This window comes from Salmo salar, unplaced genomic scaffold (assembly GCF_965601325.2).
Source record: "Salmo salar unplaced genomic scaffold, fSalSal1 ptg000587l, whole genome shotgun sequence".
Classification (NCBI taxonomy): Eukaryota; Metazoa; Chordata; class Actinopteri; order Salmoniformes; family Salmonidae; genus Salmo; species Salmo salar.
This window is the reverse complement of record NW_027675427.1, coordinates 393,445-465,533: the sequence shown is the minus strand read 5'-3', so window position 1 is coordinate 465,533 and position 72,089 is coordinate 393,445. Positions and strand designations below refer to the sequence as shown.

The 72,089-nt window shown below is 42.1% G+C and overlaps 1 protein-coding gene across 1 annotated transcript; it reads left to right on the top strand.

The window, feature by feature from the left end:
- Positions 1–29,327: 29,327 nt before the first annotated feature.
- On the top strand, positions 29,328–58,498 carry LOC123732129 (NLR family CARD domain-containing protein 3-like). The gene is made up of 6 exons (XM_082972167.1): positions 29,328–29,555; positions 29,940–31,707; positions 31,990–32,163; positions 54,463–54,636; positions 54,960–55,006; positions 55,406–58,498. The coding sequence occupies exons 1-6, from the start codon at positions 29,342–29,344 to the stop codon at positions 55,960–55,962; spliced, it is 2,934 nt and encodes a 977-aa protein (XP_082828293.1). The 5' UTR covers positions 29,328–29,341; the 3' UTR covers positions 55,963–58,498.
- Positions 58,499–72,089: the final 13,591 nt, after the last annotated feature.

The window sequence follows — 72,089 nt, the reverse complement described above, 5'->3', positions numbered from 1 at the left end:
GTTACTCTGCAGTCTGTGGAGTGCAGTCTGGAAGAGACTGCTGGTGGGGGACCATCAATCTGTTCCTCTTCAGTCTGTGGAGTGCAGTCTGGAAGTGACTGCTGGTGGGGGACCATCAATCTGTTCCTCTGCAGTCTGTGGAGTGCAGTCTGGAAGAGACTGCTGGTGGGGGACCATCAATCTGTTACTCTGCAGTCTGTGGAGTGCAGTCTGGAAGTGACTGCTGGTGGGGGACCATCAATCTGTTCCTCTGCAGTCTGTGGAGTGCAGTCTGGAAGAGACTGCTGGTGGGGGACCATCAATCTGTTCCTCTGCAGTCTGTGGAGTGCAGTCTGGAAGAGACTGCTGGTGGGGGACCATCAATCTGTTACTCTGCAGTCTGTGGAGTGCAGTCTGGAAGAGACTGCTGGTGGGGGACCATCAATCTGTTACTCTGCAGTCTGTGGAGTGCAGTCTGGAAGAGACTGCTGGTGGGGGACCATCAATCTGTTACTCTGCAGTCTGTGGAGTGCAGTCTGGAAGAGACTGCTGGTGGGGGACCATCGATGGAGGATGCTGTTCTTCCTCTCCATCGTCTTCAGTTTTCTGTCATCAGAAAGGTTCTAAATACTTTGACCAGGGAGATCAATTATATTCATTGATCTAACAATTACACTGTTAAAAACTGAGGAAGTACCTATCGAACTGCACAAGCTGAAAAACAGCTGTTCCATCTCCACTTTCCTGCTGTGCCCTGAAAATAAAACATGGATTACAGAGGGCATACAATAATGCATGTCGAAAAATAACAACTTTGTTTAGTCATTTGAAATTAATTGCATACATTGCAATTGTATGTTGCTGGAGCATTGCAACATATTGCTCCTCCCAGCACAGAACAGGTTTTTGCCTCTCAAGGGTGACACTGATATTCCTGCCCCAATCCCTAATGGTGTCCAGTGTTGTTCCTACAACATAACAACACTGACATTCCTGCCCCAATCCCTAATGGTGTCCAGTGTTGTTCCTAAAACATAACAACACTGACATTCCTGCCCCAATCCCTAATGGTGTCCAGTGTTGTTCCTACAACATAACAACACTGACATTCCTGCCCCAGTCCCTAATGGTGTCCAGTGTTGTTCCTACAACATAACAACACTGACATTGCTGCCCCAATCCCTAATGGTGTCCAGTGTTGTTCCTAAAACATAACAACACTGACATTCCTGCCCCAATCCCTAATGGTGTCCAGTGTTGTTCCTACAACATAACAACACTGACATTCCTGCCCCAATCCCTAATGGTGTCCAGTGTTGTTCCTACAACATAACAACACTGACAGATGTGACAACATTTCTAATCAATACTGAAATTCTATGCTTAGATTATTGATACAATGGTTTACCTGGAAGAGACTGTGCAATTTCTTCCATTTCCCTTTTTGCCTCTGTTGCAACTTCTGTTGCTGGGGAAACCCTCTATGGCAGAGAGTCCACTACATCAAAACAACAGGAAATGTTAGGAACATCACTAGAGTCAACCAGCATCAAGTAAATGAATAACAATTCCAAGTGTACTAACGTAGCCTCTGGCGTTTTCCCATGGTGGAGAAGTGCATCAGTCAGGAGGTCAATAAGATGGGACGGCCTCATTTCTTTGGTGACCTTCCCAAAGCGCCTCAGATACGACCACAGCCTCTCCATCTGCTCCCCATCTGCCAGTCCAGCACCTTCCACATATCGGGTGTTGAATTTCATCTAGAAATATAAAATCATGTCATACCATGGTAAAAGGGTTATTTGGTTAAACCTTATAAAATATGAATAAATACCTACTGATAATATTAATGATCCTGTTCAAGTACCTGACATGGCAAGTCATGTCCATCAGCATGGAAAACTGGAACAACCAATCTGGTCCCATGATTCAATTCAGGAAAGTTTCTCTAAAAAGTTATGGACAAAATGTTCATGTTAAAACTATTGTTGGAGAAACTGCTTTTCAAATGTTAAAGTCAATGAGATCTTGAATAAAAAAGATGAATTACTTGCACATGCAGCTGCATCTGACATCAATGTCCTCCATGAAGATGAGGTTGATGTTCTGGCCTCTCATCCTCTCCTTCATCTCTCAGCAGGTTCACTGCATCTGGCATCAATGTCCTCCATGAAGATGAGGTTGATGTTCTGGCCTCTCATCCCCTCCTTCATCTCTCAGCAGGTTCACTGCATTTGACAAACTACAGAAGAAGTACATCATTATCTGCACTAAACAACTAAATACAATTTACTAAATTAACTAAATGAATCAACACTGAAATAAAATACTGAAAAAGAAACTGAAAAAAACTCCTTATTACTGCATCCCACCTTTCACCCTTTTTCATGTTGTCGTGTCTTTGGGGTACCATTACACTGAAGATATGTTTATCAATTAGCTCCCTGTAATTATTATCACGCGATTAAACTGATTAATCGTTTAATTGTAATTAACTAGGAGATCGGGGCACCAAGGAGAATATTCAGATTACAAAGCTATAATTTTCCTAATATAACTTTCCATTACTATAATATTATATTCTATTATAGTATAGGCAGATTATCTTCTAGTTTAAATGGTGTATTTTACCTCTAGTCCAGTCTCATTCCAAACGTTGTAAATTGTTGTATCTGCACGAACCCAGTCTTTACTAAAATCATCCATACATCAATTGTCTTAAAATAATTTATTTACTACACTAAGTAATTAACAGAAAAACATACAAACAGTAATTATCGTCACAAAGGATTGGTAGAGGAATGTGCCCTTGTGGGCTAAACAGGCAGGTCGGCCTGTTGAACAATGGGTCATAAACGGTCAGCTGAGAAGTTGCACAGAGTTCATTAATATTAACAATTGACAATTGAAGGCTCACTCATTCGGGAACAATTGCAATCAATATATATTTACGCTCAGTGTGTCGTCGTGATCCTTGTTCGAGAGTTCTGTTCTGTTGGGGAGTTTTGTCCGCCTTCTCTCTCTCTCTCTCGGTTAGAATGGGTCTTTCAGAGCGACATCCATTAATGTCGTCATAGAATGGTTGTTTCGTTGGTCTTCGCGTTCGATGATATAATTTACTTAGCTGCAGACTAATAATTAATATCAAAGACTTGTTCTTATTCTGTTGGTATCAATAGTCTAAAAGTTAACCACGTGGTATGGTTCACTTTCAGTAGAGTACTTGGATGGTCAAACCTCTGGCCATAGAGTGTAGGCCTGGTCTGCAGAAATGTAAATCAGGGGGTGTTTTATAGTGCCCATAGAACAGGCTTGTCAAATGACGCCTGGTCCTGTATGTGTCCCTGGGGGCGTGCCTATGACTGAGTTAGATTTGGTTACAGAAATACAATTCTATCACATTACATCAGTACATAGCATCTCAATGTCTTACAAAAGCTTTATCCTTATTAATACATTCTATACAACCATTATGATGCTATTATATAAACAGTTTTATGGTAATATGGCTATATTGTCTCTTCTGAGTATCACAAAATTGTACCAAGCGGATCAGTTCGTAGCTGGATTCTTCACCAATCTTCCATACCTTCTCCAGAACACAAAATGTCGCTTGGCTCTCCAATTCTATGAGTTGGAAGAATTTCCTGTGTCTCTCTATGGGCCATGTGGCCAGAGACTCTCCTGGAATTTTTGAGTTTTTACGACCCTTTACACACAGGGTGGATTGGGGGGAAGGTAGGGGGTGGTTTTGCAAAAGAGAGGGGGTCAACTGTCCTCCCTGTACCAAAAGAGGCCAACGTCATGACAATGTTCAGGAAGTGAAGCGGGTGGTCATGCTGGCAGGAAACCCCAACACGCCTGTCTCCTACAATTTCCTTGTTTTGGGTTTGGACCTGATGGCATTGCCTGCTTGAAATCCATGGCAACCCTAAAATATCTATAATAGTATAAAGTACAATACAAGTATTATGTACTGAAATGCTTCCTTGCACGTTAACCTCTTGACAATGCAACAACAATAGAACAAGTCAGTAGCTAAGTTAATAAAAAGAGTACTACAATAGTAATAAACCCTTCATTCATCAGTACCCTGAACATAGCTGGATGTTTCTGGGGTAGAGGGTTGATATTAAAGTCTATATATTCAGCAATACAGTAAGATTCTGAGACACAATCACTTCCTATTGGTCAGCCGCAGGGAACTTCCCACGTCTCTGAGACACAATAATTTACTATTGGTCAGCTGCAGGGAACCACCCACGTCTCTGAGACACAATCACTTCCTATTGGTCAGCCGCAGGGAACCGCCCACGTCTCTGAGACACAATAACTTCCTATTGGTCAGCCGCAGGGAACTGCCCACGTCTCTGAGACACAATCATGTACTATTGGTCAGCTGCAGGGAACCACCCACGTCTCTGGAGATATGTATTTTAGGCAGTAAGTACAACTGCCTAGGCCTTGGAGAATCTGGCCCAAAAAGACAGACCATCTGTTTATCTGTAATGTACTTATCCTCATACAGTTTATCTCCTGGATTAATCTTTGTGTTTTATGGTTGTGTTGAGTGGGACAATGGAACATAGTGTTTAACATGATCCTATTGTCTATTGGCTTCAAGAAGATATTCACTTTATCCATTACAACAATCTGAGCCCCCTTATCTGCTGGTTTAATCACTGTATTTCTAGAGCTTGATTTTTAACCATTTGTAAGGTTAAGCTGATAAACAGGTCTGGTTCTGAATTGTGAAAAGGAAGTCACATCCCTACGTATCAGAGTCTGTATAGTTTCTGACTCCAACTGAGGTTCCCAATGTGAGGGGTTTGGAAATAGTATCTGAGGAAAATCTGTTTCATATTCACAATGATCTGATAACTTCAATCTTCTATGATAGACATGTAGATCCCCTCCGGAGCTCCTCCCAGTCCACCTGTTTAGGAGTTGGTATGAAAGTCAGTCCACCTGTTTAGGAGTTGGTATGAAAGTCAGTCCACCTGTTTAGGAGTTGGTATGAAAGTCAGTCCACCTGTTTAGGAGTTGGTATGAAAGTCAGTCCACCTGTTTAGGAGTTGGTATGAAAGTCAGTCCACCTGTTTAGGAGTTGGTATGAAAGTCAGTCCACCTGTTTAGGAGTCGGTATGAAAGTCAGTCCACCTGTTTAGGAGTTGGTATGAAAGTCAGTCCTCTTTCTAGAACCTCACTCTCGGCTTGGTTGAGCCCAATGGGACATTGCTGGTCAAGACCTCAAATGGCTTGTGAAGTAGTATGGACATATTGATGGAACAAGGTCACTAAACTGGTGGATAGACAGGGTAGATCCAAGAGCAGGCCTCTGCTCTCATCTAGAGGGCGTTTCTCTGTACTGCTTGACACATGGAGACTCAATGGAGGCCCAGTGAAAGTGTTCAAAGTAAGGCTGGGATCTATAAAGCAGTATGTTCTTCAATTAGATGCCAACTAATATTCATACAGGGACAATAGGTGGACAGGAGGAAGAATGGTGGTCCTGATTCATACAGGGACAATAGGTGGACAGGAGGAAGAATGGTGGTCCTGATTCATACAGGGACAATAGGTGGACAGGAGGAAGAATGGTGGTCCTGATTCATACAGGGACAATAGGTGGACAGGAGGAAGAATGGTGGTCCTGATTCATACAGGGACAATAGGTGGACAGGAGGAAGAATGGTGGTCCTGATTCATACAGGGACAATAGGTGGACAGGAGGAAGAATGGTGGTCCTGATTCATACAGGGACAATAGGTGGACAGGAGGAAGAATGGTGGTCCTGGTTCATACAGGGACAATAGGTGGACTGGAGGAAGAATGGTGGTCCTGATTCATACAGGGACAATAGTTGGACAGGAGGAAGAATGGTGTTCCTGATTCATACAGGGACAATAGGTGGACAGGAGGAAGAATGGTGGTCCTGATTCATACAGGGACAATAGGTGGGGCAGGAGGAAGAATGGTGGTCCTGATTCATACAGGGACAATAGGTGGACAGGAGGAATAATGGTGGTCCTGATTCATACAGGGACAATAGGTGGACAGGAGGAAGAATGGTGGTCCTGATTCATACAGGGACAATAGGTGGGCAGGAGGAAGAATGGTGGTCCTGATTCACACAGGGACAATAGGTGGGCAGGAGGAAGAATGGTGGTCCTGATTCATACAGGGACAATAGGTGGACAGGAGGAAGAATGGTGGTCCTGATTCATACAGGGACAATAGGTGGACAGGAGGAAGAATGGTGGTCCTGATTCATACAGGGACAATAGGTGGACAGGAGGAAGAATGGTGTTCCTGATTCATACAGGGACAATAGGTGGACAGGAGGAAGAATGGTGGTCCTGATTCATACAGGGACAATAGGTGGACAGGAGGAAGAATGGTGGTCCTGATTCATACAGGGACAATAGGTGGACAGGAGGAAGAATGGTGTTCCTGATTCATACAGGGACAATAGGTGGACAGGAGGAAGAATGGTGGTCCTGATTCATACAGGGACAATAGGTGGACAGGAGGAAGAATGGTGTTCCTGATTCATACAGGGACAATAGGTGGACAGGAGGAAGAATGGTGGTCCTGATTCATACAGGGACAATAGGTGGACAGGAGGAAGAATGGTGGTCCTGATTCATACAGGGACAATAGGTGGACAGGAGGAAGAATGGTGGTCCTGATTTTCACAATTCCTATTTTTTCTTTAGAGCTTCAGATTGAGATTGTTGTTATTCTCCAATATGTTTCTCTTCAGTGTTGCACTCTGGGTTCTCCAAGGGGAATACTCCCCCTGTTCTCCTCTTGACAGTTGTAGCCCCATGCTTTTGCTGGGAATTGTCCACTGTTGGTATCAATTTATCTGGTCCAAAAAATACACGTTTTAGCTGAATCCCCAGTTAGAATCCATGTGGTTCTTTTAAAAGTTTCTAAAACGATTAAAAGTACATTTTAAAAAATGTGTTCCTGACATTTCACCACAATAGGCGTCTTCAGACAATGGACAACAAGTAGCCAAACAAAGCATAATGTTGAATCATAATGAATCAGATTACATGGAGAGGGGGGACCTGATCCTATATCATAATGAATCAGATTACATGGAGAGGGGGGACCTGATCCTATATCATAATGAATCAGATTACATGGAGAGGGGGGACCTGATCCTAGATTATAATGAATCACATTACATGGAGAGGGGGGACCTGATCCTAGATCAAAATGAATCAGATTACATGGAGAGGGGGGACCTGATCCTAGATTATAATGAATCAGATTACATGGAGAGGGGGGACCTGATCCTATATCATAATGAATCAGATTACATGGAGAGGGGGGGACCTGATCCTAGATCATAATGAATCAGATTACATGGAGAGGAGGGACCTGATCCTACATCATAAATAATCAGATTACATGGAGAGGAGGGGACCTGATCCTATATCATAATGAATCAGATTACATGGAGAGGGGGGACCTGATCCTATATCATAATGAATCAGATTACATGGAGAGGGGGGACCTGATCCTAGATCATAATGAATCAGATTACATGGAGAGGGGGGGACCTGATCCTAGATCAGCAATCTAACTCTGGGACACTGCCTGTATGAAACCGAACACATAGTTGTAAAGTGTAGTTACAGCTGGTGTTTACTGCCATCTAGTGGAAGATACCAATAAAACACTTTATTTTCAGGGTGGGGAGACGGCTGATTGAAACAGAAAGTAAAGTTGTTCTTTTGTTCAGGATCCATTTTGAGACGACAGAGCAGAAAACACTACATGGAGATTATTGAAAAATAAAGTAAGTATTTCTGAACAATAATTTATTCTAATGGACAGAGTAAGAGAATGAATACTAGGAATGAGATATTACTAGTTAGTAGAACTGCTACTTGAGCTGAGTTGCTGACAGACAGCAGTTTTCAAAGTGGAAACTAATCAGTAGGTCTACATGTTATCAGTAAAACGTCTGGTAAAGATGGTGGAGGAGCTTTTACATTATATGGTTTTATGTTTATCTCAGGGTTTCTCATCCTTTTGTTCTTACCAGCACTTACACACCTGATTCAACTAATCATTAAATATTTTAAGACAGTTTAATATTTGAGGCATACAAATTAACATTCTCAAATTAAAACTTTTGGGTTTGGTAGATCTGTTAACAATTATTATAGTCCTACAGTAACTCATATTTTGGAGATAAAAAACCCCAACTAAACCTGGTTTCCAGTAAATTGTATGTAACTATTGTGACCTCAAAGAAATAGAGAATGAAACTAATTTGATCCTCTATTGCCCTTTCTACCACGATATACGCTTGCTCTTATTCCAGAAAGCACACCAGATATACCCTGGCAGTATGTGATGAGGAGAAATTAAATGTTTTTTTGTCCATTGTGTATTTCCATTTGCAGAATATTTAGATGTTACCTTTATTTAAACTAGGCAGGTCAGTTATGAACAAATTCTTATTTTCAATGACAGCTCAATGAAAATAAGAATTTGTTCATAACTGACTTGCCTAGTTTAAATAAAGGTAAAATCTAAATATTCTGCAAATGGAAATACACAATGGACAAAAAAACATTTAATTTCTCCTCATCACATACTAGGAACAGTGGGTTAACTGCCTTGTTCAGGGGCAGAACAACAGATATGTACCTAGACTGTCTCCCATATGAATCTTCTCTTTGTGCCAGACTGGGTTCAAATGCCTTCTGTTTATTTTTTTCTGTATATATTATGTATGTGTATATATACAGTGTGTATGTATGTATGTATGTGTATATATACAGTGTGTATGTATGTATGTGTATATATACAGTGTGTATGTATGTGTGTGTATATATACAGTGTGTATGTATGTATGTGTATATATACAGTGTGTATGTATGTATGTATGTGTATATATACAGTGTGTATGTATGTATGTGTATATATACAGTGTGTATGTATGTATGTGTATAAATACAGTGTGTATGTATGTATGTGTATATATACAGTGTGTATGTATGTATGTGTATGTATACAGTGTGTATGTATGTATGTGTATATATACAGTGTGTATGTATGTATGTGTATATATACAGTGTGTATGTATGTATGTGTATATATACAGTGTATATGTTATGTATGTGTATATATACAGTGTGTATGTATGTATGTGTATATATACAGTGTATATGTTATGTATGTGTATATATACAGTGTGTATGTATGTATGTGTATATATACAGTGTGTATGTATGTATGTATGTATGTATGTGTATATATACAGTGTGTGTGTATGTATGTGTATATATACAGTGTGTATGTATGTGATGTGTATATATACAGTGTGTGTATATATGTATATTATTGTTCTGCTCTAGGGATATAATTATTGTTTGCATCACCTTATTTACTATTATGTATTGATTTTTACCTTACGTTGTTTTCATTCTTCATGTGATGCTCAATGCAGAGAGCACTGAAGAGGAATTATCATTTAATTACCACAGTGAATTATTGTAATGTTTGTTTATGTGGCAATTAACCCCATAAGGGATGGGTTGCCAGTTGGCGATTTGACACGGAAATAAAATATCATTCATTCATTTGTTCATTCATTTGTTCATTCATATTATTTAATTTAAGTTTTTCTGTGTCCCCCTAATATCACTTTCCACCCTGTTAGTTTGCTGTAATTCCTAGAGCAACACATAGAACACCAGCTTGTTTGTACGAATCTCAGCTTTCAATAGAGGTATCATAATAGTTTGTTGGCCAAACCGTTCAGACTCCACACATGATTTTGTGAGAAGACAGATTAGTCTGACAAACACCACTCTAGCTCTGACAACTAGATCATAATGAATCAGATTACATGGAGAGAGGGACCTGATCCTAGATCATAATGAATCAGATTACATGGAGAGGAGGGGGGACCTGATCCTAGATCATAATGAATCAGATTACATGGAGAGGGGGGACCTGATCCTATATCATAATGAATCAGATTACATGGAGAGGAGGACCTGATCCTAGATCATAATGAATCGGATTACATGAAGAGGAGGACCTGATCCTAGATCAGCTCTGAGACACTTCCTTTATGAATTAGGCCCCAGGAGTCACCAGGACCAACTTTAAATTGCTCTGGATAAGAGCGTCTGCTCAATGACTAAAATGTAAAATGAGTCACCAGGACAGGCATTGACAGGACGGTCACAGCCACACGTTCACTGGTGAGGTAGGACACAAGATAACTGTTAGATAGGAACAACAGTAATGATACATGGTTAGGTAGGACACAAGATAACTGTTAGATAGGAACAACAGTAATGATACATGGTTAGGTAGGACACAATATAACTGTTAGATAGGAACAACAGTAATGATACATGGTTAGGTAGGACACAATATAACTGTTAGATAGGAACAACAGTAATGATACATGGTTAGGTAGGACACAAGATAACTGTTAGATAGGAACAACAGTAATGATACATGGTTAGGTAGGACACAAGATAACTGTTAGATAGGAACAACAGTAATGATACATGGTTAGGTAGGACACAATATAACTGTTAGATAGGAACAACAGTAATGATACATGGTGAGGTAGGACACAAGATAACTGTTAGATAGGAACAACAGTAATGATACATGGTTAGGTAGGACACAAGATAACTGTTAGATAGGAACAACAGTAATGATACATGGTTAGGTAGGACACAAGATAACTGCTAGATAGGAACAACAGTAATGATACATGGTTAGGTAGGACACAAGATAACTGTTAGATAGGAACAACAGTAATGATACATGGTTAGATAGGACACAAGATAACTGTTAGATAGGAACAACAGTAATGATACATGGTGAGGTAGGACACAAGATAACTGTTAGATAGGAACAACAGTAATGATACATGGTTAGGTAGGACACAAGATAACTGTTAGATAGGAACAACAGTAATGATACATGGTTAGGTAGGACACAAGATAACTGATAGATAGGAACAACAGTAATGATACATGGTTAGATAGGACACAAGATAACTGTTAGATAGGAACAACAGTAATGATACATGGTGAGGTAGGACACAAGATAACTGTTAGATAGGAACAACAGTAATGATACATGGTTAGGTAGGACACAAGATAACTGTTAGATAGGAACAACAGTAATGATACATGGTTAGGTAGGACACAAGATAACTGATAGATAGGAACAACAGTAATGATACATGGTTAGGTAGGACACAATATAACTGTTAGATAGGAACAACAGTAATGATACATGGTGAGGTAGGACACAAGATAACTGTTAGATAGGAACAACAGTAATGATACATGGTTAGGTAGGACACAAGATAACTGTTAGATAGGAACAACAGTAATGATACATGGTTAGGTAGGACACAATATAACTGTTAGATAGGAACAACAGTAATGATACATGGTTAGGTAGGACACAATATAACTGTTAGATAGGAACAACAGTAATGATACATGGTGAGGTAGGACACAAGATAACTGTTAGATAGGAACAACAGTAATGATACATGGTTAGGTAGGACACAAGATAACTGTTAGATAGGAACAACAGTAATGATACATGGTTAGGTAGGACACAAGATAACTGTTAGATAGGAACAACAGTAATGATACATGGTTAGGTAGGACACAATATAACTGTTAGATAGGAACAACAGTAATGATACATGGTGAGGTAGGACACAAGATAACTGTTAGATAGGAACAACAGTAATGATACATGGTTAGGTAGGACACAAGATAACTGTTAGATAGGAACAACAGTAATGATACATGGTTAGGTAGGACACAAGATAACTGCTAGATAGGAACAACAGTAATGATACATGGTTAGGTAGGACACAAGATAACTGTTAGATAGGAACAACAGTAATGATACATGGTTAGATAGGACACAAGATAACTGTTAGATAGGAACAACAGTAATGATACATGGTGAGGTAGGACACAAGATAACTGTTAGATAGGAACAACAGTAATGATACATGGTTAGGTAGGACACAAGATAACTGTTAGATAGGAACAACAGTAATGATACATGGTTAGGTAGGACACAAGATAACTGATAGATAGGAACAACAGTAATGATACATGGTTAGATAGGACACAAGATAACTGTTAGATAGGAACAACAGTAATGATACATGGTGAGGTAGGACACAAGATAACTGTTAGATAGGAACAACAGTAATGATACATGGTTAGGTAGGACACAAGATAACTGCTAGATAGGAACAACAGTAATGATACATGGTTAGGTAGGACACAAGATAACTGTTAGATAGGAACAACAGTAATGATACATGGTTAGATAGGACACAAGATAACTGTTAGATAGGAACAACAGTAATGATACATGGTGAGGTAGGACACAAGATAACTGTTAGATAGGAACAACAGTAATGATACATGGTTAGGTAGGACACAAGATAACTGTTAGATAGGAACAACAGTAATGATACATGGTTAGGTAGGACACAAGATAACTGTTAGATAGGAACAACAGTAATGATACATGGTTAGGTAGGACACAAGATAACTGTTAGATAGGAACAACAGTAATGATACATGGTTAGGTAGGACACAAGATAACTGTTAGATAGGAACAACAGTAATGATACATGGTTAGGTAGGACACAAGATAACTGTTAGATAGGAACAACAGTAATGATACATGGTTAGGTAGGACACAAGATAACTGTTAGATAGGAACAACAGTAATGATACATGGTGAGGTAGGACACAAGATAACTGTTAGATAGGAACAACAGTAATGTTACATGCCCTCAAAGTGAAGTGACATTAATCCATAAATACAGAGCACAAGTATAACCCTTTTTGTATAAACATTTTAAGGTAGTAAGAAAATAAACATTGACTTAATATTTCAATAAAGAAGTCTTGAATTACAAATAAATCACCTGCTAGCAACAACTAGCGTGACATTACAGTGCACTGATTGACGGTGCTGGTTAACTCGTCATTATCATGGCTAGCTAAGCTAGCAGACACCTGATAAACTTGCAGAAATATGCTTTAAATACAACATAAATATATACATAGTCACATTCGCTATTGACTTTGTGATATATGACCCAGTGTTCCAGATACACTATAGTGTTATACAGTTTTAAACAGTTTTTATGTCCAGCAGAAGGAGACGTCCTCTCAGAATATCTCTGACTGAACAGCAGGCAGACCAACTTTCCAAATAGGGGAGAAGCACTCAAAACCCTCTACTTGTTCTTTCAAGGAAAATAATACAGAAATGGTAAGTCTGAAGACCTCTCGTATTAACAACCTTACTACAATGGCAGCAAATATTTTTTTAGGAATTCGACAACACATAATGAAAGGAAACGTTATTCATATCACCCCTCTTTCTGAGGTGAATGGTTTCCCCCACTACTCTCCCGGAACTGCGGTGTTCTCTGATATCCCGTTCACGAGTATCCCTGTAGCCATAAATAAACAGAATATTCCTCATTTCAATTCAAATGGGTTAAATTAAATAGTAACGTTAACTGAAATCTGGACACTGACTGTAGGCCTATAATCTAATATAATATTAACTGAAATCTGGACACTGACTGTAGGCCTATAATCTAATATAATATTAACTGAAATCTGGACACTGACTGTAGGTCTATAATCTAATAAAATATGAACTGAAATCTGGACACTGACTGTAGACCTATAATCTAATATAATATGAACTGAAATCTGGACACTGACTGTAGTGACTGTAGGCCTATAATCTAATATAATATTAACTGAAATCTGGACACTGACTGTAGGTCTATAATCTAATAAAATATGAACTGAAATCTGGACACTGACTGTAGGTCTATAATCTAATATAATATTAACTGCAGAATTATGCATTTCTTGAATTTAAATGAAACAACAAATGATAATTTAGGGGTGGAGAAATATTATTTATTTCAGTATCTCTTGAGATAATGTGAATGAGAGTGTGAGGTGTTATCTTTTACAATATGATGCAAGCAGACAGTATTTTCAACCTTATCAGAAACGTGTTTCATCGTTTTCTCAGCTTTTCATTTCCTTAAAACCCTTCAGACTGATGAGATATGGACATTTTGCACAGGACCAGTCTTTCCACTGTTCTGGAGTTATTGCGTTTTCTCCCCGGTCCCTAAACTAAACGTCAATTTTACTAGTGTTAACTAGTAGATAACTAATGCATTCATTCTATCAATGTAAATTATTATTCTGGAGAGCACTACTTTATTTAGTCTATCAATGTAGAACATTATTCTGGAGAGAACTACTTTATTTAGTCTATCAATGTAAAACATCATTCTGGAGAGAACTACTTTATTTAGTCTATCAATGTAAAACATTATTCTGGAGAGAACTACTTTATTTAGTCTATCAATGTAAAACATTATTCTGGAGAGAACTACTTTATTTAGTCTATCAATGTAAAACATTATTCTGGAGAGAACTACTTTATTTAGTCTTCTGGGGCAACAATTTATGCCAGAAGAGAAGCTGCATGTATCCAACTATAATTGACAAACAAATGGCCTACGAAATGTTGAAAATGATAAGCAGAAATGTATCTAAATTGTAGTCAGCAGGCTATACAGTCCAGTACAGAGTATCAAACCACACAGGTAGCCTAGTTTTTGAATTAGATTTTTTTGACAATCAGATGAAAACTTAATATGTGAACAGCCTGAGCAGACAGCAGAAACAACAGTAAATGGGTAAGATGTGTACATGCATCAATTTAAAAACAGAATATTTGAGTACCCCGAATAAAAGCGGGATATTGGTGTGCATGTAAACGTGGTCACTGTTGTTGAAAAGTCTAGTTACAGCAGGTGTTTACTGCCATCTAGTGGAAGATACCAATAAAACACTATTGTCAGGGTGGAACAGATTGTCCATTTGTTATTTTGTAAAGGATCCATTTTGAGATGACAGAGCAGAAAACACTATATGGATATTACTGAAAAATAAAGTAAGTTTTCTGAACAATAATCTATTCTAAAGGACAGAGTATGTGAATGAATACCTGGAATGAGATATTACTAGTTAGTAGAACTGCTACTTGAGCTGAGTTGCTGATAGACAGCAGTGTTTCAGTATGATATGTTGGATAAATAATAAAGACAGACACAAATGTCAAGTTCAATATCCTTGTTCATGTCCCGACACACGGAGTCCGGGGAGTCGATTACCTATCAACTAGACTCCGTAACAAGCAGTTTTAAAAGTGGAAACTAATTAGTAGCCCTGCATGTTATAAGGTAGGCTATTTAAATTGTCATTATGGAGACACCTATTTTACAACCCTTTTTCCATAAAACATATTTACTCTCTAGAACTGAGTCGCATCAATAAATAAGGTGACAAAACACAGGAAAACTACTTTAGGGGCTCTAGAGATAAGGGGACAAAACACAGGAAAACTACTTTAGGTTCTCTAGAGATAAGGGGACAAAACACAGGAAAACTACTTTAGGTTCTCTAGAGATAAGGGGACAAAACACAGGAAAACTACTTTAGGTTCTCTAGAGATAAGGGGACAAAACACAGGAAAACTACTGTAGTGACTCTAGATATAAGGGGACAAAACACAGGAAAACTACTTTAGGTTCTCTAGAGATAAGTGGACAAAACACAGGAAAACTACTTTAGGTTCTCTAGAGATAAGGGGACAAAACACAGGAAAACTACTTTAGGTTCTCTAGAGATAAGGGGACAAAACACAGGAAAACTACTGTAGTGACTCTAGATATAAGGGGACAAAACACAGGAAAACTACTTTAGGTTCTCTAGAGATAAGGTGACAAAACACAGGAAAATTACTTTAGGTTCTCTAGATATAAGGGGACAAAACACAGGAAAACTACTGTAGTGACTCTAGATATAAGGGGACAAAACACAGGAAAACTACTTTAGGTTCTCTAGAGATAAGGGGACAAAACACAGGAAAACTACTTTAGGTTCTCTAGAGATAAGGGGACAAAACACAGGAAAACTACTTTAGGTTCTCTAGAGATAAGGGGACAAAACACAGGAAAACTACTGTAGTGACTCTAGATATAAGGGGACAAAACACAGGAAAACTACTTTAGGTTCTCTAGAGATAAGGGGACAAAACACAGGAAAACTACTTTAGGTTCTCTAGAGATAAGGGGACAAAACACAGGAAAACTACTTTAGGTTCTCTAGAGATAAGGGGACAAAACACAGGAAAACTACTGTAGTGACTCTAGATATAAGGGGACAAAACACAGGAAAACTACTTTAGGTTCTCTAGAGATAAGGTGACAAAACACAGGAAAACTACTTTAGGTTCTCTAGATATAAGGGGACAAAACACAGGAAAACTACTGTAGTGACTCTAGATATAAGGGGACAAAACACAGGAAAACTACTTTAGGTTCTCTAGAGATAAGGGGACAAAACACAGGAAAACTACTTTAGGTTCTCTAGAGATAAGGGGACAAAACACAGGAAAACTACTTTAGGTTCTCTAGAGATAAGGGGACAAAACACAGGAAAACTACTGTAGTGACTCTAGATATAAGGGGACAAAACACAGGAAAACTACTTTAGGTTCTCTAGAGATAAGGTGACAAAACACAGGAAAACTACTTTAGGTTCTCTAGAGATAAGGGGACAAAACACAGGAAAACTACTTTAGGTTCTCTAGAGATAAGGGGACAAAGCACAGGAAAACTACTTTAGGTTCTCTAGAGATAAGGGGACAAAACACAGGAAAACTACTTTAGGTTCTCTAGAGATAAGGGGACAAAACACAGGAAAACTACTTTAGGTTCTCTAGAGAGCGTTAGATAAATTCCCTTGCAGGTGGTTTAAACTGCGTTATAATGTGACTTTGCTGATGGAAAACCATATCATGAGGAGGTTTCTACTCATGCTCTGTTATTGGGTCTCTGGAGTGGAAATTAGAAATGAAAGTTCTGGAACTCCATCATGTGCTTCTGTTATGAGAAAAACTCCAAAATGAAACTGACATTAAATGTGGAGAATTAAACATCTGTTGAACATCAAGTAGCCTATTAATCTGTATGCCTATCTAGGCTAATGTAGCCTATTAATCTTTATGCCTATCTAGGCTACTGTAGCCTATTAATCGTTATGCCTATCTAGGCTACTGTAGCCTATTAATCTTTATGCCTATCTAGGCTAATGTAGCCTATTAATCTTTATGCCTATCTAGGCTACTGTAGCCTATTAATCGTTATGCCTATCTAGGCTACTGTAGCCTATTAATCTGTATGCCTACCTAGGCTATTGTAGCCTACCATTTAATACTATAAATATGTTGAAATGACAGGAGTCGTTGCAAATCATTTTGTGTCACTTGTGTAGCCTACCTGGAGCTGGTAAATGGATTTAATAAATAGCCTATAACTTCAGTTTATTGTTGTTGTAGCCTTGTGTTATTATGCAACTATTAATGTCCATGTTGAGTTAATTCAGTAGGAAGTTATTGTAACGCTTGGACGTTGTGGGTGTGGAGTCAGGCGCAGTAGGCAGAAAAATGTTTGGTACAATACTATTTAATAAGTACCACAAAAGAGAAAATGCCCAAAAACAACAGGGCGTAACAAAACCCAAAGTCCAAAACACGATCCACTACACAAACACAGTGAAACAAAACGTAACAAGCCCACACACAGAACAGGTGGGGAGGCGGCCTTAAATAACACCACTAATTACCTAAATGAACACAGGTGCAACTAATAAAGACATAACCAACAGAAAAACGAAAAGGGGATCGGTGGCAGCTAGTAGCCCGGGGACGACGAACACCGAGCGCCACCCGAACAGGGAGAGGGGCCACCCTCGGTAGGAGTCGTGACAGTTATCAAGTGTGACCATGGTAAGATGTTAGAATGCATTAGATTGAAGGTGACAGTTCTATCTCAATGGCTGATCAGATGTTAGAATGCATTAGATTGAAGGTAACAGTTCTATCTCAATGGCTGATCAGATGTTAGAATGTATTAGATTGAAGGTAACAGTTCTATCTCAATGGCTGATCAGATGTTAGAATGCATTAGATTGAAGGTACCAGTTCTGTCTCAATGGCTGATCAGATGTTACAATGCATTAGATTGAAGGTAACAGTTCTATCTCAATGGCTGATCAGATGTTAGAATGCATTAGATTGAAGGTAACAGTTCTATCTCAATGGCTGATCAATGTTAGAATGCATTAGATTGAAGGTAACAGTTCTATCTCAATGGCTGATCAGATGTTAGAATGCATTAGATTGAAGGTAACAGTTCTATCTCAATGGCTGATCAGATGTTAGAATGCATTAGATTGAAGGTAACAGTCAGATTAGGCTACAGGTAATAAAACACTGGCTGTTGTTGACAAGCATCGACCTGTTCAGTTCATTACCATAGTATTAATATTAGATTCATAGACCTGTTCAGTTCATTACCATAGTATTAATATTAGATTCATAGACCTGTTCAGTTCATTACCATAGTATTAATATTAGATTCATAGACCTGTTCAGTTCATTACCATAGTATTAATATTAGATTCATAGACCTGTTCAGTTCATTACCATAGTATTAATATTAGATAGACCTCTTCAGTTCATTACCATAGTATTATACTACAGCTACTGAAGGTTAACACATCATTTTTTTTAAACCTTTATTTAACTTGGCAAGTCAGTTAATAACAAATTCTTATTTACAATGATGGCCTACCGGGGAACACAGTGGGTTAACTGCCTTGTTCAGGGGCAGAACGACAGATCTTTACCTTGTCAGCTCTGGGATTCAATCCTGAAACCTTTCGGTTACTGCCCCAACGCTCTAACCACTAGGCTACCTGCCGCACCAACACTCTATCCACTAGGCTACCTGCCGCCCCAACGCTCTAACCACTAGGCTACCTGCCGCCCCAACGCTCTAACCACTAGGCTACCTGCCGCCCCAACGCTCTAACCACTAGGCTACCTGCCGCCCCAACGCTCTAACCACTAGGCTACCTGCCGCCCCAACGCTCTAACCACTAGGCTACCTGCCACCCCAATGCTCTAACCACTAGGCTACCTGCCGCCCCAACGCTCTAACCACTAGGCTACCTGCCGCCCCAATGCTCTAACCACTAGACTACCTGCCGCCACAACGTTCTAACCACTAGGCTACCTGCCACCCCAACGCTCTAACCACTAGACTACCTGCCACCCCAAAATAAGATGTAGGCCTATCAGGGGCTATTAGTTAGTTTTCAGGCATTGTGGGAGGGTTTTGAGTAGTCATTGGGCTAGAAAAAGTAATTGCATTAAATCACCTGACTGTTTGGATGTGTCTGTAAACGGTTTTATTTCTAAGAGATAATGAATAAAATAATTAGTTGTCACTGTGTTAACCACAACCAACATGCTGGATCTCTGTTTAGTTGTCACTGTGTTAACCACAACCAACATGTTGGATCTCTGTTTAGTTGTCACTGTGTTAGCCACAACCAACATGCTGGATCTCTGTTTAGGGGTCACTGTTGACCACAACCAACATGTTGGATCTCTGTTTCTCTGTTTAGGGCTCAGTGCTCTAAAATGAGTCTCTCTGGGGAGATAGAGGAGGTGGTCCCTGCCTCTAAAATGAGTCTCTCTGGGGAGAGAGAGGAGGGGGGGCCCGCCTCTAAAATGAGTGTCTCTGGGGGACATGACACCAAAACTAAGAGGTGAGCTGACAATATTGTTTAAGAATGTATGTTCTAAAATGCTTTTTATTCAGAAATGATTGCTAATGGGGACATTCTATATAACTGTTCTAGATTTTAGATCTGTATGAAAATATGTTTTTTTCTAAAACGCTATATATCCACCTAGATATCTATATATCCACCTAGATATCTGTATATCCACATAGACATCTATATATCCACCTAGACATCTATATATCCACCTAGATATCTATATATCCACCTAGATATCTATATATCCACCTAGATATCTATATATCCACCTAGACATCTATATATTCTATATATCCACCAAGACATCTTTATATCCACCTAGATATCTATATATCCACCTAGACATCTATATATCCACCTAGATATCTATATATCCACCTAGATATCTATATATCCACCTAGATATCTATTTATCCATTGTTTAGCAGGAATGGAATATTTGTATCTTGTATATCTGACTGTGATATGTGGTTGTCTCACCTAGATATCTAAAGATGAATTCACTTACAGATGCCATGTTAATTCGACCCAGTTTCTCACGTCGGGAAAATAACAGCAAATGTGCATTTTATGTGGAAATTACCCACTTTAAAAGTCTTTATAAAGCCTTGTAGTGGTTTAATCATTTCTTTAAACAATGAGATAATTTACCAACATTTCTGAAAAGTGATTTATAGCGTTTTGTAATGAAACTCTTATGTTTCCCCATCTGAGCTCAGAGTAGATGAGAGATGTAATGTTTGTCTCTGTTGTGTTGAAGCCCAATCAAGCAGGAGAGACCAGCCTCCACTGTCCCCAGCTGTGTGTCCATGAAGAGTGACCAGTCTATGGAACATCCTATATACTTTATAGAGGGAGACTTTTCTACTGAACAAAGGTAAGAAGAACTCATGGGTCATGGTCAGTGAGTTAAACAACACTGTCTCTAGTCATTTCTCCTCTCCCATTTTCACATTTCTTTTTGTTGTTTTCGTAATCCATAGGCTAATCCTTTTATCCATTTCTATAGTCCTAAAACAATATTAAACAAACACAACGTTCCCTCCCTGTGTGTGTGTGTGTGTGTATGTGTGTGTGTGTGTGTGGGATGTGTGTATGTGTGTGTTTGTGTGTGTGTGTACTCCCTGCACGAGGAGATGTAATCTCATGTGTTGTCCACAGAAACCTACAGAAGGACTATAGTATGTTATAGATACTTCAGTCCCCAGAGGTCTTAACCTATAGAAGGACTATAGTATGTTTAGTCCTAGAGGTCTGAACCTACAGAAGGACAATAGTATGTTTAGTCCCAGAGGTCTTAACCTATAGAAGGACTATAGTATGTTTAGTCCCAGAGGTCTTAACCTATAGAAGGACTATAGTATGTTGTAGATACTTCAGTCCCCAGAGGTCTTAAGCTACAGAAGGAATATAGTATGTTTAGTCCCAGAGGTCTTAACCTATAGAAGGACTATAGTATGTTTAGTCCCAGAGGTCTTAACCTATAGAAGGACTATAGTATGTTATGGATACTTCAGTCCCCAGAGGTCTTAACCTATAGAAGGACTATAGTATGTTTAGTCCCCAGAGGTCTTAACCTACAGAAGGACTATAGTATGTTTAGTCCCAGAGGTCTTAACCTATAGAATGACTATAGTATGTTATAGATACTTCAGTCCCCAGAGGTCTTAACCTATAGAAGGACTATAGTATGTTTAGTCCCCAGAGGTCTTAACCTACAGAAGGACTATAGTATGTTTAGTCCCAGAGGTCTTAACCTATAGAAGGACTATAGTATGTTATGGATACTTCAGTCCCCAGAGGTCTTAACCTATAGAAGGACTATATTATGTTATATATACTTCAGTCCACAGAGGTCTTAACCTATAGAAGGACTATAGTATGTTTAGTCCCAGAGGTCTTAACCTATAGAAGGACTATAGTATGTTTAGTCCCAGAGGTCTTAACCTATAGAAGGACTATAGTATGTTTAGTCCCAGAGGTCTTAACCTATAGAAGGACTATAGTATGTTTAGTCCCAGAGGTCTTAACCTAGAGGACTATAGTATGTTTAGTCCCAGAGGTCTTAACCTATAGAAGGACTATAGTATGTTTAGTCCCAGAGGTCTTGACTTATAGAAGGACTATAGTATGTTTAGTCCCAGAGGTCTTAACCTATAGAAGGACTATAGTATGTTTAGTCCCAGAGGTCTTAACCTATAGAAGGACTATAGTATGTTTAGTCCCAGAGGTCTTAACCTATAGAAGGACTATAGTATGTTTAGTCCCAGAGGTCTTGACTTATAGAAGGACTATAGTATGTTTAGTCCCAGAGGTCTTAACCTATAGAAGGACTATAGTATGTTTAGTCCCAGAGGTCTTAACCTATAGAAGGACTATAGTATGTTTAGTCCCAGAGGTCTTAACCTATAGAAGGACTATAGTATGTTTAGTCCCAGAGGTCTTGACTTATAGAAGGACTATAGTATGTTTAGTCCCAGAGGTCTTAACCTATAGAAGGACTATAGTATGTTTAGTCCCAGAGGTCTTAACCTATAGAAGGACTATAGTATGTTTAGTCCCAGAGGTCTTAACCTATAGAAGGACTATAGTATGTTTCGTCCCAGAGGTCTTAACCTACAGAAGGACTATAGTATGTTTAGTCCCAGAGGTCTTAACCTACAGAAGGACTATAGTATGTTTTTGTTAAAGGTCATACTTTGGCTTTTGGAGCCAAATGTACTTCTTGTTCGTTGACGGAAAAGGTTACTAGCTCACTATTGTCCAAACCAGTTGTGTTAGACCTGTTTATTATATAGTAATGGTTTTAAATCAGTTATATCTACGGCACTTGAAATATCCACCCCTCCGAACTTGTTTATTTTCCAATACCTAATATATTGGACATGTGTTACATGGCAATGTTTTACAATAATTATAGATACTGCAGTTGAGTTATGCTTGCCCTGTCTCCCAAATAGTTGTACAGGTTCCATTACTGTATTTGACCACTAGGAGGAGACATTGCCCACAGTAGCCCTCACCCTGAGGACCATTTACATTACATTTAAGTCATTTAGCAGAGGCTCTTATCCAGAGCGACTTACAAATTGGTGCATTCACCTTATGATATCCAGTGGAACAACCACTTTACAATAGTGCATCTAAATCTTTTAAGGGGGGTGGGGGGGGGGTGGGGTTAGGAGGATTACTTTATCCTATCCTAGGTATTCCTTAAAGAGGTGGGGTTTCAGGTGTCTCCGGAAGGTGGTGATTGACTCCGCTGTCCTGGCGTCGTGAGGGAGCTTGTTCCACCATTGGGGTGCCAGAGAAGCGAACAGTTTTGACTGGGCTGAGCCGGAACTGTGCTTCCTCAGAGGTAGGGAGGCGAGCAGGCCAGAGGTGTATAGTCTACCACACCCTCTCTCATTAGCGCCACCAGCTGAAGAGAGTTTCTCCCTAATTGTCTTCCCCATGCCCTACATGAACTTGTCCATTCCCTTTGTGTGATTATTCTGAGGAAGGCCATTGAAAGCTGAAACATTAAATATTTCTTAAACTTTTTCTTTTCAACAATTGAATGTTTTTGGTTGCACCTCTATTCACGTTGGTTGAGCCAAATTAGACGGTAGCCTACATGTAGCAAAACAGAACTCAACTGATTGAACATGAAATGTATGTCAATATGTTTGAAAGAGGCTTATAGCTGCTGTTTAATGCAGTCATCTCAGGTTTTCATTTTAAGCATCATTTTATATGTCGCTTGTTTGTATAAATTGCAAAGACATTGACAACTTTGTTGTGAATTTATCGGTGGTCAGAGAGACTGATAAACCATGTGATTCTATGTTTAGTTGAGATCTTCTGTGTATAAAGTCACGCGGGAGGGTAAAAAAGCATCTAACGACTCACTCAGCTGTTCTACGAGTGGTCTGAGGCAGGTGTTAGATTACGAGCATTTTCCAAGTGCAACGTTATTAATGGTTTTGGGAAACAGCTCTTTTACGAATTCCATACGGGTGACTGTTATCAGCACCTCACAACCCCAAGCTGAACATCCCCCACAACCAGAGCCTGATCGTCAAGGGGGAACCATAAACCTGCCTCTCCAACTCTCCCTGACCTGAGTGTTTTAACTCCTGAGTGTCTAGGGGGGAACCATAAACCTGCCTCTCCATCTCTCCCTGACCTGAATGTGTTAACTCCTGAGAGTCTAGGGGGGGGAACCATAAACCTGCCTCTCCAACTCTCCCTGACCTGAGTGTTTTAACTCCTGAGAGTCTAGGGGGGAACCATAAACCTGCCTCTCCATCTCTCCCTGACCTGAGTGTCTTAACTCCTGAGAGTCTAGGGGGGAACCATAAACCTGCCTCTCCAACTCTCCCTGACCTGAGTGTGTTAACTCCTGAGAGTCTAGAGGGAACCATAAACCTGCCTCTCCTACTCTCCCTGACTTGAGTGTGTTAACTCCTGAGAGTCTAGGGGGGAACCATAAACCTGCCTCTCCAACTCTCCCTGACCTGAGTGTGTTAACCTGTTAGGGCTAGGGGGCAGTATTGACACGGCTGGATAAAAAACGTACCCGATTTAATCTGGTTACTACTCCTGCCCAGTAACTAGAATATGCATATCATTATTGGTTTTGGATAGAAAACACCCTAAAGTTTCTAAAACTGTTTGAATGGTGTCTGTGAGTATAACAGAACTCAAATGGCAGGTCAAAACCTGAGAAGATTCTGTACAGGAAGTACCCTGTCTGACAATTTCTTGAACTTCTTTGCCATCTCTATCAATTACAAAGGATCTCTGCTATAACGTAACACTTCCTACGGCTCACATGGTCTCTCAGAAGGCGGCAAAAAGCTGAATCGTGGCTTTGCAGGCTCTGGCTGAAACAAAGTAGCGCGTTTGGGTAGTGGCTGGTTACAGTACTGTGAGACTCAGGCTCGTGCCCGCGTCGACCGAAAGCTTTCTTTTCCTTTGTCTGTTTACCTAAAAGGATATTCCCGGTCGGAATATTATCGCTTTTTTACGAGAAAAATTGCCTAAAAATGGATTTTAAACAGCGGTTGACATGCTTCGAAGTACGGTAATGGAATATTTAGATTTTTTTTGTCACGAATTGCGCCATGCTCGTAACCCTGATTTACCATTTCGGATAGTTTCTGGAACGCACGAACAAAACGCCACTATTCGGATATAACGATGGATTATTTGGGACCAAACCAACATTTGTTATTGAAGTAGCAGTCCTGGGAGTGCATTCTGACGAAGACAACAAAAGGTAATCAAACTTTTGTAATAGTAAATCTGATTTTGGTGAAGGCTAAACTTGGTGGGTGTCTAAATAGCTAGCCCGTGATGGCTGGGCTATGTACTTAGAATATTGCAAAATGTGCTTTCACCCAAAAGCTATTTTAAAATCGGACATATCGAGTGCATAGAGGAGTTCTGTATCTATAATTCTTAAAATAATTGTTATGCTTTTTGTGAACGTTTATCGTGAGTAATTTAGTAAATTGTTATTAATTCCCCGGAAGTTTGCGGGGGGTATGCTAGTTCTGAACGTCACATGCCAATGTAAAAAGCTGGTTTTTGATATAAATATGAACTTGATTGAACAAAACATGCATGTATTGTATAACATAATGTCCTAGGGTTGTCATCTGATGAAGATCATCAAAGGTTAGTGCTGCATTTAGCTGTGGTTTGGGTTTTTGTGACATTATATGCTAGCTTGAAAAATGGGTGTCTGATTATTTCTGGCTGGGTACTCTGCCAACATAATCTAATGTTTTGCTTTCGTTGTAAAGCCTTTTTGAAATCGGACAGTGTGGTTAGATTAACGAGAGTCTTGTCTTTAAATAGCTGTAAAATAGTCATATGTTTGAGAAATTGAAGTAATAGCATTTCTAAGGTATTTGAAAATCGCGCCACTGGATTAGACTGGCTGTTGCGTAGGTGGGACGAATTCGTCCCGCCTAGCCCAGAGAGGTTAACTCCTGAGAGTCTAGGGGGGAACCATAAACCTGCCTCTACAACTCTCCCTGACCTGAGTGTGTTAACTCCTGAGAGTCTAGGGGGGAACCATAAACCTGCCTCTCCAACTCTCCCTGACCTGAGTGTGTTAACTCCTGAGAGTCTAGGGGGGAACCATAAACCTGCCTCTCCAACTCTCCCTGACCTGAGTGTGTTAACTCCTGAGAGTCTAGGGGGGGAACCATAAACCTGCCTCTCCAACTCTCCCTGACCTGAGTGTGTTAACTCCTGAGAGTCTAGGGGGGAACCATAAACCTGCCTCTCCAACTCTCCCTGACCTGAGTGTGTTAACTCCTGAGAGTCTAGGGGGGAACCATAAACCTGCCTCTCCAACTCTCCCTGACCTGAGTGTGTTAACTCCCGAGTGTCACGGATTTCGTCGTGTTGAGGTCCTGACCAACCTACAATAACAATGAACCCTTCTACTGGCCAGGACGTGACAGTACCACCCCCTAAAGGTGCTAACCCCGGAAGCACCTCAAGAAGAACAAAAACCCAAACAACAACAAAAAAAATCCCCCTAAACTAAAGGGAGGGAAGGGAGGGTGGCTGCCGTCACCGACGGCACTGTGCTACACCCCCCCTCCCCAACCCACCTATATCCGGAGGTGGCTCCGGTTCTGGCCGTTCCAGGCAGTCGGGCCACTCGGGCTGGGCCGGAGGGCAGTCGGGCCACTCTGGCAGACCCGGAGGGCAGTCGGGCCACTCTGGCAGACCCGGAGGGCAGTCGGGCCACTCTGGCAGACCCGGAGGGCAGTCGGGGCACTCGGGCAGATCCGGGCAGTCTGGCCGCTCGGGCAGATCCGGGCAGTCTGGCCGCTCTGGCGACTCCGGACTGACGGGCAGCTCTGGCGACTCCGGACTGACGGACAGCTCTGGCGACTCCGGACTGACGGGCAGCTCTGGCGACTCCGGACTGACGGGCAGCTCTGGCGACTCTTGACTGACGGGCAGCTCTGGCGACTCCTGACTGACGGGCAGCTCTGGCAACTTTAGACTGGCGAGGCTGGGTTTACGCACTAGATGCCTTGTGCGTGGGGCTGGTACTGGACGTGCCAGCCTGGAGACACGCACCTCCATGTTAGTGCGGGGAGCTGGCCTGGGGCTCCATTCTTGCCCCGCAAAACTGCCCTTGTGACCCCCCCAAAAAATTATTGGGGCTGCCTCTCGAGTTTACTAAACTCTTCCATAGCCCTGGAAACGCTCCTCCTTATCTCTGCCCACGTCCATCCTTCCTCCTCGATCCTCTGCTGCTTGGTCCTGGTTTGGTGGGAGATTCTGTCACGGATTTCGTTGTGTTGAGGAAAGGAGGACCAACATGCAGCGGGTATGTGGATACTCATTCTTTTAATTGGAAAAAAACGAAAGGCATCCACAGGAAAAAACAAAAACAATAAACAATACTCACAACGGCAACAGTGTGGCAGGCTCAAACAAACGCAGTGCACACAAACAATCTCCCACAAAAGACACATACAAACACACCCTAAACCTGCCTCTAAAACTCTCCCTGACCTGAGTGTGTTAACTCCTGAGAGTCTAGGGGAACCATAAACCTGCCTCTCCAACTCTCCCTGACCTGAGTGTGTTAACTCCTGAGAGTCTAGGGGAACCATAAACCTGCCTCTCCAACTCTCCCTGACCTGAGTGTGTTAACTCCTGAGAGTCTAGGGGGAACCATAAACCTGCCTCTCCAACTCTCCCTGACCTGAGTGTGTTAACTCCTGAGAGTCTAGGGGGGAACCATAAACCTGCCTCTCCAACTCTCCCTGACCTGAGTGTGTTAACTCCTGAGAGTCTAGGGGGGAACCATAAACCTGCCTCTCCATCTCTCCCTGACCTGAGTGTTTTAACTCCTGAGAGTCTAGGGGGGAACCATAAACCTGCCTCTCCAACTCTCCCTGACCTGAGTGTTTTAACTCCTGAGAGTCTAGGGGGGGAACCATAAACCTGCCTCTCCAACTCTCCCTGACCTGAGTGTTTTAACTCCTGAGAGTCTAGGGGGGAACCATAAACCTGCCTCTCCAACTCTCCCTGACCTGAGTGTGTTAACTCCTGAGAGTCTAGGGGGGGAACCATAAACCTGCCTCTCCAACTCTCCCTGACCTGAGTGTGTTAACTCCTGAGAGTCTAGGGGGGGAACCATAAACCTGCCTCTCCAACTCTCCCTGACCTGAGTGTTTTAACTCCTGAGAGTCTAGGGGGGAACCATAAACCTGCCTCTCCAACTCTCCCTGACCTGAGTGTTTTAACTCCTGAGAGTCTAGGGGGGGAACCATAAACCTGCCAGAACATCTGCTAAATGACAAAAGTGTCAAATGTAAATGTTTTACAAACAGATCACATATACATTTCTTGAATATTTTTTTAAATATATATATATTGATGTCACAAATGTATCATTTGTACATATCTTTATTAAAAATGTAGTACTATGTTATATTTGACTGTGTATAATCTAGCAGTACTACTGATTTCACTGAGAGTGAGGCAGATATATACTATTACTGTGTTAAACCTAGCAGTACTACTGATTTCTCTGAGAGTGAGGCAGATATATATTATTACTGTGTTAAACCTAGCAGTACTACTGATTTCTCTGAGAGGCAGATATATATTATTACTGTATTAAACCCAGCAGTACTACTGATTTCTCTGAGAGTGAGGCAGATATATATTATTACTGTGTTAAACTTAGCAGTACTACTGATTTCTCTGAGAGGCAGATATATATTATTACTGTATTAAACCTAGCAGTACTACTGATTTCTCTGAGAGTGAGGCAGATATATAGCATTTAGCAAAAAACATTATTTGTCTCTCTGAAATGAAACCATCAAGTGATAGATTTTAAACAAATACATGTCTGTCATTGAACAACCCCATGCCATGATTAGATAGTGAAAAAACACAACAATCTCTTTCATAATTTCTTTAAACAATAAAGGCAAATTACAAACGTTTCTGTAAAGTGAAATGTAGCGTTTTGGAATAAAACTCTTCTTATGTTTCCCATCTGAGATCAGAGTAGATGAGAGATGTAATGTTTGTCTCTGTTGTGTTGAAGTCCAATCAAGCAGGAGAGACCAGCCTCCCGTGTCCCCAGCTGTGTGTCCATGAAGAGTGAGCAGTCTATGGCGCCTCCTATATCCTTTAGAGAGGGAGACTTTTCTACTGAACAAAGGTAAGAAGAACTCATGGGTCATGGTCAGTGTGTTAAACAACACTGTCTCTAGTCATTTCTCCTACTTTAGTCCATTTTCATAGTCCTAAAACAGTGTGTGTGTGTGTGTGTGTGTACTGTAATCTCATGTTTTGTCCACAGAAACCAACAGGAGAGATCAGAGTCAGAGATTCTCAGTGGTCAGTCTTCCCAGAGTCATCAAACAGACCTGGACTCTATATTCAGTGTATGTGATCCTGTTATGAACATTTGATTTTGTTTACCTCAAGTAAAGTTGATCTGTCAATTATTCATGAATGTGTTAATGAGAAAGCATTTCTTCTCTTGCTTAACTTATTTACATGATTTATTTCAGATGCTTGAAGAGAAAATGATGACATTTGTGAAGAACGAGCTGAAGATGTTCAAGAGGATTCTTAGTCCAGAACTCCCAGAAGGCTTTGAGAGTCAGAAGCAGGATAAGGAAGTGGTGGACGCTGAAGATGAGAAGCAGGAGAGCAGTGCCAGAGAGGGGGCTCTGAAGATCACACTGCACGTCCTGAGGAAAATGAACCAGAAGGAGCTTGCTGACACACTGGAGAAATGTAAGATCTGTCTGCCTCATGTTGAATGCTGTTTTATAACATGTAAAAGCTGTAGCTAAAGTACAGCTAAAGTAGCTGTGTAACTCAATGATATTGTAGCAGCCTTAACACAACACCTTGTGACCTCATCAAGTAGCAGAAGGGATGTGTTGTGTTGATTAATTTAGAGAGAGAGAGAGAGAGAGACAACATTAATAATACCATCAATAATACCAATAATAATGTAATCAGTCACACCAGTCTGGAATGCATTATGAAAACATTTACACATTTATACATTCAGTTAAGAGAATAAATGATTATAATTTAAAATGTTATAACAGTCCTACAATACTGTAGTTATTAAAACAGACGTAATATTAATATCCTCTGTGTTATTTCTAGATTCAGATGAGCTTGCTGTGATTTGCCAACGTGAACTCAAATCTAATCTAAAGAAGAAGTTTCAATGTGTATTTGAGGGGATCGCTAAACAAGGAAACCCAACACTTCTCAATAAGATCTACACAGAGCTCTACATCACAGAGGGAGGAACAGGAGAGGTCAATAATGAACATGAGCTGAGACAGATTGAGACAACAACCAGGAAACAAGCAAGACCAGAGACTGCAATCAAATGTAACGACATCTTCAAACCCTTAACTGGACAAGACAAACTTATCAGAACTGTGCTGACAAAGGGAGTCGCTGGCATTGGAAAAACAGTCTCTGTGCAGAAGTTCATTCTGGACTGGGCTGAAGGAAAAGCAAATCAGGATGTCCAATTTGTATTTTCATTCCCTTTCCGGGAGCTGAATTTGATGAAAGGGGAAAATACTTTCATTGAACTTCTCAATAACTTCTCAATGGAAACCAAACAATCAACAATCTCCAACTTCGACAAGTACAAAGCTCTGTTCATCTTTGATGGTCTGGATGAGTGCCGACTGCCCCTAGACTTCCAGAAGAACAAGATCTGTTGGGACGTCACAGAGTCAACCTCAGTGGATGTTCTGCTGACAAATCTCATCAAGGGAAATCTGCTTCCCTCTGCTCTCCTCTGGATAACTACCCGACCTGCAGCAGCCAATAAGATCCCTTCAGGGTGTGTTGACCAGGTGACAGAGGTACGAGGGTTCAAAGACCCACAGAAGGAGGAGTACTTCAGGAAGAGATTCAGTGATGAGGACCTGGCCAGCAGAATCATCTCACACATAAAGACATCAAGGAGCCTCCACATCATGTGCCACATTCCAGTCTTCTGTTGGATTTCTGCAACAGTCCTCGAACACATGCTGAAACATAAGAGAGAAGAGATGCCCAAGACTCTGACTGAGATGTACACACACCTTGTGGTGTTTCATACCAAACAGAAGAATGAAAAGTATCTTGGGATAGAAGAGACAGGTCCACACTGGAATAAAGAGAGCATTCTGTCACTGGGAAAACTGGCTTTTCAACAGCTAGTGAAGGGCAATCTGATTTTCTATGAAGAAGACCTGAAGGAGGCTGGCATTGATGTCAATGAAGCCTCAGTGTACTCAGGATTGTGCACACAGATCTTTAAAGAGGAATGTGGGCTGTACCAGGAGAAGGTGTACTGCTTTGTTCATCTGAGCATTCAGGAGTTTCTGGCTGCTGTATATGTGTTCCTCTCATTCATCAACAACAATGAGAATCTAATGAACAAACTGAAAACAAAAGACAACCCTGAAGTTACTTTCTACAAGAGTGCTGTGGATAAAGCCTTACACAGTGAGACGGGAAACCTGGACCTTTTCCTCCGCTTCCTTCTGGGCCTCTCACTGGAGTCCAATCAGAAGCACTTACGAGGTCTACTGACAAAGACAAGAAGCAGCTCACAGAGCCATGAAAAAACAGTGAACTACATCAAGGAGAAGATCAGGGAGAATCCCTCTCCAGAGAGGAGCATCAATCTGTTCCACTGTCTGAATGAAATGAATGACCATTCTCTAGTGGAGGAAATCCAAAGCTACCTGAGCTCAGGAAGTCTCTCAAAACCCAACCTGTCACCTGCACAGTGGTCAGCTCTGGTCTTTGTGTTGCTGACTTCAGAAAAGGAGCTGGATGTGTTTGACCTGAAGAAATACTCCAGATCAGAGGAAGGTCTTCTGAGGCTGCTGCCAGTGGTCAAAGCCTCCAGTGCATTTCTGTGAGTACATAACATGACATATAAAATCTAATCATCAGGAAGAAATATTCAGGTTAAAGAAAAATATGCATTATAATATGTGTATAATATTATATTGAAAACATTGAATAAATGCATTGATTTTCACATTAGTATAACAATATGACCATACAATTCTAGGAGACAGAAGAAGAATCTATATGTTGTTTGGGAGAATTAACCAAATGCATCTGCCATTATCCTTCTACACTACTGGTGTTAAATTAACAGTGTGTTTGTGAAGTCATGATGATCTCGTTGCAGGCTGTCAGGCTGTGGAGTCACAGAGGAAGGCTGTGCTTCTCTGGTCTCAGCTCTGAGGTCAAACCCCTCACACCTGAGAGAGCTGGACCTGAGCTACAATCACCCAGGAGACTCAGGAGTCAGACTGCTCTCTGCTGGACTGGAGGATCCACACTGCAGACTGGAGAAACTCAAGTATGTAGAGGGTTTATGTCAATGTTCATATCAGACATGTTTGACTTTTCAGGCTAGGTAATACAAACATTCTGACCACCACTTGGACAAAGTTATATGCTGTGTGTGTGTGTGTGTGTGTGTGTGTGTGGGGGGAATAAATGCATTGATTTTCACATTAGTATAACAATATGACCATACAATTCTAGGACACAGAAGAAGAATATATATGTTGTTTAGGAGAATTAACCAAATGCATCTGCCATTGTCCTTCTACACTAAATTAACAATGTGTTTGAAGTCATGATCTCTTTGTCAGGCTGTGGAGTCACAGAGGAAGGCTGTGCTTCTCTGGTCTCAGCTCTGTGGTCAAACCCAACACATTATTTGTAAACGGGTAACAGTGTAAACAGAGAAAGCTAAGCGTATCATTTTAATACAACCTGTCTGTCATTGTATTTCTTCTGTGTTGGCAGACTCACTGGCTGTAAACTCACAGACACATCCTGTAAAGTGTTGGCCTCAGTTCTCAGTTCAAACCCCTCACACCTGAGAGATCTGGACCTAAGTAACAATGACCTGAAGGATTCAGGAGTGAAGCTGCTCTCTGCTGGACTGGGGAATCCCCACTGTAAACTGGAGACTCTGAGGTCAGTATTATCAGATATGAAAGTACTTTATGCATGTAGTTCTCCCATTTGAAAAAGTCGTAATTATTCGGACATATTACTTATAGTGTATTAAAGTAGTCATAAGTTTAGCATGTTGCATAAGTTTAGCATAAGTTTAGCATGTTGTCCCAGTAACAAGAACAAAACAACAAGACTAGCTCAGGAAACATAAGGCTGTTCGTTGCTAACGATCCAGCAGGGAATGGATGTCAGCTCAGGGCTTATGAAGAGGTGATGATCAGGACCAGGTGTGCAGAAGGTTGATGAGATGCAGGTGTAGGGTAATCACTAGATCTCCCGCCTAACTTCGTCGCCTGGCAACCAGACAGGGTAATAATATCACTAGATCTCCCGCCTAACTTCGTTGCCTAGCAACCAGATAGGTTTCTGAACGCACCCTTAGACTCCAAACAGAAAACAGTCAGCTCAGGCAGAAACAGACTCAGGAAGCGGGATTCCTGACACCTGCAGTGAGGCTTGTGATTCTACTAACTTGTTGAATTCATTTGCAGTTGGTCTTGGTTGTGTTTTGGATGATGTTTTTCCTAATGGATACTGATTAGTAAATAATGTCCTGTCATTTTGGAGTCACTTCACTTCTATTGTCAGTGACTTCTACATTCATGTGGATGCTACCATGATTATGAATAACCATGAATGAATCGTGAATGATGATAAATGAGAAACGGAGGCACAAAGATCAAACCCCCTCTGTTATTGGTAATGGTGAGAGGTTAGCATGTTTTGTTGTATCCTCTGTTATTGGTAATGGTGAGAGGTTAGCATGTTTTGTTGTATCCTCTGTTATTGGTAATGGTGAGAGGTTAGCATGTTTTGTTGTAGCCTCTGTTATTGGTAATGGTGAGAGGTTAGCATGTTTTGTTGTAGCCTCTGTAATTGGTAATGGTGAGAGGTTAGCATGTTTTGTTGTAGCCTCTGTTATTGGTAATGGTGAGAGGTTAGCATGTTTTGTTGTAGCCTCTGTTATTGGTAATGGTGAGAGGTTAGCTGTTTTGTTGTATCCTCTGTTATTGGTAATGGTGAGAGGTTAGCATGTTTTGTTGTATCCTCTGTTATTGGTAATGGTGAGAGGTTAGCATGTTTTGTTGTAGCCTCTGTTATTGGTAATGGTGAGAGGTTAGCATGTTTTGTTGTAGCCTCTGTTATTGGTAATGGTGAGAGGTTAGCATGTTTAGTTGTATCCTCTGTTATTGGTAATGGTGAGAGGTTAGCATGTTTTGTTGTATCCTCTGTTATTGGTAATGGTGAGAGGTTAGCATGTTTTGTTGTAGCCTCTGTTATTGGTAATGGTGAGAGGTTAGCATGTTTTGTTGTAGCCTCTGTTATTGGTAATGGTGAGAGGTTAGCATGTTTTGTTGTGGCCTCTGTAACTTTCTCACTCATTCTGATTCATGATTCATTCATGATTTTTCTTAATCATGGCATCATCAGAATTAAATTTTTAATCGTCAATCACATACAGTTGAAGTCGGAAGTGTACATACACTTAGGTTGGAGTCATTAAAACGTGTTTTTGAACCTCTCCACAAATTTCTTGTTAACAAACTATAGTTTTGGCAAGTCGGTTAGGACATCTACTTTGTGCATGACACAAGTAATTTTTGAAACAATTGTTTACAGACAGATTATTTTACTTATAATTCACTGTATCACAATTCCAGTGGGTCAGAAGTTTACATACACTAAGTTGACTGTGCCTTTATTAAACAGCATGGAAAATTCCAGAAAATTATGTTATGGCTTTAGAAGCATCTGGTAGGCTAATTGACATCATTTGGATGTATTTCAAGGCCTACCTTCAAACTCAGTGCCTCTTTGCTTGACATCATGGGAAAATGAAAAGAAATCAGCCAAGATCTCAGAAAAAAAATTGTAGACCTCCACAAGTATGGTTCATCCTTGGGAACAATTTCCAAACGCCTGAAGGTAACACGTTCATCTGTTCAAACAATAGTACGCAAGTCTAAACACCATGGGACCACACAGCCGCCATTCCGCTCAGGAAGGAGTCGAGTTCTGTCTCCTAGAGATGAACTTACTTTGGTGCAAATCAATCCCAGAACAACAGCAAAGGACCTTGTGAAGATGTTGGAGGAAACAGGTACAAAAGTATCTATATCCACAGTAAAACGAGTCCTATATCAACATAATCTGAAAGGTTGCTCAGCAAGGAAGAAGCCACTGCTCCAAAAACACCGTAAAAAAAGCCAGGCTACAGTTTGCAACTGCACATGGGGACAAAGATCGTACTTTTTGAAGAAATGTCCTCTGGTCAGATTAAACAATACAAGAACTGTTTGGCCATAATGACCATCGTTATGTTTGGAGGAAAAAGGGGGAGGCTTGCAAGCCAAAGAACACCATCCCAACCGTGAAGCCCGGGGGTGGCAGCATCATGTTGTGGGGGTGTTTTGCTGCAGGAGGGACTGGTGCACTTCACAAAATAGATGGCATCATGAGGTAGGAAAATTACGTGGATATATTGATGCAACATCTCAAGACATCATTCAGGAAGTTAAAGCTTGGTCACAAATGGGTCTTCCAAAATGGACAATGACCCCAACGATACTTCCAAAGTTGTGGCAAAATGGCTTAAGGACAACAAAGTCAAGGTATTGGACTGGCCATCACAAAGCCCTGACCTCAATCCTATAGAAAATGTGTGGGCAGAACTGAAAAAGCGTGTGCGAGCAAGAGGCCTACAAACCTGACTCAGTTACACCAGCTCTGTCAGGAGGAATGGGCCAAAATTCACCCAACTTATTGTGGGAAGCTTGTAGAAGGCTACCCGAAACGTTTAACCCAAGTTAAACCATTTAAAGGCAATGCTACCAAATACTAATTGAGTTTATGTAAACTTCTGACCCACTGGGAATGTGATGAAAGAAATAAAAGCTGAAATTAATCATTCTCTCTACTATTATTCTGACATTTCACATTCTTAAAATAAAGTGGTGATCCTAACTGACCTAAAACAGGGGATTTTTACGAGGATTAAATGTCAGGAATTGTAAAAATTGAGTTTAAATGTATTTGGCTAAGGTGTATGTAAACTTCTGACTTCAACTGTATGTATTAAAATACCCTCAAATAAAAGGTGACATTATATACTGTTACCTCATATGAAACATTTCATCTAAAATCCAAAATGTTGGAGTATAGAGCCACATTTAAAATGTTATCTTCACTGTCAAAATAGATATGGTGTGGACTGTATACTCAATACAATCTAAATCTGATACCTCACTGTCTGTCTTTTGACTGATACTGCTTTTTAAACTGGTCTGGTGAGTCTACTCAAATATTTGTACTATATATGTTTCTATCTGCAGGCAATACTTTGATCATTTGTCATTTTTAATGATGATACATTAATTTACGAATAGATATGGAAGGTTTCAGGACACTGATATCTGAATATGTTGAAAAATTATACTGCTCATGGTGTTTGCAACGCCAGCATGGTGTGTGCAACGCCAGGGTTGTGGGTTCGATTCCCACGGGGGGCCAGTACAAAAAAAATAAAAAATAAAATAATAATAATATAAAAAATGCATGAAATGAAATGCATTCACTACTGTAAGTCGCTCTGGATAAGAGCGTCTGCTAAATGACTAAAAATGTAAAATGTATATTTTCACCACCAAAGCATAGCAGTGTGATTTTAATATGATTTGACTCTTTGCAGGCTGTCAGGCTGTGGAGTCACAGAGGAAGGATGTGCTTCTCTGGTCTCAGCTCTGAGTTCAAACCCCTCACACCTGAGAGAGCTGGACCTGAGTAACAATGACCTGAAGGATTCAGGAGTGAAGCTGCTCTCTGCTGTACTGGGAAATCCCCACTGTAAACTGGAGACTCTGAGGTCAGTATTCCTGTAGTTGGTCAACAAGTAATAACTGTTCACCAGATCCACATGTGTTTACCAGACACACATAGTCCACACCATATGTGTTTGGACAGTGAAGCTTACAGTTTTACATTTGGTGCTATGCTCCAGCATTTTTGATTTGAGATGTTTCATATTAGGTGACAGTACAGAATGTCACCTTTTATTTGAGGGTATTTTCATACATATCTGTTTTACCATTTACAAATTAAAGCACTTTCTGTACGTAGTTCTCCCATTTGAATAAGTCTTAATTATTTGGACAAATTCACTTATATTGTATTAAAGTAGTCATAAGTTTAGTAGTTGTACCATATTCCATGCCTGCAGTGATTACATCAAGCTTGTGATTCTACAAACTTGTTGAATTCATTTTTCAGTTTGTTTTGGTTGTGTTTTGGATGATGTTTTTCCTAATAGAAACTGAATGGTGAATAATGTCCTGTCATTTTGGAGTCACTTCACTTGTATTGTCAGTAAGAATAGAAGATGTTTCTGAACACTTCTACATTCATGTGGATGCTACCATGATTATGAATAATCATGAATGAATCATTAATGATGATGAATGAGAAAGTTACAGAGGCACAAAGATCAGACCCCCTTTGTTATTGGTGTTATTCTGTATACTTCTGGCCCTTCTTTGGACACTGTGTTAACTAACCTCCAGACGAGCTTCAATGCCATACACCTCTCCTTCCGTGGCCTCCAACTGCTCTTAACTACAAGTAAAACTAAATGCATGCTCTTCAACCGATCGCTGCCTGCACCTGCCCGCCCGTCCAGCATCACTACTCTGGATGCTTCTGACTTAGAATATGTGGACACCTACAAATACCTAGGTGTCTGGTTAGACTGTAAACTCTCCTTCCAGACTCACTATAAGCATCTCCAATCCAAAGTTAAATCTAGAATTGGCTTCCTATTTCGCAACATAGCATCCTTCACTCATGCTGCCAAACATACCCTTATAAAACTGACCATCCTACCGATCCTCGACTTCGGCGAAGTCATTTACAAAATAGCCTCCAATACCCTACTCAATACATTGAATGCAGTCTATCACAGTGCCATCCGTTTTGTCACCAAATCCCCATATACAGTACTACCCACCACTGCAACCTGTACGCTCTCGTTGTCTGGCCCTCGCTTCATACTCGTCGCCAAACCCACTGGCTCCAGGTCATCTACAAGACCCTGCTAGGTAAAGTCCCCCCTTATCTCCGCTCACTGGTCATCATAGCAGCACCCACCTGTAGCACGCGCTCCAGCAGGTATATCTCTCTGGTCACCCCCAAAGCCAATTCCTCCTTCGGCCGCCTCTTCTTCCAGTTCTCTGCTGCCAATGACTGGAACGAACTACAAAAATCTCTAAAACTGGAAACACTTATCTCCCTCACTAGCTTTAAGCACCAGCTGTCAGAGCAGCTCACAGATTACTGCACCTGTACATAGCCCATCTATAATTTAGCCCAACTACCTCTTCCCCTACTGTATTTATTTATTTAGCTCCTTTGCTCCCCATTATTTCTACTTTGCACTTTCTTCCACTGCATATCTACCATTCCAGTGTTTTACTTGCTATATTGTATTTACTTTGCCACCATGGCCTTTTTTTGCCTTTACCTCCCTTATTTCACTTCATTTGCTCACATTGTATATAGACTTATTTTTCTACTGTATTATTGACTGTATGTTTGTGTAATACCCTTGTTTGAACCAAGTATTGAGTTTATTTGTTATAATTAATTGGTATTATATTTAAAAGATGATTGAATTGCTCCTAAACTGTAATGTTGTTAATGCATTATGCTTTTTGAAGAAATATTTATTTAATGTATAAGTGAATACATTTACATTTACATTTTAGTCATTTAGCAGACGCTCTTATCCAGAGCGACTTACAAATTGGTGCATTCACCTATAATATCCAGTGGAACAACCACTTTACAATAGTGCATCTAAATCTTTTAAGGGGGGGGTTAGAAGGATTACTTTATCCTATCCCAGGTATTCCTTGAAGAGGTGGGGTTTCAGGTGTCTCCGGAAGGTGGTGATTGACTCCGCTGTCCTGGCGTCGTGAGGGAGCTTGTTCCACCATTGGGGTGCCAGAGCAGCGAACAGTTTTGACTGGGCTGAGCGGGAACTGTGCTTCCTCAGAGGTAGGGAGGCGAGCAGGCCAGAGGTGGATGAACGGAGTGCCCTTGTTTGGGTGTAGGGCCTGATCAGAGCCTGAAGGTACGGAGGTGCCGTTCCCCTCACAGCTCCGTAGGCAAGCACCATGGTCTTGTAGCGGATGCGAGCTTCGACTGGAAGCCAGTGGAGAGAGCGGAGGAGCGGGGTGACGTGAGAGAACTTGGGAAGGTTGAACACCAGACGGGCTGCGGCGTTCTGGATGAGTTGTAGGGGTTTAATGGCACAGGCAGGGAGCCCAGCCAACAGCGAGTTGCAGTAATCCAGACGGGAGATGACAAGTGCCTGGATTAGGACCTGCGCCGCTTCCTGTGTGAGGCAGGGTCGTACTCTGCGAATGTTGTAGAGCATGAACCTACAGGATCGGGTCACCGCCTTGATGTTGGTGGAGAACGACAGGGTGTTGTCCAGGGTCACGCCAAGGCTCTTAGCACTCTGGGAGGAGGACACAAGGGAGTTGTCAACCGTGATGGCGAGATCATGGAACGGGCAGTCCTTCCCCGGGAGGAAGAGCAGCTCCGTCTTGCCAAGGTTCAGCTTGAGGTGGTGATCCGTCATCCACACTGATATGTCTGCCAGACATGCAGAGATGCGATTCGCCACCTGGTTGTCAGAAGGGGGAAAGGAGAAGATTAATTGTGTGTCATCTGCATAGCAATGATATGAGAGACCATGTGAGGATATGACAGAGCCAAGTGACTTGGTTTATAGCGAGAATAGGAGTGGGCCAAGAACAGAGCCCTGGGGGACACCAGTGGTGAGAGCACGTGGTGCGGAGACAGATTCTCGCCACGCCACCTGGTAGGAGCGACCTGTCAGGTAGGACGCAATCCAAGCGTGCGCGGTGCCGGAGATGCCCAGCTCGGAGAGGGTGGAGAGGAGGATCTGATGGTTCACGGTATCAAAGGCAGCAGATAGGTCTAGAAGGATGAGAGCAGAGGAGAGAGAGTTAGCTTTAGCAGTGCGGAGAGCCTCCGTGACACAGAGAAGAGCAGTCTCAGTTGAATGCCCAGTCTTGAAACCTGACTGATTAGGATCAAGAAGGTCATTCTGAGAGAGATAGCAAGAGAGCTGGCCAAGCACGGCGCGTTCAAGAGTTTTGGAGAGAAAGGAAAAAAGGGATACTGGCCTGTAGTTGTTGACATCGGAGGGATCGAGTGTAGGTTTTTTCAGAAGGGGTGCAACTCTCGCTCTCTTGAAGACGGAAGGGACGTAGCCAGCGGTCAAGGATGCGTTGATGAGCGAGGTGAGGTAGGGGAGAAGGTCTCCGGAAATGGTCTGGAGAAGAGAGGAGGGGATAGGGTCAAGTGGGCAGGTTGTTGGGCGGCCGGCCGTCACAAGACGCGAGATTTCATCTGGAGAGAGAGGGGAGAAAGAGGTCAAAGCACAGGGTAGGGCAGTGTGAGCAGGACCAGCAGTGTCGTTTGACTTAGCAAACGAGGATCGGATGTCGTCAACCTTCTTTTCAAAATGGTTGACGAAGTCATCCGCAGAGAGGGAGGAGGGGGGGGAGGGGGAGGAGGATTCAGGAGGGAGGAGAAGGTAGCAAAGAGCTTCCTAGGGTTAGAGGCAGATGCTTGGAGTTTAGAGTGGTAGAAAGTGGCTTTAGCAGCAGAGACAGAAGAGGAAAATGTAGAGAGGAGGGAGTGAAAGGATGCCAGGTCCGCAGGGAGGCGAGTTTTCCTCCATTTCCGCTCGGCTGCCCGGAGCCCTGTTCTGTGAGCTCGCAGTGAGTCGTCGAGCCACGGAGCAGGAGGGGAGGACCGAGCCGGCCTGGAGGATAGGGGACAGAGGAAATCAAAGGATGCAGAGAGGGAGGAGAGGAGGGTTGAGGAGGCAGAATCAGGAGATAGGTTGGAGAAGGTTTGAGCAGAGGGAAGAGATGATAGGATGGAAGAGGAGAGAGTAGCGGGAGAGAGAGAGCGAAGGTTGGGACGGCGCAATACCATCCGAGTAGGGGGAGAGTGAGAAGTGTTGGATGAGAGCGAGAGGGAAAAGGATACAAGGTAGTGGTCGGAGACTTGGAGGGGAGTTGCAATGAGATTAGTGGAAGAACAGCATCTAGTAAAGATGAGGTCAAGCGTATTGCCTGCCTTGTGAGTAGGGGGGGAAGGTGAGAGGGTGAGGTCGAAAGAGGAGAGGAGTGGAAAGAAGGAGGCAGAGAGGAATGAGTCGAAGGTAGACGTGGGGAGGTTAAAGTCACCCAGAACTGTGAGAGGTGAGCCATCCTCAGGAAAGGAACTTATCAAGGCGTCAAGCTCATTGATGAACTCTCCAAGGGAACCTGGAGGGCGATAAATGATAAGGATGTTAAGCTTGAAAGGGCTGGTAACTGTGACAGCATGGAATTCAAATGAGGAGATAGACAGATGGGTCAGGGGAGAAAGAGAGAATGTCCACTTGGGAGAGATGAGGATTCCAGTGCCACCACCCCGCTGGCTCGATGCTCTAGGGGTATGCGAGAACACGTAGTCAGACGAGGAGAGAGCAGTAGGAGTAGCAGTGTTATCTGTGGTGATCCATGTTTCCGTCAGCGCCAGGAAGTCTAGGGACTGGAGGGTAGCATAGGCTGAGATGAACTCAGCCTTGTTGGCCGCAGACCGGCAGTTCCAGAGGCTGCCGGAGACCTGGAACTCCACGTGGGTCGTGCGCGCTGGGACCACCAGGTTAGAGCGGCAGCGGCCACGCGGTGTGGAGCGTTTGTATGGCCTGTGCAGAGGAGAGAGAACAGGGATAGGCAGACACATAGTAGACAAGCTACAGAAGAGGCTACGCTAATGCAAATGAGATTGGAGTGACAAGTGGACTACACGTCTCGAATGTTCAGGAAGTTAAGCTTACGTTGCAAAAATGTTATTGACTAAAATGATACAGTACTGCTGGCTGGTGGAGTAGGCTAGCTAGCAGTGGCTGCGTTGTTGACTTTGAACGTGTAGCTGGCTAGGTAACCTCGGTAGTTTCAGTACTACACCTTGTCATGATACAAAGCAACTTTGTAGCTAGCTAGCTAACATAACACTAATCAAGACGTTCCTTGTAGTGTATTTAGTTTCAACAATGCTGCTCGTCGGTAATAGTTGGCTAGGTTAGGAAAAATGGCGTCGCGGGGGACGGAAATAGCTGGCTAGCTAACCTCGATGGCTGGCTAGCTAACAATTATCAATTAACAATTATCAAGCTATGACAAAGACAACTAGGTAGCTAGCTAGGTAACACTGCACTAGTCAAATCGTTCCGTTGTGAAGTATTAGTAACTACAGCGCTGCTAGTCGGTAACGGATGGCTATCTGGCAGTGGGTTAATGATGACTAGGTGTGTTGAGTAAGTCTGGCGCCGCGTCGCGGCTGGCTAGCACACCTCCATAATACTCAAACTCAAACTACACAATTATCTTAGATACAGAGACAGCACAGACAACTATGTAGCTGGCTAACTAACACTAACACCACACTAATCAAGTCGTTGCGTTGTAATGTAATAGTTTCTGCGGTGCTGCTAGTCGGTAGAAGTTGGCCAGCTAACAGTGATGACTAGCTAGTTAGCAGCTAGCAGTATTGACTACGTTAGGAGGACGAAGATAGCTAGCCTCGATAATTACTCAGTTACTCTAAACTACACAATTATCTTTGATACAAAGACGGCTATGTAGCTAGCTAAGAAGAATTGCTCAGATCAAACAAATCAAGCCGTTGTAATGTAGCGAAGTGGAATATTACCTGTGGAGCGAAGCGTGGTGCGACTGCTCGCTCCAAACCGGAAGTTGATGAATAGTTTGTTTTACTTTGAAGTTTACGTTTTGACCAATAAGGTCGCTTGTTAAGTTGTGGCCAATGGGAGTTGACCTGGTTAACGGGAGGGAAAAAGACGTTGATGAAAGGATGGACGTTTTACCTCAGGACGGTTGGTGAAGAAAAATTATAAAAGAAGACGACAGAACTACAACAAAACCCATAGCTACTAAGACATGAAGGGAAATACATGTTTTATTTAATAAAAGAGTTGTTATAATTTTGTTAAAACTTAGTAAAGACTGAAGCTACCGTCTCGTCGTGGAGGTATTAGCCAGCCTAGAGGTTAGCCTAGCATCGTGTGACACCGGGAGATAATTGCTTGGGAAGCTTAACGAGTTCGTGTTGCCATGGGGATATCGGTTACTAAGGAGTACTGTCTGCATGGGTAGCTGTGCTGCCTTGGACTTGGTGAGGAAACCTGCATGGAACTGCCATACTTCGCTGAGGGAATATCTACCAAGTCGTGAGTAACCACAATGTGAGGTGCTTAATTTGGACACGGGTTGTGCACGACTCATTGGGGTTTATTATTATTATTTTTTTCTTTTGATGTTGTGTCTGAACATGTATTTGTGTTTGAAAATGTTTTAATACACATATGGAACATTATGTATGTTGCCTTGGTGGAGTCATTGATTGTTTAAATTTAATGCATGGGATGGTTTATCCTGATTCAATAACAGAAACCTATAATCATTTCATCTGAAGTTAATACCCTATTGTCATAACCCTAGATAGTTTACAATAGGAATTCTTATTGGAGATGTCCTTCTCACCTAACATCCCATGCTGCTGAGATACTCTACATATGTTAATGTTGTGAGAGTCATATTCAAGCCTGGTGAGAGGGTTACATTTGTTTAACTCCATGTGTTACTCTGTGTTGTTATATGTGTCGAACTGCTTTGCTTTATCTTGGCCAGGTCGCAATTGTAAATGAGAACTTGTTCTCAACTTGCCTACCTGGTTAAATAAAGGTGAAATAAATAAATAAATTGGTAATGATGAGAGGTTAGCATGTTTTGTTGTAGCCTCTGTTATTGGTAATGATGAGAGGTTAGCATGTTTTGTTGTAGCCTCTGTTATTGGTAATGGTGAGAGGTTAGCATGTTTTGTTGTAGCCTCTGTTATTGGTAATGGTGAGAGGTTAGCATGTTTTGTTGTAGCCTCTGTTATTGGTAATGATGAGAGGTTAGCATGTTTTGTTGTATCCTCAGTTATTGGTAATGGTGAGAGGTTAGCATGTTTTGTTGTAGTCTCTGTTATTGGTAATGGTGAGAGGTTAGCATGTTTTGTTGTAGCCTCTGTTATTGGTAATGGTGAGAGGTTAGCATGTTTTGTTGTAACCTCTGTTATTGGTAATGGTGGGAGGTTAGCATGTTTTGTTGTAGCCTCTGTAATTGGTAATGGTGAGAGGTTAGCATGTTTTGTTGTAGTCTCTGTTATTGGTAATGGTGAGAGGTTAGCATGTTTTGTTGTAGCCTCTGTTATTGGTAATGGTGAGAGGTTAGCATGTTTTGTTGTAACCTCTGTTATTGGTAATGGTGGGAGGTTAGCATGTTTTGTTGTAGCCTCTGTAATTGGTAATGGTGAGAGGTTAGCATGTTTTGTTGTAGCCTCTGTAACTCTCTCACTCATTATTATTCATGATCTTTCTCAATCATGGTAGTCACAGGCTTGATGTAGTCATTGCAGTCAAAGAATATGGGACCAAATAATAAACTTTTGACTAATTTAATACACTATGAGTGAATTGGTCAGAAAACATATGACTTTTTTAAATAGGGGGACTAGATGCATGAAGTGCTTTCATTTTTCTAAATGGTGAAACAGATATGTATGAAAATATCCTCAAATAAAAGGTGACATTATATACTGTCACCTCATATGAAACATTTGATCTGAAATCCAAAATGTTGGAGTTTAGAGCCACATTTAAAATGTTATCTTCACTGTCGAAATAGATATGTTGTGGACTGTATACTCAATACAATCTAAATCTGATACCTCACTGTCTGTCTTTTGACTGATACTGCTTTTAAACTGGTCTGGTCAGTCTACTCAAATATTTGTACTATACATGTTTCTATCTGCAGGCAAAACTTTGATAATTTGTAATTTATAATATGATACTTTAATTTACGAATAGATATGGAAGGTTTCAGGACACTGATATATCTAAATATGTTGAAAAAATATACTGCTACTATTTTCACCACCAAAGAATAGCAGTGTGATTTTAATATGATTTGACTCTTTGCAGGCTGTCAGGCTGTCTAGTCACAGAGGAAGCCTGTGATTCTCTGGCCTCAGTTTTCAGTTCAAACCCCTCACACCTGAGAGATCTGGACCTAAGTAACAATGACCTGAAGGATTCAGGAGTGAAGCTGCTCTCTGCTGGACTGGGGAATCCCCACTGTAAACTGGAGACTCTGAGGTCAGTATTATCAGATATGAAAGTACTTTATGCATGTAGTTCTCCCATTTGAAAAAGTCGTAATTATTCGGACATATTACTTATAGTGTATTAAAGTAGTCATAAGTTTAGCATGTTGTCCCATATTCCATGCCTGCTGTCACGTTTCTCTAAGACAGAACCCAGAAGCAGACCAGGACAAGGTGAGTAAAATGAAGGTGAGTATTTATTGGTAGTCTTGATGTGTAATTTGAGTGATCCAGGAGACGGAGCGGCAGCGGAGGTGAGTTGATGAGAGTAGATGGGTGGATTCAATGACGTCACTGTATCCACCGACGGCCAGGCAAGGGAGTTGAATGTTCCGGGAGGATGACTGTAGACAGAGTAAACGGGGGGGGGGAGTAACCAGTAACAAGAACAAAACAACAAGACTAGCTCAGGAAACATGAGGCTGTTCGTTGCTAACGATCCAGCAGGGAATGGATGTCAGCTCAGGGCTTATGAAGAGGTGATGATCAGGACCAGGTGTGCAGAAGGTTGATGAGATGCAGGTGTAGGGTAATCACTAGATCTCCCGCCTAACTTCGTTGCCTAGCAACCAGATAGGTTTCTGAGCGCACCCTTAGACTCCAAACAGAAAACAGTCAGCTCAGGCAGAAACAGACTCAGGAAGCGGGATTCCTGACACCTGCAGTGAGGCTTGTGATTCTACTAACAAAGATCAAACCCCCTCTGTTATTGGTAATGGTGAGAGGTTAGCATGTTTTGTTGTAGTCTCTGTTATTGGTAATGGTGAGAGGTTAGCATGTTTTGTTGTAGTCTCTGTTATTGGTAATGGTGAGAGGTTAGCATGTTTTGTTGTAGCCTCTGTTATTGGTAATGGTGAGAGATTAGCATGTTTTGTTGTAGCCTCTGTTATTGGTAATGGTGAGAGGTTAGCATGTTTTGTTGTATCCTCTGTTATTGGTAATGGTGAGAGGTTAGCATGTTTTGTTGTAGCCTCTGTTATTGGTAATGGTGAGAGGTTAGAATGTTTTGTTGTAGTCTCTGTTATTGGTAATGATGAGAGGTTAGCATGTTTTGTTGTAGCCTCTGTTATTGGTAATGGTGAGAGGTTAGCATGTTTTGTTGTAGCCTCTGTTATTGGTAATGGTGAGAGGTTAGCATGTTTTGTTGTAGCCTCTGTTATTGGTAATGGTGAGAGGTTAGCATGTTTTGTTGTAGCCTCTGTTATTGGTAATGGTGAGAGGTTAGCATGTTTTGTTGTAGCCTCTGTTATTGGTAATGGTGAGAGGTTAGCATGTTTTGTTGTAGCCTCTGTTATTGGTAATGGTGAGAGGTTAGCATATTTTGTTGTAGCCTCTGTTATTGGTAATGGTGAGAGGTTAGCATGTTTTGTTGTAGCCTCTGTTATTGGTAATGGTGAGAGGTTAGAATGTTTTGTTGTAGTCTCTGTTATTGGTAATGGTGAGAGGTTAGCATGTTTTGTTGTAGTCTCTGTTATTGGTAATGGTGAGAGGTTAGCATGTTCTGTTGTAGACTCTGTAACTTTCTCTCTCATTATTATTGATGATTCATTCATGATTTGTATTAATCATGTTATCATCAGGATTAATTTAGTGTTTAGAAACATGTTATCTACTCACTTAGACAGAAAATTATCCAGTCATCATCCACCATTTTATTATTGGGCAAAACACAACCAAAACAAACTGGAAATGCAACCAACTAGTTTACAACCAAACACTAATCTTTTGACTACTTTAATACACTATAAATGAATTGGTCAAAATACTTATGACTTCTTCAAATAGGGGGACTAGATACATAAAGTGCTTTCATTTTTAAACGTGAAACAGATATGTATGAAAATATCCTCAAATAAAAGGTGACATTTTATACTGTCACCTCAAATGAAACATTTGATCTCAAATCCAAAATGTTGGAGTATAGAGCCACATTTAAAATGTTATCTTCACTGTCAAAATAGATATGGTGTGGACTGTATACTCAATACAATCTAAATCTGATAACTCACTGTCTGTCTTTTGACTGATACTGCTTTTAAACTGGTCTGGTCAGTCTACTCAAATATTTGTACTATACATGTTTCTATCTGCAGGCAAAACGTTGATAATTTGTAATTTATAATATGATACATTAATTTATGAGTAGATATGGAAGGTTTCAGGACACTGATATATCTGAATATGTTGAAGAAATATACTGCCACTATTTTCACCACCAAAGCATAGCAGTGTGATTTTAATATGATTTGACTCTTTGCAGGCTGTCAGGCTGTGGAGTCACAGAGGAAGGCTGTGCTTCTCTGGTCTCAGCTCTGAGGTCAAACCCCTCACACCTGAGAGAGCTGGACCTGAGTAACAATGACCTGAAGGATTCAGGAGTGAAGCTGCTCTCTGCTGGACTGGGGAAACCCCACTGCAGACTGGAGACTCTGAGGTCAGTATTCCTGTAGTTGGTCAACAAGTGATAACTGTTCACCAGATCCACATGTGTTTACCAGACACACATAGTCCACACCATATGTGTTTGGACAGTGAAGCTTAAAGTTTTAAATTTGGTGCTATGCTCCAGCATGTATCTTCTCACTTAGACAGAAAACATCCACCATTTTAATATTGTGCAAAACATAACCCAAAACACAACCAAAACAAACTGCAAATGCAACACACGACTTTGAGTCACAAGCTTGATGTAGTTGTTGCATTAAAGGAATATGGGACCAAATACTAAACGTTTGACTATTTTAATACACTATGAGTGATTTGGTCAGAATACTTATGACTTCTTCAAATGGGGGGACTAGATACATAAAGTGCTTTTATTTGTCTAAATGGTGAAACAGATATGAATTAAAATATCCTCAAATAAAAGGTGACATTATATACTGTCACCTCATATGAAACATTTGATCTGAAATCCAAAATGTTAGAGTTTAGAACCACATTTAAATTGTTATCTTCACTGTCAAAATAGATATGGTGTGGACTGTATACTCAATACAATCTAAATCTGATACCTCACTGTCTGTCTTTTGACTGATACTGCTTTTAAACTGGTCTGGTCAGTCTACTCAAATATTTGTATTATACATGTTTCTATCTGCAGGCAAAACTTTGATAATTTGTCATTTCTAATAATGATACATTAATTTATGAATATATATGGCAGGTTTCAGGAGACTGATGTATCTGAATATGTTAATAAAAATATACTGCTTCTATTTTCACCACCAAAGCATAGCAGTGTGATTTTAATATGATTTGACTCTTTGCAGGCTGTCAGGCTGTGGAGTCACAGAGGAAGGCTGTGCTTCTCTGGTCTCAGCTCTGGAGTCAAACCCCTCACACCTGAGAGAGCTGGACCTGAGTAACAATGACCTGAAGGATTCAGGAGTGAAGCTGCTCTCTGCTGGACTGGGGAATCCCAACTGTAAACTGGAGACTCTGAGGTCAGTATTCCTGTAGTTGGTCAACAAGTGATAACTGTTCACCAGATCCACATGTGTTTACCAGACACACATAGTCCACACCATATGTGTTTGGACAGTGAAGCTTACAGTTTTAAATGTGGTGCTATGCTCCAGCATTTTGGATTTGAGATGTTTCATATTAGGTGACAGTACAGAATGTCACCTTTTATTTAAAGGTATTCATACATATACAGTCGTGGCCAAAAGTTTTGAGAATGACACAAATATTAATTTTCACAAGTCTACTGCTTCAGTGTCTTTAGATATTTTTGTCAGATGTTACTATGGAATACTGAAGTATAATTACAAGCATTTCATAAGTGTCAAAGGCTTTTATTGACAATTATATGAAGTTGAAGCAATGAGTCAATATTTGCAGTGTTGACCGTTCTTTTCCAAGACCTCTGCAATCCGCCCTGGCATGCTGTTAATTAACCTCTGGGCCACATCCTGACTGATGGCAGCCCATTCTTGCATAATCAATGCTTGGAGTTTGTCAGAATTTGTGGGTTTTTGTTTGTCCACCTGCCTCTTGAGGATTGACCACAAGTTCTCAATGGGATTAAGGTCTGGGGAGTTTCCTGGCCATGGACCCAAAATATCGATGTTTTGTTCCCAGAGCCACTTAGTTATCACTTTTGCCTTATGGCAAGGTGCTCCATCATGCTGGAAAAGGCATTGTTCGTCACCAAACTGTTCCTGACTGGTTGGGAGAAGTTGCTCTCGGAGGATGTGTTGGTACCATTCTTTATTCATGGCTGTGTTCTTAGGCAAAATTGTGAGTGAGCCCACTCCCTTGGCTGAGAAGCAACCTCACACATGAATGGTCTCAGGATGCTTTACTGTTGGCATGACACAGGACTGATGGTAGCGCTCACCTTGCCTTCTCCGGACAAGCTTTTTTCCGGATGCCCCAAACAATCGGAAAGGGGATTCATCAGAGAAAATGACTTTACCCCAGTCCTCAGCAATCCAATCCCTGTACCTTTTTCAGAATATCAGTCTGTCCCTGATGTTTTTCCTGGAGATAAGTGGCTTCTTTGCTGCCCTTCTTGACACCAGGCCATCCTCCGAAAAACTCACACCTGCCTGCTGCCATTCCTGAGCAAGCTCTGTACTGGTGGTGCCCCGATCCCGCAGCTGAATCAACTTTAGGAGACGGTCCTGGCGTTTGCTGGACTTTCTTGGGCGCCCTGAAGCCTTCTTCACAACAATTGAACCGCTCTCCTTGAAGTTCTTGATGATCCAATAAATGGTTGATTTAGGTGCAATCTTACTGGTAGCAATATCCTTGCCTGTGAAGCCCTTTTTGTGCAAAGCAATGATGACGACACGTGTTTCCTTGCAGGTAACCATGTTTGACAGAGGAAGAACAATGATTCCAAGCACCACCCTCCTTTTGAAGCTTCCAGTCTGTTATTCGAACTCAATCAGCATGACAGAGTGATCTCCAGCCTTGTCCTCGTCAACACTCACACCTGTGTTACCGAGAGAATCACTGACATGATGTCAGCTGGTCCTTTTGTGGCAATGTTTTTGGGGGATTCAGTTCATTTGCATGGCAAAGAGGAACTTGGCAATTATTTGCAATTGATCTGATCACTCTTCATAACATTCTCGAGTATACGCAAATTGCCATCATACAAACTGAGGCAGCAGACTTTGTGAAAATTAATATTTGTGTCATTCTCAAAACTTTTGGCCAAGACTGTATTTTTTACCGTTTTAGATATGAAAGCACTTTCGGCATCTAAACTCAGCAAAAAAAGAAACATCCCTTTTTCAGGACCCTGTCTTTCAAAGATAATTCGTAAAAATCAAAATAACTTCACAGATCTTTATTGAAAAGGGTTTAAGCACTGTTTCCCCATGCTTGTTCAATGAACCATAAACAATTAATGAACATGCACCTGTGGAACGGTCGTTAAGACACTAACAGCTTACAGACGGTAGGCAATGAAGGTCACAGTTATGATAACTTAGGACACTAAAGAGGCCTTTCTACTGACTCTGAAAAACACCCAAAGAAAGAAAGGTCCCTGCTCATCTGCGTGAACATGCCTTAGCCATGCTGCAAGGAGGCACAAGGACTGCAGATGTGGCCAGGGCAATACATTGCAATGTCCGTACTATGAGACGCCTAAGACAGCGCTACAGGGAGACAGGACGGACAGCTGTTCGTCCTCACAGTGGCAGACCATGTGTAACAACACCTGCGCAGGATCGGTACATCTGAACATCACACCTGCGGGACAGGTACAGGATGGCAACAACTGCCCGAGTTACACCAGGAATGCACAATCCCTCCATCAGTGCTCAGACTGTCCTCAATAGGCTGAGAGAGGCTGGGCTGAGGGCTTGTAGGCCTGTTGTAAGGCAGGTCCTCACCAGACATCACCGGCAACAACGTCGCCTATGGGCACAAACCCACCGTTGCTGGACCAGACAGGACTGTCAAAAAGTGCTCTTCACTGACGAGTCGAGGTTTTGGCTCACCAGGGGTGAGGGTCGGATTCGCGTTTATCGTCGAAGGAATGAGCGTTACACCGAGGCCTGTACTCTGGAGCGGGATTGATTTGGAGGTGGAGGGTCCGTCATGGTCTGGGGCAGTGTGTCACAGCATCATCGGACTGAGCTTGATGTCATTGCAGGCAATCTCAATGCTGTGCGTTACAGGGAAGACATCCTCCTCTCTCATGTGGTACCCTTCCTGCAGGCTCATCCTGACATGACCCTCCAGCATGACAATGCCACCAGCCATACAGCATGTTCTGTGCGTGATTTCCTGCAAGACAGGAATGTCAGTGTTCTGCCATGGCCAGCGAAGAGCCCGAAATCTCAGTCCCATTGAGCACATCTGGGACCTGTTGGATCGGAGGGTGAGGGCTAGGGCCATTCCCCCCAGAAATGTCCAGGAACTTGCAGGTGCCTTGGTGGAAGAGTGGGGTAATCTCACATCAAGAACTGGCAAATCTGGTGCAGTCCATGAGGAAGAGATGCACTGCAGTTCTTGATGCAGCTGGTGGCTACACCAGATACTGACTGTTACTTTTGATTTTGACCCCCCCCCTTTGTTCAGGGACACATTATTCCATTTCTGTTAGTCACATGTCTGTGGAACTTGTTCAGTTTATGTCTCAGTTGTTGAATCTTGTTATGTTCATACAAATATTTACACATGTTAAGTTTTCTGAAAATAAACGCAAATGACAGTGAGAGGACGTTTCTTTTATTGCTGAGTTTAGTTCTCCCATTTGAAGAAGTCTTAATTATTTGGACAAATTTATTTAATCATAAGTTTAGTATTTAGTCCCATATTCCATGCCTGCAGTGATTACATCAAGCCTGTGATTCTACTAACTTGTTGAATTCATTTACAGTTTGTCTTGGTTGTGTTTTGGATGATGTTTTTCCTAATAGAAACTGAATGGTTAATAATGTCCTGTCATTTTGGAGTCACTTCACTTGTATTGTCAGTAAGAATAGAAGATGTTTCTGAACACTTCTACATTAATGTGGATGCTACCATGATTATGAATAATCATGAATGAATCGTTAATGATGATGAATGAGAAATTTACAGAGGCACAAAGATCAGTAATGAGGAATGAGCCTCTGTTATTGGTGATGGTGAGAGGTTAGCATGTTTTGTTGTAGTCTCTGTTATTGGTAATGGTGAGAGGTTAGCATGTTTTGTTGTAGTCTCTGTTATTGGTAATGGTGAGAGGTTAGCATGTGTTGTTGTAGCCTCTGTTATTGGTAATGGTGAGAGGTTAGCATGTTTTGTTGTATCCTCTGTTATTGGTAATGGTGAGAGGTTAGCATGTTTTGTTGTATCCTCTGTTATTGGTAATGGTGAGAGGTTAGCATGTTTTGTTGTAGCCTCTGTTATTGGTAATGGTGAGAGGTTAGCATGTTTTGTTGTAGCCTCTGTTATTGGTAATGGTGAGAGGTTAGCATGTTTTGTTGTAGCCTCTGTTATTGGTAATGGTGAGAGGTTAGCATGTTTTGTTGTAGTCTCTGTTATTGGTAATGGTGAGAGGTTAGCATGTTTTGTTGTAGCCTCTGTTATTGGTAATGGTGAGAGGTTAGCATGTTTTGTTGTAGCCTCTGTTATTGGTAATGGTGAGAGGTTAGCATGTTTTGTTGTAGCCTCTGTTATTGGTAATGGTGAGAGGTTAGCATGTTTTGTTGTAGCCTCTGTTATTGGTAATGGTGAGAGGTTAGCATGTTTTGTTGTAGCCTCTGTTATTGGTAATGGTGAGAGGTTAGCATGTTTTGTTGTAGTCTCTGTTATTGGTAATGGTGAGAGGTTAGCATGTTTTGTTGTATCCTCTGTTATTGGTAATGGTGAGAGGTTAGCATGTTTTATTGTAGCTTCTGTAACTTTCTCACTATTATTCATGATTCATTCATGATTTTTCTTAATCATGGCATCATCAGGATGCTTTTAGTAGTGTTTAGAAACATGTTATCTACTCACTTATAAATAAAATGACTCCAGTCACCATCTGTAATGAACACGATGGGAGACAGAGAGCTGGTTTCAAGTGCAGGGCTCAGCAGGTGTTTATTGTAAAGGACCACAGGTCCAGGGGCAGGCAGAAGATCAAAAAGGGTCCAAAAATGCAACAGGCAGGGAAAAGGCCGTGGTCCGGGAGATCAGGCAATAGGTTGATAACAGGAAATCCAATGGGCTAAGGTACAGGCAGGGAATAGGTTGATAACAGGAAATCCAATGGGCTAAGGTACAGGCAGGGAATAGGTTGATAACAGGAAATCCAATGGGCTAAGGTACAGGCAGGGAATAGGTTGATAACAGGAAATCCAATGGGCTAAGGTACAGGCAGGGAATAGGTTGATAACAGGAAATCCAATGGGCTAAGGTACAGGCAGGGAATAGGCAAAAGGCATCATTAGTGAGGCAGGCAAAAACTATCATACACGGGAGGAGTAAATTAAAGGAAAGTCAGCGCTCCGAATAGCCGTGTGTCGCAAATCAAACATTACATCACAATGATGGGGGTGCAAAGAACTGAACTAAATAGAGTTTGATAATGACATACAGGTGTGTGAACAGGTGATCAGAATTCAGGTGACTGGGATCTGGAGAGTGAGCTGCGTTCAGGGGGATCTACGTGTTTGAGAGTGTGAGCTGGAAGCAGACGTTACACCATCCACCATTTTAATATTGGGCAAAACACAACCCAAAACACAACGATAACAAACTGCAAAATCAATCAACGAGTTTGAGTCACAAGCTTAATGTAGTCGCTGCGTTCAAGGAATATCGGATCAAATACTCAACTTGTGACTACTTTAAGCCACTATGAGTGAATTGGTCAGAAAACATATGACTTCTTTAAATAGGGGGACTAGATACATAAAGTGCTTTCATTTTTCTAAATAGTGAAACAGATATGTATGAAAATATCCTCAAATAAAAGGTGACATTATATACTGTCACCTCATATGAAACATTTGATCTGAAATCCAAAATGTTGGAGTTTAGAGCCACATTTAAAATGTTATCTTCACTGTCAAAATAGATATGGTGTGGACTGTATACTCAATACAATCTAAATCTGATACCTCACTGTCTGTCTTTTGACTGATACTGCTTTTAAACTGGTCTGGTCAGTCTACTCAAATATTTGTACTATACATGTTTCTATCTGCAGGTAACACATTGATAATTTGTAATTTATAATATGATACATTCATTTCTGAATAGATATGTAAGGTTTCAGGACACTGATATCTGAATATGTTGAAGAAATATACTGCCACTATTTTCACCACCAAAGAATAGCAGTGTGATTTTAATATGATTTGACTCTTTGCAGGCTGTCAGGCTGTCTAGTCACAGAGGAAGGCTGTGCTTCTCTGGTCTCAGCTCTGAGGTCAAACCCCTCACACCTGAGAGAGCTGGACCTGAGCTACAATCACCCAGGAGACTCAGGAGTCAGACTGCTCTCTGCTGGACTGGAGGATCCACACTGCAGACTGGAGAAACTCAAGTATGTAGAGGGTTTATGTCAATGTTCATATCAGACATGTTTGATTTTTCAGGCTAGTTAAGACAAACATTCTGACCACCACTTGGACAAAGTTTGTGTGTGTGTGTGTGTGTGTGTGTGTGTGTGTGTGTGTGTGTGTGTGTGTGTGTGTGTGTGTGTGTGTGTGTGTGTGTGTGTGTGTGTGTGTGTGTGTGTGTGTGTGTTCAGGTGTGTGTGTGTGTTCAGGTGTGTGTGTTCAGGTGTGTGTGTGTGTGTGTGTGTGTTCAGGTGTGTGTTCAGGTGTATCCCTCAATGACTGTCTGTTCTTCTGCTTACCGCTACAGTGTGGAACATGGTGGAGAGAACAGAATGAAACCTGGACTTAGAAAATGTGAGTGTTGACTGCTGCTAAGAATAAGTCTTAAGTTAAGTCAAAGTCAAAGACCACCATCATTACTTACTTGGTCATATTAAATATCATCTGTAGTTCTACAGAAGCAGAAATCAGGGACACCAAAGTTTACAAAGAGTTGATTTGACAATGTGTGTGTGTGTGTGTGGCGAGTTTGTGTTACATAAGAAATGTGTGTGTGTGTGTAATTATTGGTAATAAGTGTGTATTATATTACCATACAGTATAACATATGATCATTCAACAAGTCTCAAGTTACCTTAACTTCTCCTTTTGATACCTAGAAACATCTACATTAAATGAATTAGTGAAAAGTGAGTTAACATTCTAATGTGAATGATGATGATTTCTAATATTGTGTCTGGTTTCATCCATCAGATGTCTGTGATCTCACACTGGACCCAAACACAGTATTCAGATACAGCTTTCTGTCTGAGGAGAACAAAAAGGTGACACATATGGGAAAGTACCATCCGTATCCTGATCACCCAGAGAGATTTGAGCACTGTGGAGAGGTGCTGTGTAGAGAGGGTCTGACTGGGCGCTGTTACTGGGAGGCAGAGTGGAATGGGGGAGAGGTTGATATAGGAGTGGCATATAAAGGAATCAGCAGGAGAGAAGGGGGTGAGGACTGTTGGCTTGGATTCAATGACAAGTCCTGGAGTGTGGTCTGCTCTGAAAACAGTTACAGAGCCAGGCACAATAAGAAGTCCACCTTCATAGACGTCCCCTCCTCCAGCTCCCACAGAGTAGGAGTGTATCTGGACTGGTCAGCCGGCACTCTGTCCTTCTATAGAGCCTCCTCTGACACACTGACCCACCTGATCACATTCACCTCCACATTCACTGAGCCCCTCTATCCAGGGTTTCATCTTTGGGGTTGTGGTGCCTCAGCGTCCCTGTGTCAGGTGGTCCCTGTGTCAAACACAACATGATGTTTCACTCTAATCATGGTCATGTTCAGTAAGACACACTGGAGCAGCAATGTAGAATATCTCTCTAGTCATGTTCAGTAAGACACACTGGAGCAACAATGTAGAATATCTCTCTAGTCATGTTCAGTAAGACACTGGAGCAGCAATGTAGAATATCTCTCTAATCATGTTCAGTAAGACACTGGAGCAGCAATGTAGAATATCTCTCTAGTCATGTTCAGTAAGACACTGGAGCAACAATGTAGAATATCTCTCTAGTCATGTTCAGTAAGACACACTGGAGCAACAATGTAGAATATCTCTCTAGTCATGTTCAGTAAGACACTGGAGCAACAATGTAGAATATCTCTCTAATCATGTTCAATAAGACACACTGGAGCAACAATGTAGAATATCTCTCTAATCATGTTCAGTAAGACACACTGGAGCAACAATGTAGAATATCTCTCTAGTCATGTTCAGTAAGACACACTGGAGTAACAATGTAGAATATCTCTCTAGTCATGTTCAATAAGACACTGGAGCAACAATGTAGAATATCTCTCTAATCATGTTCAGTAAGACACTGGAGCAGCAATGTAGAATATCTCTCTAGTCATGAGATATAATATTATTATTATATCTAAATATTCATGACAATACACCACCTAAGTTAATAGTCATTAATATAATGAATCACCACACTGTGTTGTTAAAACTGGTTTCATTTACACATCATTGATATGGTTGTTATTTGGCTTCTTGGGCGACCCTGCTGATGTGAGTAACTACAGGTCCATTAGTACACTACCTGTAGTGTCGAAGGTTGTTGAAAAGTGTGTAGCAGAACAACTGATTTCCCACCTCAACAACAGCCCCTTCACATTACACTCCATGCAGTTTGGCTTCAGAGCGAAACACTCCACAGAAAAGGCCAACTGCTTTCTTCTGGAAAATGTGAAGTCCAAGATGGACAAAGGGGGCGTTGTTGGGGCTGTGTTTCTGGACCTAAGGAAGGCTTTCGATACTGTTAACCATGAGGTTCTCATCACAAAATTGTCCAAGTTCTACTTTTCCCCCGACGCCTTGAGATGGATGAAATCATACCTTGAAGGCAGAACTCAGTGTGTCAGAGTGAGCAATGAGCTGTCGCCCACTCTTAGCTATGATGTGGGCGTGCCCCAAGGGTCAATACTGGGGCCCCTCCTGTTCAGCCTGTACATTAATGATCTGCCTTCCGTCTGCACTGGGTCTGAAGTTCAAATGTATGCAGATGATACAGTGATATATGTGCATGCAAAGAGCAAACAACAAGCTGCACAAGAACTCACTACTGTAATGGTCCAGGTTACAAAGTGGCTCAGTGACTCGTGTTTGCATCTCAATGTGAAAAAAGCAGTTTGCATGTTCTTCACAAAGAGGGCAACAGATGCTACTGAGCCAGATGTCTATGTGTCAGGGGAGAAGCTCCAGGTGGTATCTGATTTTAAGTACCTTGGAATCATACTTGATTCCAACCTCTCTTTTAAAAAGCATGTGAAAAAGGTCATTCAAATAACCAAATTCAACCTAGCTAATTTCCGATTTATACGAAATTGTTTGACCACAGAGGTAGCAAAACTGTATTTCAAATCAATGATACTCCCCCACTTAACATACTGCTTGACTAGTTGGACCCGACTAGTTGCTATACAACATTACAACCTATTCAGTCTGTCTACAAACAGGCTCTCAAAGTGCTCGATAGAAAGCCCAATAGCCATCATCACTGTTACATCCTCAGAAAGCATGAGCTCCTGAGTTGGGAAAATCTTGTGCAATACACCGACGCATGGCTTGTATTCAAGATCCTAAATGGCCTGGCTCCCCCTCTCCCCCTCCGCTCCCCCTCCACTCAGTATTTTTGTTAAACAGAAAACCCAAACATATGGCAGCAGATCCACAAGGTCTGCCATGAGAGGTGACTGTATAGTTCCCTTAAGGAAAAGCACCTTTAGTAAATCCGCTTTCTCTGTGAGAGCGTCCCATGTCTGGAATACACTGCCATCAGACACACATAACTGCACCACATATCACACTTTCACAAATTGCATGAAGACATGGCTAAAGGTCAATCAGATTTGTGAACATAATCACTAGCTGTGTATTGCCACTTTCCATGTTGTCTGTTGTCTGGAGCTTGTGAGGTGTGGAAACACTGTTGTTTTTATGGATTTTGTCTTGTTGCTTTTTGTTCTATGTTGCTCTGTCTGTATGCTACATCTTGCTTGTCCTATGTTACTCTGTCTGTATGCTGTGTCTTGCTTGTCCTATGTTGCTCTGTCTGTATGCTATGTCTTGCTTGTTCTATGTTGCTCTGTCTGTATGCTATGTCTTGCTTGTTCTATGTTGCTCTGCGTGTGCTCACTGCTCAATGATTGTCTATATTGTAATTGTTTTTAATAACCTGCCCAGGGACTGCGGTTGAAAATTAGCCGGCTGGCTAAAACCGTCACTTTTACTGAAACGTTGATTAATGTGCACTGTCCCTGTAAAAATAAAATAAACTCAAACTCTTGGTGTTTGTAAATATTGTAGAATGTTTATTTGTCAAATTCTTGACACAACAATCTGGTTTGTGTATAAACTCAATTCAACTGAATGAAATGATGTGCCAGATGTGACTAATAAAGGGTCATCAACCAGATGGAAGAAAAGAGGTGGAAATGTTTTAATATTGATCACAATATGACAGTACAGTAATAGATAGAAGAGAGGTGTAAATGTTTTAATATTGATCACAATATGACAGTACAGTAATAGATGGAAGAGAGGTGTAAATGTTTTAATATTGATCACAATATGACAGTACAGTAATAGAAGAGAGGTGTAAATGTTTTAATATTGATCACAATATGACAGTACAGTAATAGATGGAAGAAGAGAGGTGGAAATGTTTTAATATTGATCACAATATGACAGTACAGTAACAAGGGTTGTGTTCAGTACATAGAAATGGGTCTAATTCAGTTGAAGAGGAAGCTTTTAAATTCACACAAAACAGGACACTAATCATTCTGTTTTCACTACTGTATGATGCTGTACAAACACACATACACATGGATTAGGTGTTGTAGATAGGTAGTGGAGTAGGGGCCTGAGGGCACACATCGTGTGTTGTGAAATATATTGTTAATGTATTGTCATATTTTTGAAATGTTGCCGAACCCCAGGAAGAGTAGCTCCTGCAGCAGCTAATGGGGATCCATACATAAATATATCATAAATACAATTACCTCTAATACCTCTGGGATGTTGTCCTCTCTTATCTCTGATCACAGACTTCTAATACCTCTTGGATGATGTCCTCTTTGCAGGCGAGGACCATGTACTTCTTCATGTGACCTCATCAACAACCTGAAAGAGTGGAAGTATTGGTTTCCATCCAGGTAATATCTAGCCCTGTCCAGGGGACCAGACCCATAGACTGGAGGTATTAGTTTCCATCCTGGCCAGGGGACCAGACCCATAGACTGGAGGTATTAGTTTCCATCCTGGCCAGGGGACCAGACCCATAGACTGGAGGTATTAGTTTCCATCCTGGCCAGGGGACCAGACCCATAGACTGGAGGTATTAGTTTCCATCCTGTCCAGGGGACCAGACCCATAGACTGGAGGTATTAGTTTCCATCCTGGCCAGGGGACCAGACCCATAGACTGGAGGTATTAGTTTCCATCCTGGCCAGGGGACCAGACCCATAGACTGGAGGTATTAGTTTCCATCCTGGCCAGAGGACCAGACCCATAGACTGGAGGTATTAGTTTCCATCCTGGCCAGGGGACCAGACCCATAGACTGGAGGTATTAGTTTCCATCCTGGCCAGGGGACCAGACCCATAGACTGGAGGTATTGGTTTACATCCTGGCCAGAGGACCAGACCCATAGACTGGAGGTATTAGTTTCCATCCTGGCCAGGGGACCAGACCCATAGACTGGAGGTGTCCTCTTCACCTCGGGGACAGGGACTTTGTTGGTCTTCCAGCCAATCTCACCTTTAGTATTTGGTCCCATTTTCCTTGCTTGCAGTGATTAACCTCACTTGGGCAGGTGGGACGCTACCGTCCCACCCACGGTTAACACTATTCAACAGCCAGTGAAAATCAGAGCGCCAAATTCAAAACAACAAAATGTCATAATTCAAAGTTCTCAAACATACGACTATTTTACACCATTTTAAAGATACACTTCTCCTTAACTACATATAGTTTGTGATTCTACAAACCTGTTGAATTCATTTGCAGTTTGTCTTGGTTGTGTTTTGGATGATGTTTTTCCTAATAGAAACTGAATGGTGAATAACGTCCTGTCATTTTGGAGTCACTTCACTTTTATTGTAAGTTAGAATAGAATATGTTTCTGAATACTTCTTCAAATTACCAATGTCCTTATATGAACTGTAACTCAGTAAATGTTTGAAATTGTTGTATGTTGCATTTATATTTTGGTTTCCATAGTTTCATCAGATGTTGTTCTTTACCCAGACACCCTGCACAGTCTGTAGATGTTATCTGTGGTTAGAGGCATTTATCAATGCATTCATTCAGACTGTCAACAGATAATATAACATACCTGATTCCAACATTAAGTGCAGGACTTTATACAAGGCATTTGGTCCAGGTGTTCCAATTGTCTAGAGAAATGCATTTTCTCCGCTCCTAGAAGGTACTCTGCTAACTGGTAATATAGGAGAAATCTGAAATGTGGCATTGAATTCATAGCAGTAACGGGACCAGTCTAAAAGCCACTATGATAGGAACAGTATCTATACAGGAGAATGATCAGAGTTATGTCTCCACTATTAAAGGGACAGTATGATCAGAGTCATGTCTCCAATGTTCACTTTAGGGAAAGAAGTCACACTTCCTGTTTCCACTCATCTTTATTTGACTTGCTGCAATACAGAGGTACAGGCCGTATTAAATCATACATTAACTCTCTAAACTTTTCTTCATTTTGTCTTTATTGAAAATGAAAGCTGTGTGTTCCTTTATTCACCATTTCAATAAGGGAAGAACCAGTTTTAATGTCCAGCAGGCTCTGACAAGATCCAGAAAGTATTAACACTTCAAGACTCTATGGTCAGATGACTTTTCATAGAGACGTAATGGTAAATAATGGTAATGAGGGGGGGACTAAGACCACAGTACACCACTACACTGGGAATAGAGAATCATCAATAGTGTTGCTGTGGACACTGGGTAATCTGACTAACACACACACCTGTTTGACCTCTCTGTGACCTCACTGTAGGACTACACTTATGTTACTATTCTGAGTCAATTCAGGTAGCACTTAATGTCCTGTGTTTGTGTTAACCATGGCAACCAGCGTTGTAAATAAAGAGATGTGCAGAAAGATAATCAGCCTCTGTGTCTGTGGATCCTGTCCCCTTGTATGTATGTTTCATATCAGCCTCTGTGGATCCTTTCCCCTTGTATGTATGTTTCATATCAGACTCTGTGTCTGTGGATCCTTTCCCCTTGTATGTATGTTTCATATCAGCCTCTGTGGATCCTTTACCCTTGTATGTATGTTTCATATCAGATTGTGTCTGTGGATCCTTTACCCTTGTATGTATGTTTCATATCAGACTCTGTGGATCCTTTCCCCTTGTATGTATGTTTCATATCAGCCTCTGTGGATCCTTTACCCTTGTATGTATGTTTCATATCAGACGCCCATCTTTTCAAAGAAACACCATTTTTATTCAGTCGCTAGTTGACTAAAATAAGGAGTGCTTCAGTCCTTGTTTCATTTTCACTTGTTGTTACCTGGTAAATAACCAACAACCATGGATAACCACAAGGAGAATAAGGTGAGGAAACAGTCCATGTCCAAGTAAGTTTTCAGGTTTAGCATCAGGTTTAGTTTTCCTGAACAACTTTTATGGAAGTTGAGTCGCTGTGTAAGTTAACGTTAGACCTTAGGCTTCATTAACAGACAGTTAATCAGATCAGAGAGATCTGGTTCCCAGTTCATCAGGTTTATAATTTAACGTTAGACCTTTGGCTCCATTAACCTCTATGGGCTAGGTGGGACGCTAGCGTGCCACCCGTGGTGCACTCCATCAACAGCAGGTGCATTTCAAGAGCGGCAAATTTGAATCCAAATAAATGTCAAAATTCAAATTTTTCAAACATACAACTATTTTACACCCTTTGAAAGATAAACATCTCCTTAATCTAACCACGTTTTACGATTTCAAAAAGGTTTTACGGCGAAAGCATAAATTTAGAGTATGTTAGGACAGTACATTTACAAGAGTTGTGTGTAATGTTGTGCCAATTCAAAGACAGGCGTCACCAAAACCATAAATCAGCTAAAATTATGCACTAACCTTTTACAATCTCCAACAGATGACACTCCTAGGACATTGTGTTAGACAATGCATGCATTTTTAGTTCTATCAAGTTCATATTTATATCCAAAAACAGCGTTTTACTGTGGCGTTGATGTTCAGGAAATCGTTTCCCTCCAATAACCGGCATTCAAGTCAGCACCACAAATTAAATAATTAAAATTAGAAAACATTGGTAAAATATTATATTGTCATTTAAAGAATTATAGATTTACATCTCTTGAACGCAATCAACTCTCCAGATGTAAAAATAACCTTACTGGGAAATCACACTTTGCAATAATCTGAGCACTGCGCCCAGAAAAATAAGCGTTGCGATACAGACTAGCCGCCATGTTGGGGAGATCTAAAATCGAAAATACTATGTAAATAATCCATTACCTTTGATTCTCTTCACCAGATGTCACTTCCAGGTATCACAGGTCCATAACGAATGTAGTTTTGTTCAAAAAAGCTCATCATTTATGTCCAAAAATCTCCGTCTTGTTAGCACATGATCTAAGCCCGCCGGACTTCACTTCATGAACGAGGGGGAAAAATATATTTACGTTCGTTCAAACATGTCAAACGTTGTATAGCATAAATCATTAGGGCCTTTTTTAACCAGAACATGAATAATATTCAAGGTGGACGAATGCATTCTCTTTTATAACGTATTGGAACGAGGGTACCCAACATGAACTCGCACGCCAGGTGTCTAATGGGCCATCATCGTTCCATGGCTCTTGTTCGGTCAGATCTCCCTCCAGAAGACTCAAAACACTTTGTAAAGGCTGGTGACATCTAGTGGAAGCAATAGGAAGTGCCAAAATATTCCTCAGCCCCTGTGTTTTTCAATGGCATAGGTTTAAAGGTAATACAACACATCAGGTATCCACTTCCTGTCAGAAAATGTCTCAGGGTTTTGCCTGCCAAATGAGTTATGTTATACTCACAGACACCATTCAAACAGTTTTAGAAACTTTAGGGTGTTTTCTATCCATATATAATAAGTATATGCATATTCTAGTTACTGGGTAGGATTAGTAACCAGATTAAATCGGGTACATTTTTTTATCCAGCCGTGCAAATACTGCCCCCTAGCCCCAACAGGTTAACACAGCTGTGAGTTGTTATTTTTTTCGTTTTTTCATTTTTGACAAAATGAGCACTCCTGGAAGTGACAGATTTTGACTCATATTGAGTGATAAGACTGAGCTATTTAGAGAATCCCTTAGCCTTTCGACTAATTTTGGGTTAGTTGGACTAATTTTGGGTTAGTTCTCTCAAGAAGAACTAACCCATCTCAACATGACAGAAAGTAAGACAGGGAAACCAATCTCAACATGACAGAAAGTAAGACAGGTGTCGTGACGTTGTATTAGTTAATGTGACGACTGTTGCTCATCGAATGATTAACGGTTCATAATTGCGTGATTAAATGAATTAAGCAATGAATCAAGCAATTATTAACTCATCAACCTGGGGCACCATGGGAAAATTATTTTGATTGAGTTTCTATTTCCCAAATTAACTCAAAGGATATCAGAATATCGATTTTACAACAGTCGCTAAATTAATCAATTTCCTCTACAGTCTCATTCTGAACGTCGCATAATCCGGGAATCTGCACGGACCCGGGCTTCACCAATGAGTTTACCACACCAATCTTAGTTGATTATTTATTTACTAGCAAGCTAAAATGATGATAAAAATACACATACACAAAACACAGTCTAGCTATTGATTAGGACTTAGTATAACGGGCCAACACACTATGGCGCGTGTTACCCAAAATGGGGATTTAAAAGAGAGAGAAACAAAGGAAGTACACGAGAGAAATATACATTTGGGTTCATTTGTCAGCTATGCTTATTTAAACCTAGCCTTGCCCCGAACTGCCGCTCTTATGGGTCAGAATATAATGATGTAATTACGTGTTGGAGGTCTCAGGTGGGAAGCTCCGCGTGTGTCGTTTAGGCTTCTCAATGACGCACTTCTCCGGCGCAACTCTCTGGTTGTCCTCACGATGTCAGTGTCCTTCTTGGCTAAGTGGTCTGATCCCTCGCCCTTGATCTGAAAGGGGTCTTCTGAGGACAGACAGCTCTGTAGCTCAGAGCTCACAACTTCGGACTCGAACGGTGTAGATACCACGATTCAATGGAGAGTGGAGGCTGGGTGGTTCGGCTTGAATTCACCCGCTTAGACACAGCTACTCGTCCGTAGCTCGTGTAGAAAAGATTTCTTTGTCTTCAACCTTGTGTTTCGTTTTGGGGTTCGTTGACTTTGTTAGACCTTCGCTGCAGCTTGGGGTCAATTAGTCTGATATGTTAATTCTTCACTCTCCTGTCTTATACCCTCAGGTCAGAAGTGGGCGTAACCGCCTTTAGGGCAATTCTCTGGGCGGACCAAGTTAAGGGGCAAGGCCTAGATTTGACTAAAATACTATTTTAGACACTACCTTCACATCTCATCTTTACCAAAACATTCTCTTTGTTTTGGATATTTTCCACACAACGTACAATGTATAAACATCAGGCATATACTGGGAAAACTCTTAAAGGTACAATGTTTTCATAATAACGTAATCTCTTAACCTTTAATAACAATACAAAAGTTACATACATTTTCATATTGCACCTCTCGTCCTGACCACCATTGTGGCTGACGGAAACCATTGTTCCAAAGTCCCTTTATTGCATGTTTAATGTTCTGAGGCCAGTTTTCCATTGTGAGGACAAAGGAATTTCTCTGTGGCCTAAGGTTTATTATGGGCGTGAGGGGTCATAAAACCCCCACATCTTCAGACCCCTAGATCTCTCCTCCTCTGTTGGGGGTTTGGGAGATAATCTGTAGGGTGGTGGTCTCCTGTACCCTGACCTGATCAGGACAGTCATGACAGTCCCCCTCTGGTAGGTTCAACTTGGAATGATTCTGCATGTTGCAACCCACCATAAGAATGACCATCGGATGTCCTGGTCTGTGGATCATCAGAGCAGCCCCCCCCCCTTTGGTGGTTCACCCTGGTAGGCTTTCCGCAAGCTGTGGATCACCACCAGAATGGACCTAGGAGGTCTGGCAGTGGCTCTGTGTTCCGGCCCGTCGTCCGGTTATCCCGGCTAGTGGACCTAGGCAGTAACTTGGCAGACGTTAATAATGCACAACACTCAGGCAATACATCATTACATTTCCTCCCCAAACGAGCGGCGTCTTGGCTCTAAGGCTTCCTAAGTGTCAAAGGTAATGAAACGAAAAATTGGAATAAAAACATAAAAGTATACAAAATATGTCTACCACACCTTAATCATCTAATATGGACTATGTTCTATATATGTCCAAGGTCTAGGCTAAATAGCTCTATCATGGCATTGTCTCTAATGTCATGTCTAGGGTGATCCTACTTGCAGGTGGGTAGTTAAGGCACTTGGAAAAACTTGGCCCCTGAAGGCCAAAGCTTACATCAGGGACATTACTGGGCTGACCTAGCGAGTTCGGGAGAGGAGGCTGGGACTGGGCCCTGTAAGAGGGTTTCCGGGTCCATTGCCAACTTTCCAAAAATCGGGATCGCTTCCGTCCCACGGGTGATCCTAGTATAAGACCTCATTAGGTCTTCCATTGCACGTGTGCGCCTGTGTACGTAGTAGGTACACACGCCAAGGGAAATGAGACCAAGGATCATAGTAACAGTCAGGATACTGTCCGGCACCGTCCAAGAGCGGGCGACAGACCAATCTTTTGGTCTGTAGTCAGTCGGGTCGACTAACAGTGCCTCATCCAGTACGCTAAGATCAACAGTCATGGGTCCCTCGTACTGGATTTGGTATTGAATGGCTTGTGGTAACTCAAGGGAACGTTTAGCAAAAGCGTCCGGCATTTCAATCTCTGTGTCTATCCGGTCTTCGGGAAGGTGGTATAGAGCGAGGTCGTCTACGTGAATAATCGCCCCCTCTGGTACCGTAACAAAAACAGTCTGGTTGGGGAGGTTCAATTGGGTGATGGAGTCATGGCGTTCGTAAGTCATAGTGGCGGACGCGAACGGTGTGTTGACCAACCATCGGTTCCCTACCACCTCCACTTGTGTGGTGGTGGCCCCATCCCTGGCTGTTAGTTTGGCTCTACAGCGTTCTTCGCTGGTGATAGCTTTAATACCACAAAGACGCTCGGTGTTATCCCTGACAAATGGTTTGCTAGGACAAAGGTAGTGGACATCTTTGGTTAGAGTACACATTAGCAGGTTAGGGGTGAGATAGAAATCTGGGTTGTTTTCCTGGTAAGCTACAACTGGGGTGTGGCAATCTTTACGTGGGTACTGTCGCGCCAAAATCCTACATTGAGAACCGTTTTCAATCTATAGATATTCTCCAGTTCAACAACCGGCAGCGTCAGTAGAAAACCCACTTCATTACGATCAACATCAACGTGTATTGGGATGGCCGACCCCAGACTATAGGCCAAATGTGACTGTAACGGCCTTATCGTGGTTGAAGTAGCTGAGGTCAATATGTCGTGCACCATTGAGAGGGGCACTAGATATGAGGGGATTCTATTCATGGCCAAGTGGTCCATAGAAGAGCTAACTTCACGGAGAAAATCCTCCAGTAACAATCGAACCAATTGGACATGGGCATAGTCATGGTTCATGACCTCTGCTAGCTTTCCTACAGACAGGATAGTTTTGTTCAGGAGAGTAGCGTGTGTGTTGACCACCAGAATAGTGTCCTGGAGAGACTTTCCCACATGTTGCAACCTAAGGGCCTGTGCCTTCATCTGCTGCTGGATAAGTGGCATCTCTTCAGTAATCTCCCTAACATTCCTCTTGACTGTGGCTAGACTGACTGCGTTGACGGCAGTGGTACCTAGGGCAAATAGTGACCCTACGGCTGCCCCTATCGATAGTAGCGCCCCGACGAATCGTTTTTTTTTCGCCTGGGCTCAGCTAGTTCTGACTGGGTTACTGTGAACTTTTGGAGTTGGGCCAACATATGGGCAGTGTCTAGCTGGGCGTGCTTAATTGCCTGGCTGGTCCAGTCAGCCCCGGCCCAACTCAAATGCGCCGCAGGTGGAATGTGTTGGCGGTACACATTCTCTGCATCTAGGCGGACATATACCCTCTGCGTGTGTACTCTGCAGTTAGTTATGAGGAGTCCTGGATCGTCGCGGAGAACGATTCCCGTAGGGGGTCCGTTCGTGATTACGTCTGCTGGGTTGGTTTTGACCAGGGCGCAGAGTGTCAGGATCATCCAAAGGAACTCCATCCTACAGAAACGCATAATCAGAGATTGTTGGATTATTTCAGTTATTTGTATTCGTAAACAAAAATTGTTTTGACAACTATTTTTCTGTTTTTCTTATTTTTAATCAGTACAGCGCAGGACGATATCACTAGTGACAACAGATGTATATCTGGTAGCTGGGAAGAGAATAAAAGATATTAGGTGCAACGTACTGGTCTCCTGGAAGGGATCAGCTGAGGGTACTTAAGAATTTTCTTAGTACCTCTGGTTTTTTGCTAGGGTTTTTATCTATTCGGTGCTGGCTAGCACCCCTTCTATTCCCATGGGGGGAGTGTACAACTTGATTTGGTTCCGGTGGACCCACTTTAATGTGGCGTTTTGTCGACCTTTGCTGATTTTGATCTGGTAAGCTACAGGTGATAGCTTCACCACAATCTCGTGTGGCCCCGTCCAGTGGGGCAGGAACTTTGTTGCGACGCCCGCGGGTTTGGTGTATATGTAGTACCACACCTTATCTCCGACCTCGAACACCTGGTGTGAGGCTTTTTTGTCGTAATAGGTCTTGTCACCTTCTGCACTTCTTTCCAATTGTCCTTGAGCGTACGCAAAGGTAGTCTGGAGATGGTTCCGCAAGTCGGTTACGTATTGATGAGCCGTGTAGGCGGTGGCTGCGGCGACATCTCCCGGTTGGTACAGGAGATGCAGTGGAAGGGTCATTTGCCGGCCCGTCATCATCTCAAAGGGTGTCATTCCCGTAGACCTGTTGCGTGTGGCTCTGATTGCCATCAGTACCAATGGGAGTTTGAGGTCCCAATCTTTGTGGTTGGCTGCCACATATTTCCTCAAGATTCTGACAATTGATTGGTTGCTCCTTTCTACCCCCCCCCCCCGAGCTCCTAGGGTGGTACACGATGTGGAGTTTAGCTTTGACTCCCAGGAGCTTCCACAGTTCGGTCATTACAGCTGCCGAAAAGTGGGTTCCTCTGTCGCTGTCCACGGTTTCTCCTGGCAGGCCGAAACGACTGAAAACGTGGTTTAGCAAAAGAACGGCAGTGGTTTCCGCTGTATCATTGGTCGTCGGCAGGCACTCCACCCACTTTGTGAATGCGCAAGTCACTGTGAGGAGGTACTTGTTGCCTCTGGCCGACCTGGCAACTGGGCCGACCCAGTCGATCTGGATCGAGCTCCAGGGGTAAGACACACCCTTGCGTTGCAGGGGTGCTCTGTGAAGTGGCTTGGTGGGTTGAAACTGGCAACAAACTAGACACCCCCTCACGTATCGTGCCACGTCTTGTTCCATGTGAGGCCAGTGGGCCACCTGTCGCAATGTTTCACATGTAGCCTTGACCCCCTATGGCCTCCACATGGCTCGTCGTGGGCATGAGCTATCATTATCCCCCTCTTTGTTTAAGGAACCACCCACCTTCGAGCGGTGTCGGTTTCTGAAACATATACCAATAGGTAATCTACAAGTGTGAATTGCTGTTTGGTTGCGTACAGTGAACGCAAGTCGTGTGAACCTGCCAAAGCCAGTTCGGACACTGGGTGGTTGACAGGATCCGACAGGAATGCCATCAAAGTGGCGAGGGACTCATCTTGGTGTTGCATTGCTACCAGGTCGCCATTCATGAATGAATGCGTTAGCAACACATTATGTTTGTGCGACGACGTTTTCCATGGTGCTACATGGCTACGCGTTACCGGAGACACCATAGCTTCCTCAGTGGGTTTTTCGTCTCGAGCAGCAAACACCCAAGGGGTGCTGTGAATTGCACCAGATTTCGCCATGCTGTCAGCATGGTCGTTGCCAAGTTTGTCACGACCAGGTGATTTGGAGTGTCCCTTGACTTTCTTCCAATACACCTGTATGTCGTGTTTGGTGATGAGATCATCACAAGCTAGAATGAGCTCTTTGTTTTTCACCTCTTTACCACTTGAAGTAGTCATGTGCTTTTGTTTCCAAAACGGCAAGTGGCATAAGAAGGTGAGTCTCGCGTAGTTTGAGTCGGTGCAGATCGCCAGTTCTGCCAATTCGTGTTTCACCGCTGTTTGCAGGGTGATCAGCACGCCAGCCACTTCTGCAAACTGGCTGGTCTTGTTGCCAAGCTGAAATTGAAGTGGTTTGCACGGAATGTCGTTGTGCCATACCAATCCCACCCCAGCTTGCAAGTGGTCTAGATGGCGGTAAGAACAGCCATCTACAAATGCCATCGGCATGTCGAGACACACGTTCTCTTCGAAATAGTGATGGTTCGAAGGCAATGGCGGAGCGATGTCACGCGGGGGTGGTCCGGAGTCGGTTTCATCGTCACCACAGTGTTGACACACCGCCAAAGCACTGCCCAAAGGCAGGTTCTTTGCTTTTGCGTAGTTGATTACTACATCATGGCTCTGCAGCGTCATGAGCCAAGCCGCTATCCTGCTGTTGTGTACAGCACCCTCACGGATTCGTTGGCTTTTCAGAAAAGTCACAGGCTGGTGACATGTTTCTATGATCACCTTTTGTCCGCCGACATAACTGGTGAAGTGTTTGATCGCCCAGACTGTCGACAGCAGCGCTTTTTCGCAGTCTGAGTATTTGTGTTCGGCGGGGTTGAGTGTTTTGCTCGCGTAAGCAACCACACGTTTGTCTTGGTCGTATTTTTGGTACAACCCAGCGCTAAGGCTGTGCTCTGAGAAACCGACTTCCAAAAAGAATGTCTTGTCTTTGTTGGGGTATACCAGGCAGGGTGCCTCGCAAAGCAGGTTTTTCAAGGAAGCCACCGCTTCGTTGTGAGTGACATCCCAAACGAATGGGGTGTCTTTCTGAAGAAGGTGAGTCAACGGTTTTGACAAGTCGGCGTAGTTTTCGATGAATTGACGGGAGTAATTACATACTCCCAAGAAGCTGCGCACCTCGTGAAGGTTTGTAGGTGTTTTGATGTTGCGGACTGCTTGGATTCGGTTAGACTGTGGCAGGATGCCCTCGGCACCCACCAGAAGCCCAACGTAGTTTACCTTGGTCCTGCACCATTGTCCTTTCATGATGGCCAACTTAGCCCCTGCAGTCCCGAGTTGGGTGAGAACGTGGTCCATTTCATTGAGGTGATGTGACCAAGTCTCACTTCTCATGAGAACGTCGTCCACGTAAATTATCGTCCCCCTAGAGGCTGCGTCTGGCATCGCCTTGTGCAGGAAGATGTTGAACTCTGAGGGGGAGTTCGCATACCCGAATGGGCAACGATTGAACGTGAAGAGCTTGTTCGAGAAAGAGAAAGCCAACTTGTGTTGGTCACGCGGGTCGACTGTCATGGTCCAGAAACCATTTGCCACGTCGACGGTGGAGAAGTACTTGGCGTTTGCCACCTTTGGCAACTCTTGGTCGAGCTGTGTCATTGGCCAACGAGACAACGGAACCAGTTTGTTGAGTTGTCTATAGTCAATGGTAAGACGACATTTACCCGTTGGTTTCAGAACGGGCCACACGGGAGCGCTGTACGTACTGTTACATTCCCTGATTATCCGTTTAGCTAATAAGGAATCGATAATCTCTTGTACTGCTGCGTATGCTGCGAGCGGGATTTTGTATTGTCTAACGAACGTAGGAGTTGCTCCGGGTGGCTTAGGAATACGCACCACATGGATACCCGTAACCCCGCAATCCAGCGAGTCTGTCGACCAGATCTCACTGTGTTTGTTAAACAATTCTCTCAACTGATGGCGTTCAGTGTCATTGACAAGAGCATCAGTCTCCGACAGTAGTTGTATTACCTGTGCATGGAAACCAGGATATGGTTCGGCGACATTGTACAGGTCTTCATCGGGTGGTGACGGCATGTCACCTTTGGAAGAGTCATCGGTTGTTTCCTCACAAGAGTGTACTTCGCATGCAGGAGGAGACGCAATATCATCCTCCGTGACGATGGAGTATATTAACAGGTTGCTGTCAGGATCGACATCCAGCCGGAATGCCGATGTGTCGTCCAGTGGCAAGACAGGAGTTAGTGCTATTGCTTTTGACTGACAAGTAAACAGCGTACCTCCCTCGCCATCTAGGTCTAGGGAGGACGGAAGAGGCCCAATCACAGGAACAACTAGTTCAAAATCATGGAAGGCGTAATCGATCAATGTTCCTAGCTGAGTGTGCCGAGGAATGGAAATATCTGCTTGAGTCAGATTTTGTACCAGGAGGTAAGTGGATCTAGCGGTTAGTTCCAACAGTGGGTTGCCATTGATAGTTAGCCCCAAGTCGAATAGTTTTGGGGAGGGTTGGAAGAACGCAGTGGTGCCTTCCATCCGGTATCCGGGCGCCAGGTTCAGTCTTACAGAAACCTCTGTGGTTCTTGCCGGTATCAACATGGCGGACTCAGTTATCGTCTTGCAAGCTTCAGGAATAGTCTGCCCGGAAGCCATTCGCACCGGGTCGAAAGACAAGGCATGTTGGTTTGGCTGCGCCAAAGACCAAAGAACTTGGTGTAGGGTATCAAGTTTAACACCCAATCTTACCAAAATGTCCGCTCCCACATAGACTGTATGTGGGAGGTCCGCGACAACCAGT

Coding starts and splice junctions, on each gene's coding strand:
- LOC123732129 (XM_082972167.1), top strand. CDS start 29,342: ATGATGACATTTGTGAAGAACGAGCTGAAGATGTTCAAGAGGATTCTT. Junction 29,556..29,939: donor TGCTGACACACTGGAGAAAT/GTAAGATCTGTC, acceptor TGTTATTTCTAG/ATTCAGATGAGCTTGCTGTG. Junction 55,007..55,405: donor GAAACCTGGACTTAGAAAAT/GTGAGTGTTGAC, acceptor TTCATCCATCAG/ATGTCTGTGATCTCACACTG.